Source organism: Macrobrachium nipponense, chromosome 31 (genome assembly GCF_015104395.2).
Source record: "Macrobrachium nipponense isolate FS-2020 chromosome 31, ASM1510439v2, whole genome shotgun sequence".
NCBI classification, from domain to species: domain Eukaryota; kingdom Metazoa; phylum Arthropoda; class Malacostraca; order Decapoda; family Palaemonidae; genus Macrobrachium; species Macrobrachium nipponense.
In genome coordinates this window covers 16,842,128-16,914,216 of record NC_061093.1, presented here as the reverse complement: position 1 = coordinate 16,914,216, position 72,089 = coordinate 16,842,128, and positions in this window count along the sequence as shown.

Genomic DNA, 72,089 nt, shown 5'->3' with positions numbered 1-72,089 from the left:
TATCGTGTCCATTAAAGTCCCCGTCCCCATTAGACCATATTCTAAATTGTGTTCATCAGTCACATTAGATGTTTTCATTCCCAAAGTCGCTTAAAGACCTGTTCTTATTATTGTGTTCATTAAAGTCCCCCAACCCCATTAGACCCTGTTTTCTTCTTATTTTGGGTTCAGTTAAAGTCCCTATTAGACCTGTTCTTCTTATTTTGGTTCATTAAGTCCCCATTAGACCTGTTCTATTGTGTTCTTAAATTAAAGTCCTCATTGGACCTGTTCTCCTTATTGTGTTCATTAAAGTCCCATTAGCCCTGTTCTTCTTATTGTGTATTGTTCTTAGGTCCTCATTAGACCTGTTTCTTCTATTGTGTTAATTAAAGTCCCCCTATTAGACCTGTTCTTCTTAATTGTGTCTATTAAAGTCCCCCATTAGAACCTGTTCTTATTGTGTCTATTAAAGTCCTCATGGACCTGTTCTTCTTTTTGTGTCTATTAAAGTCCCCATTAGACCTGTTTCTTCTTATTGTGTCTATTAAAGTCCCCTTAGACCTGTTCTCCTTATTGTGTTCATTAAAGTCCCCCATTAGACATATTCTTCTTATTGTGTCCATTAAAGTCCCATTAGACCTGTTCTTCTTATTGTGTTCATTAAAGTCCCCGATTAGACCTGTTCTTCTTATTGTGTCCATTAAAGTCCCCATTAGAACCTGTTCTACTTATGTGTCCATTAAAGTCCCCATTAGACCTGTTCTTATTGTGTCCATTAAAGTCCCCATCAGACCTATTCTTCTTATTGTGTCCATTAGTCCCCATTAGTCATATTCTTCTTATTGTGTCCATTAAAGTCCCCATTAGACCTATTCTTCTTATTGTGTCCATTTAAGTCCCCATTAGACTTGTTCTTCTTATTGTGTTCATGTTATAGTTTACGAGCGATCCCCGCATTATTACGATATGGACGCATAAAGTAGGTCTTGAGGGCTCATCCTGATCCACCCAAGACTTCACATTCATTTTCATCCACTGTAACAGTGATGCTCAAATCTCATGCGAGATGACTCCAAAAGATTTCGTTCAAAATTCACTAACTGGCAACCTGGCATGCTCCATATTTATCTATTATTTCAATGGGGAAACGCGATTATTGCATATAATATCATAATAATATTTCATAAGAGTGAATCTGTCATATATGTCAAAACGTAAGAAATGTCACGTATAGCAAATTTCAGAAAAAACTCTTCAAAAAACATTTTCAAAACTTTTGTTCACACATCGCTGAAGCATTTGACCAAAATGAAGGTCGTCATCAAGCATCAGTTCAAATGTTAAAAAAAAACGAAAAAAAAAATTGTCATAACATTCATAATGCTTCCAAAGCCAACATAAAATTTGAAATAGTCCTATTTGATTGCTTTTACACCTCAATGCTGGAAAATATGTAAATATGTATATACAAAAGTAGAATGCGCCCACCGATATCAACGTGTGAGCAGAGCGTGTGTGACGTATCATTTGTGTCGGTGCAACAACTACCACCGATGTAAACACAAGTAGGTCTACACTGAGTAGCGACAATGAAATTATCTTGAAAACACTTACTTTATATGTGTTTAGAGGAATATTTCGGATTTTCATACATAATTAATTGCTATAATTCTTAAATATTTTAAAAATTATGGCATACTAGTAAATATTCGCCTATGCAATTATTCTTTTGTCAAAGCCAAGTTATTGCTCTTAGGCCTAGGTGGTAGATTTCTTTACTTTTACAACTTAACAGTTACATCTCTCTATTAAAAATTTCTGGTCAGAAAGCAAATGAGGTTATCTATACATTCTTGTTCCTCAAGTTACCTTATGAAAGGATAGATGATACACCAAAAGCGAGGAGAAGCACTTTTAAGAAAATAATATTTTAAACCAGTTGAAAAACAAGTGTTCCATACGCCTTGATATAATACGTATGAGTATTTCGATTAATAGTCATCTCTCCATATAATCAAAATCATCATCTTATATTCCTCAAAGAACAGGTAATCTCTACAAATAAGAACATTAGTAACATTACATCTCATAAGGCTTAGGCCTTAGATTATTCTTTTAGATCTATAAATCATTTTGCAACATATAGGCAGCGAAAACGCAGCCTAAAACTTTAACAATCAAAGAAAACTGGTTGTAATCATATTCCTGTTGTATTCGTCAAAAACAGATAATCTCTACAAATAAATTCATTAATAACAGATTTATCTCAGAAGGCTTCTATTATTTTTTAGGCCTATAAAACATTTTGCAACATACCGGCAGCTTAAACCAACCGAAAGCTTCAACATTCAAGAAAACTTGTTTTGATTCATATTCCTACGTTGAAAATGTTATGACTGTTGAGCTTATTAGGGGATCATATTTGTATAACCATAAGGAAAATAGGGCTAGCTATGAATTCACAAACTTTTCGACATGTATGACATTAGAAAAAAAAAAAGTACAACACTACTTGGCAACATCACGTTGAGCCTGATAATCTGGACAATACAAAAAGAATCAGTCGCTATGAGATTTGAGCACCACTGTACATACTGAGCAGATTATAGATTTTTGGAAAATGGAGATAATTATATGTTTTTTTTTTTTTTTTTTTTTTATATTGAAGACAATTTGCTCCAATTCATCTTGAAAACTTTGGAAGTTGCATAAATATTCCTGCATGCAATGGAGAAGGTTCACGACGCTGACTTCCTTCGGCCGATGTTTTATTCTTGAACAAGAACAAAACGGATGGTTTCCATTCTCCGGACTCGCTGGCATTATTAACACAGAGGGCAAAGAATGACACCTGGAGGTGTTAATATCTGTTTATACTAGTACTACGTATTCTGCGGGTAGCGTTATTAACACGGTAAGTAATATGTTAATATATGTATACTATTTACTACGTATTTCTGCGGGTCATAGCGTTATTAACACGGTAAGTATAAATGTTAATATATGTATACTATACTACGTGTTCGGCTGCTAGTGTTATTAAATTAACACACAGGGCAAATAACATCTGTCTGTCTATTTTTCTGTTTTTATCTGAAGAAATCTCCTACTCTCTCTCTCTCTGTCTCTCCTCTCCTCTCTCCTCTCTCTCCTCTCTCTATCTCTCTCTCTCTCTCTCTCGTCTCTCTCTCTCTTTGTATCTGGTCAGCAACAGGTGGAGAAGCTGTGACGTCAGACAAACATCTCTAGTTTTTCTGGTCTGCTTCGATGGTTAGCCTCAGAAAAAGGAAAACCTTGGCCCTAGTTCTTTGATACTGAGATTTTCGTTGATTTTTGTTATTTCTTCTTAGTGGGGATTTATTCTAGATGGCACCTTTTTAAAAATATTATAAATATAGTGTATATATTTCTTTAGGTACTGACTGAAGGATAGTCATGGTCTCTTTCTCTCCATCTTTCCTTCTTGAACAATGTCATGAAAATTTTAGATTTCACGGAAATTTTTTAAATTCGTGAGCCAATTCAAACGATGCATCGCTAATACACTCACAGAAATACCTAACGTAGATTATATACTTTAAATCAATTTTCTAAATAATCAAGACGCTCTTTTGCTTGCATGATTATTGACGGGACACTTTCAAACATGACTGTGCATTTGAATGACGACGAACATAACAAACTTGAAAAGATGAAAATGTATTTTGAATAAGAATAAAAAACATCTGTGGTTCAATGCCCAACCCTGCGGGAGCTCCTACCCACCCTTTTAATTAAAGGGACCAATTGAAAGGACTTCAAAGGGTCAGGCCGACGTCTGTTAAGGGTTGTCGATGCAAGAGGTTTCGGTATTGTCACTTTGCAACGTCTGCAATACCGCCCTTGTGCCAAGAGGCCACTCGTTTCAGCCGTCTCTGGCGGACCTGTAAGAACAGGCGACCAGGTAACTGAGGAAAAGGTAACTGAGGAAAAGCCGCAATAAACGTTTGTTGTGAAGGGCGAGATCATAAAACTGTCAGTATTAATTGGCTGTTTTGGTTTCAATTGAAGGGGGCTGTTTGGTTTAACGTAGAATGAAATGTTATTAGAATTTACTCCTTAGTGGAACGTAAATGAATGATTGTGGTTTTAAAGGGAGAGGTGGAGTACAAATGATGCTCAAAATGCTGAATAGCAAAATGAAACTTTTGTTACGATCGATTACCCATTTCCTTAGAAGAAAAAAATTCCAGCAAAGTTTTCCAGTTTAAGTTCCCTATTGAAAGTAACTTCAGCATTTTACTGCTTAACAACAACTCAAAGAATCAATTTGTAGTAAGAGATGATTTAGCAAACTTTTCTGCCCAATTTACATTGAGAGTTGCATCGATCCAAAAGAATCTAAGATGCCTGTCTGTTATAAAAACGAGCATACAAACATTTCCAAGTAATAAATTAAATATTTATTTAATCATTTGGAAATAGATCGAAATATTTCAGGATCTGAGTGAAAGATCTGCATGAGTCCAAAAACGACCAAGAGATCAACTGACCATCGGGAGAGGCAGAAAAAGTGAATATTTGTCTGACGTCACAGCTGCAGCTGCTACTGACCAGATTTGCATAGTAATTCTTGTAAGAGAGAGAGAGAGTGTGTAAATGATGGTAAAATTATCTGTTTTTGTAGTGGGTAATATGTATTATGGTTTATTAAGTTTAAGATGAATTCGTAAACGACTCCTATATAGAACTCAAGACGGAAAATTTTTATAAAATATCCTTATTTATTTTTTATTGCTTCAGATAATTGCATCACTATAGAATTATCAATCTTATCATTTCTCACCATTTTATAGTTTATATAATTGTTATGCTTTTGCTTGGATCACCGACTGGACATTACTAGACTTTACTGTTGAATAGTTTTCTTGTTATTCCATTGCCAGGAATTAAGTATTTTAAGTATATTATGTTTTCGTCCTGACAGTTGGAATCTGCCCTGTAATGACAGGTTTTCATATCCCATTTCGATGGTCAGTCTCTGCAGCTCTTCAGCAGAACCTCCAGATGGGACGGTCAGAGGAAAAGCGGCAGGAACTGATCACCAGAGAGACCAGATAAAGGATGCATATTTGTCTGACGTCACAGCTACAATGTTACTGGCCAATGAGATTGCTCCTTCTCTCTCTCTCTCTCTCTCTCTCTCTCTCGTCTCTCTCTCTCTTCTCTCTCTCTCTCTCTTCTCTCTCTCTCGCTCTCTCTCTCTCTCTCTCTCTCTCTATCTCTCCTCTCCTCCTCTCTTCCTCCTCCTATCTCTCTCTCTCTCTCTTTTTTTGTGGGTTTAGAACAGCCTCTCTGAGGTTATACACCAAACTGTCTTTATTCTTTCTGATCTTCCTTGTAAACTAGGGTCATGTTTTGATATTTTAGTAGTTGGTTGCTAGTACCGTCGGTATCTTTAATAACCAGACCTTTTAACAAATTGTTAAATTCGAAAGGAAAAACTGAATTTGTTAAACCAACTTCTCCCGCTTCAGTACCTTCAGTTAGCCACCAATCTAGAGATGTGGTGGACTTCAGATAAGCAGTAAAAGAAAGACTCCTGTAAGATGATCTTTGAATTATGTTAATTTTTTTTCTCTTCTGACTTGTTGATCTTCCTCATTTAAAGATGAGGAGATATAATGCATTTGCAGTTATTGAATTCATGCCATCTTGCTCCTCATTAATTCATGGCTGGATAAGTTTTCCGTCACATAGGCTTCAAACATAAGCTAAAATTAAATGCAATATCATGAGGCTAATATGGTAAAGGGAAACTATTTCGATACAACAGCGTCCACGTGAGTTCGAGTGTTTTAATGAAAACCTGAATCGGAAAAAAAACAGTACCCTAAAATCATCTAAAAAAGAAACCATTGGCATTACGAATATATTTAAGCAATCTGCCATTTCTTCCGTCCGGAGTTCAGGTCGTTGCGAGAGATGACAAACAAAAAGCTGCCTAGAAACTCTTCTTATTTGTCTGACGAACGAAATCCCATCGTTACGTTGTCTTATTATCATTATCTTTCTATTCTTCAATAACTTACTTATTGTTAATAGCATTTTGTCCATGAAATGTTTGAAGTTTTGCAATATCTTTGTTAATCAAAACAAGGAAAGGAATATGATTTCTATTTAAGACATTTATTCAGTAAAAAATGTACAAAGGTAAAACTAATCATAGAGTTATTGCAGAAAAAAGTAATGAAATAATTATGATTATAAAAATAACATTGTTGGAAAAATATATTACTTGCCATTGGAAATTAAATTTTGCATTTTCTTTTTTCCCTTCACTTCTGCCATGGGCCAGTGAGTCATTTTCTTTCCTACAAATATTGTTCAATAATGAATTTGTTGACGCCCAAACAAGCATTTTTTCTATCTTTTCTGTGCTATGACCTGCATCACATACATCAGTGGGAAATCCACTGTCATTGTCTGTCTGTAAGTGCTTTCATTATCAATGCCAAAGCAACATTTCGCTGATTCATTGCCCCCTAGAAAAATGTTCATTTTAGTAATTTTACTTAGAATTATATAACTATACATGATAATGTTCACAGTTATAGCATTTGGGCGTGATAGGGAATCTCTGCTGACACCATTTATATAATTATAAGTTTGGGGAAGCTCTTCATCGCTCGGATGCGTCGTAAGCTCTTTGCAAAATGAACATTTTATTTTATTGTCAACAGAGGTAAGGACTAAAATCTTTAGAAATTAAAACTTTTAAGTGTTGAAAGAACTTGGAAAAATAACATAACCAACCACATTCTCGCAAAAGTCTGTAACCTTGCGGGGAACAGTTATACAAAAGAGATGGAAAAACTGTGAATTCTGAAGAATATTCTAGTTTTTGTGTCATCAGACGTACCTGCTCACATACAAACTTAATTGCTGAAAAATATTTAAAATCTTCGTCAAGTATGGGTGTCAATAAAGAAATGACTAGCTGCAAAATAAGACTTCTACTATTACATTTTTTTCGAAACTTGCTCCACATCTGTATTCCTAAGATTATTCGATGCCATTTCCAATTCATTTTTATCACCGATCTGAGAGGGAATTCTATAGTTTCCTAGTTTCTGAACTTCTACATCGTGAACAAATGCACTGAGTGAACCTTCGTCATTCATAACCAAAGACATGGGTATGTAATTTAATTAACGGAGCCTCCTAAATCCTACAAATACGCGTATATTTCTCTTATCTTATGATAGTCCAATATGATGTATCAATGAAATCTAGCTTATCATTAAGGCCGTTTAAATTTAAAAGAAAATTGCCTATTTTTTTTAAAGGCAATTGGGTGAGCCGCAATGCTGTCTGCCATTGCAGCTTGCAAAGCTTTTTCCTCAAGCTTTCCTTCTTGCTCTCTGGCGATTCTCTTACATTGAAGGTAGGAGAAAGGTAAGATGGACAATTTGGCATCAGAGATGGAACAGCATCATTACGGAGTCGGGGTTTTGCCAGTCGTGCATTGATCTTTTTTCCACTTTTCGTCAAAGTGAGAAACTTCCCATACAACATCTGGACGAAAATGTAACTCGCACACCTGTCACCTGCAATGAAATGAACTACATTTCAGCAGATGTTCTGTATATTGGTAGTTTATAACTTGTTTGAAAACTGAAAGATATTTTGTATTCATACAAACATGGATAAAAGATATGAACATCCAACGAACGAGACATATATCGCAGGATATTTTCACTCAAACATACAGAATTGAATTCCAGTGTCCCTTATATATTATTCATTTCTTGCAGATATTTTCGTATCACCTGAAATACGAAATATCAGCAAGAAATGAATAAATACAATGGTTATTGGAGTTCAAATCAGTATGTTTGAAAATCAAGGTACAAAAATGAGCCACTTACCCTGCTGTTCTTTGTTGGTGTAATATCTTTTCTCTCTCTCCTAACCACGTGCAGTCACTTCCTTTTCAGTTTTTCGTCCTTAGGGAAGGAGAATGCACAAACATTTGCATTCTTATCGTAATTCCCTCGAAAACGAGGCACACAACACTTGTTTGGCATTATGAAACAGTGCAGAAAGGAAATATAACACGAGAAAAAAAAACCGTAGTGACCCAGTCCGAGGTTAGTGGAATACTGATTCATCTCGGTGATGACTGATGAGGCATGAACGATCGCCTCACCTTGATGACGAAGGTAATCTTTTCAGGTTAAATGGCCAAGCCTCCTAGGTGGCCGTGTTAGAGTCGGTACTACTGAGTAACATCCGCGGTGCTAAAATGTTTTGTTACGTATTGAATATTCCATTGTTATCAAGCTGCCACTTAACAAGTTTTCCTTTCTGTCATCATCAATGTGCTATAAATCCTAGTCTGGATTTTTACATTCAATTTTCACAATTAATTTTTTAAGTAGGGTTATGGAGACATAACTATTAATTAAATAAGGATACCAAAATGAGTGTTGATGGATAAATTGTGAGCTATCTATAAATATTTCACACTATAAGGACCTGCTTTACAAAATTACAGTAGATACAGTATAGACTGATGTCTACCTTGAATCCATCGGACACTTTTATTTTTGTTTAACCTCTCTCTCTCAAGAAGTACTCCATCTCTTTGGTCAGCAACAGCTGCAGAAGCTGTTACGTCAGACAAATATGCAGAGTTTTTCTGGTCTGTTCCGATGGTCAGTCTCCGAAACTTTTCAATGATCCTCGAGTTGCAACGGTCGGCCTCAGAGGAAGGAAAAATCTTGGCCCTGATTCGCAGAGATTGAAATTTCCATTTGGTTTAAACTGGGGTTTGGTTGGTATTTTAAATATTAAAGACTATTAGTTTAATATTTGTCAAAGTACTGTACTATAAGTATTTTTTTTTTTTTTTTGGTATATTTCCAAAATATTTTTTTTTTTTTTTGTTTTCTCAATTAATTCTTTTCATTAATTTTACATGAGGATGCTTATCCTATATTTTATATTTTATTCAGTTGGCTTCACTGGAAGTCAACTGCCTCTTTAAGACACTATAATCTCTAACTTATCAGGAAGCTCTCTGGTTGGCATTGCATGATAGAAACATTTGAAATTGATTGTGCGTTTCAGTTGCGACAAAACTAATAAAACTGAAGATAGGAAATTGCGTCCTAAATGCGAATGGAAAAATCAGATTCAAATTCCTAGCCCTTGTGAACATCTACTTGGCCCGTTAAAGGGACCCATTGAAAGGGACTGACCGTCGTCGGTTGAAGGTCCTTGATCCAAGTGGATTCGGCATCGTCCTTTTGTAACATCTGCAATATCGCCCCGATGCTACTCGTTTAGAGCCCCTCTGGCGGACCTGAAGGTCTAACTGAACAACAGACGAACCGGGCAATTGGGAGAGGCATCATAGGACGCTTGTTGCAGCAGTGAAAAAGTTAGACGTTTTCTGGGTGTTGACTGTTATGAATGGACAGATCATAAAAGAGAACATTAAATTTATGGTTTGGTTTTAAATTAAAGTTTTTTTTTTTTTTTTTTTTTTTTTTTTTCTTAACATAAAGATAAATGTTAGTAGAATTTAACCTATTTTGTTTTATAAGATATGATTGAACCATTGTAGTTTTAAGAAGAAAAGTATGAAGTTGAACGAATGAAAATGGCGACGAAATGAAGACTAAAAATTTCATATTACGAGTTATTAACCTTTCTCAAAGAGACAAAGCTGTGATTTAAGAAACCTATCTGAACAAATAGAAAAAAAGCAGTTTGACATATTAAATGTCCTCTTGCAAGTGATGCAACATTACCGCTTAGCAATAACTGGGAGAATGAACTTTTGTTAAGATGTAAACTCTGCAACCTTTTCTGAGAATCGATTTCTGCCCGACAGACTCTGGGAGAGGTTGTCTCGATCTAAAGTGGAAATTCAATATCAACGGAGGGTTCGTCTCTATTATAAACAGGGTTCTTCGGGGCAATCGAGTTTTCTGTACATCGTATACTGACATGAAACTTTAACCATGGCACGATGGTGGCCTTTCCTATATCGTTGGCAGAAGCACGATTATGGTTAACTTTAGCCTTAAATAAAATAAAAACTACTGAGGATAGAGGGCTTCAATTTGGTATGTCTAATGACAAGAAGGGATGATCAACATACCAATTTGGAGACCTCTAACCTTCGTAGGTTTTAACATATGCAGATGGAGAGAAAACTTGTGACGGTTAGACAAAGCCTGCGCAATAGATTTCATTTACAGAAAACTAAAACGAACAAACATATTTCCAGGTAATAAATTAATCTATTAGTTAATCCTTTCTGAAAAGATTGAGATATTACAGAATTTGAGAGAAGATGGCATTTGTCCAAAACGACCAATGAGATCAACTGACCACTGGGAGAGGCAGAAAAAGCCTGAATATTTGTCTGACGTCACAGCTGCAGCTGCTACTGACCAGATGTGCACAGTAATTCTTGTAAGATTCGGAGAGAGAGAGAAAAAGAGAGTGCACAGGATAGTAAAATTATTCTGTTTCTCTAGTGTGAGTATTATATATTAGGGCTCAAGACGGAAAATATGTTATAAAATATCCTTATTTCTTTTTTATTTGCTCCAGATTATTGCATTACTATAGAATTATCGATCCTATCATTTCTCATCATTTTATAGTTAATATATTATGTTTTTGCCTGGATCACCGAATTGGACATTACTAGGCCTCATTGTTGAATAGTTCTCTTGTTATTCCATTACCAGGAATTGAAGTATTATGTTTTCGTCCCGACAGTTGAATTTGCTCTGTAATGGCGGCAGCAGCTGTGACGTCATACAAATATGGAGGTTTTCGTGGCCATTTCGATGGCCAGTCTCTGCAGCTCTTCTGCAGAACCTCCAGATGGGTGAAGGTCACAGGAAAAGTGGAAGGAACTGACCATCAGAAAGACCACAAAAAGGATGTATATTTGTCTGACGTCACAGGTGTAGATGTTACTGGCCTATGAGACACCTTCTCTCTCTCTCTACTCTCTCTCTCTCTCTCTCTCTCTCTCTCTCTCTCTGTGTGGATTTAGAACAGCCTCTGAGGTTATACACCAAACTGTCTTTATTCTTTCTGATCTTCCTTGTAAACTTTGGTCATGTTTTGGTATTTTGGTCTTTGGTTGCCCGTAACGTCGGCATCTTTAATGCCCTGACTTTTTAACAAATTGCTAAATTCGAATGGGAAAACTGATTTTGTTAAACTAACTTCTCTCGCTTTGGTATCTTCAGTTAGCCAGAAATCTTTGAAAATGTGGTACACTTCAGATATAGTGTAGAGGAAAGACGTCCTTAAGACAATCTTCGAATTATGCTGATTTTTTTCTCTCTTCTGATTTGTTAAGCGTCCTCATTTAAAGATGAAGAGATATAATGTATTTGTAGATATTACATTCATGCCATTTTGCTTCTCGTTAAGAAAATGTCACGCCTAGCCAAATTTCAGAAAAAACACTTACGAAACATTTTTCAAAATATTCATTCACTAATTAGTCATCAAACCTCAGTTCAAATATTAAATGAAAAAACGAAAAAAGTTCCATAACATTAATATTGCCTCCAAAGCAATCTTAAAATATGCAATAGTCCTATTTAATTGATTTTACACCACAACACTGAAAAAATATAAATTGTATATAAAAGAGTAGAATGCGCCCGCTGATATCAACGTGTGAGGGAGCTTGTAAATATTAACTTTATATTTGTTAGAGGAATATTTAAATTTTCATACAATATTATCTGTTGCAAATGATGGTTTACTAGCAAATAATCGCATATGCAATTATTTTTTTTGTCAATTCCAAGATTTTGTTTCTAGGCCTAGTGTGTTAGATTTCTTTACTTTAACACTTAGCAGTCACATCTCTATATCAACAAATTCTGACCTAATGCAAATGAGTTTATTTAAACATTCTTGCACTTACAAGTTACCTTATGAAAGAGTAAATTATGCACCAAACCAAGCAGGAGCGCCTCAGTGGCGTGATCGGTATGGCCTTAACCTGCAACCTTGGTGGCCGCGTAGTCGATTCTCGGGCATTCATTGAGGTGTTAGAGCTGTGTATTTCTGGTGATAGAAGTTCACTCTCGATGTGGTTCGGAAGTCACGTAAAGCCGTTGGTCCCGTTGCTGACTAACCCCTGGTTCCATGCAACGGAAAAACACCATACAAACAAAAACGAAGCAAGACTTTTAAGAAAATAAGCCTTGATATTGATACTGAGAGATATTTCGATCAATAGCCATTTTCTCCATATAATCAGAATCATCATTTGCTTATTCCTCAAAGAACATGTAATCTCTACAAATGAATTCATCAGTAGTGTCAGCGGACTTAGAGATTTTATTTTTAGGCCTATAAATCAATTTGCAACGTACAGGCAGCGTAACACAACCTAAAACTTCTACTTCACAAAGAAAACTTGTTGTGATTCATAGAGCTGTTTTGAAAATGTTGTTATGACTGTCAAGCTTATTAGGCCTACTGTATAATGCTGCAGAGGTGGTTATGCTGACCACCCAGAGGAACTTGTTAAGTGTGCTGTCATTGATGGCACTGCTGACCATGGTCACGCTGTACATGAAACTCAGCTACTTTCAAATCACACAGATTACGAATTATACCAATTCAGAAAAGGGATCGATTATATAATCATAAGAAAATGTGCTAGCTTGTGAAATCGCAAACTTTTCGGGGGGGGGGGGACTTATAAGGCATTAGAAATGAAAAAAAATAAAAGCTTAACACTACTGGCAACGTCACGTTGATTCTGAGAATCTGGTCGATACAGAAATAATCATGTCTCAGTATTTCAAATTTGTCGATAATCACATTGATATACGCACACAGTACATCCATACACAGACACACACAGAAACGTCTCAAGAAATTATATGAATTAAATCGAATGAAATTATTGTCCGTAGCCCTTGAAGACGCAAAGTATAACTAATCGTGTGGTCAGTGGCTATCGGGATCTGAAGCATAACGGCTTACAGCACTCATGTTATCATAAGGCCCAGCTTAACTATACTGTTAAGGACAATATTTCATTTCTTCCGTCGAAAATAAAACAAAGGAACAGTGTAGTTTTGAAACTAGCAAAAAACAAATAATATGTATGTATATATATATATATATATATATATACTAGATATATATATATATATATATATATATATATCAAATAATCATGGGTACTTGGTGAAATATAGTAGAATAAACTTCTAAGAATTGGAGGTTTAAGTACAAGTATTTAGGCATCTAAAGACACTTTGGTTATTGGAAATTGAATACAAATTAATTAAGAAATCTTAATTCGTGACAAATCAGAATTCAAAGGCATCAGATATTTACCAATGATTGCTAATGAAGGCGGTTTCATTGCCTCTTCTTTTGATAATGTTAAACAGAACATTCATCTCAAAATGTGGGTAGCTCTCCTGACCTAAGTTAGGCGGTATGGTTTCCACTGATGACGTCAGAGTAAACATAGTTATTACAAGTTTGATTTCGTGTTACCCCCAAAATTAAGGTGGAAATTGTCAGTAGTACCAAAATCACTCATAATCACTATTCCTTGTACGATTACTAATATCTTTGTATCCTCTGAATAAAAAGTTTTTAAGTGTGTTCTATGTAATGATTTTAATTTGCCTACGGAATTGCGTATTTGATACTAATATTGTACCAACGCATTAGATCTTACAATGTAAAACATAATTAAGAATAAAAGTCTATCATTATGTCGGATAATAAAGGATAAATGTGCATCCTTTCTTTCGCGACTTTACCCTCCATCGAAGCGACTCTTCTTGAAAAAGACTTTCATCAATCTGTCACAAACTCAGCTCCTCCTGATTTCAAATAAGACATATTTATTCATCTCCCTTTCTTTCTTTTCTTCTTGGTTCGAAATAAGGTCTTTGATCCTTTATTAGATAATGAGAGCAAATAAATGATCCACCCATTTGAGTCGTGAGAAACAAGAGGAGGGAGCTGCAGTGATTAATTAAGGAAAGTCTTTTCTGAAGAGTCTCCTCGATGGAGGGAAAAAGCCGCGAAAGAAAGGATGCACATATCCTTTATATCCAACAAAACGAAAGACTTTTCTGATTATGTTTTGCATTGTTTTGTAAGATATTGATGCTGTGTATAACATTCCTTATCAAATACTCGCAACTCCCCCTATACAAGTTTAATTTATTACAATAGAATGTTACTGAATTTTCATTTAAAAGATAAAAAGATTGTGGTCCCACGAACTGGGAGCAGAAATTACGACTTTGTGCAATTTTCCTGCAACCATATTTTGGTGTAACCCGAAATAAAAAAAATTTTAAAAACTATAGAAAATTTTTGTAAAAAAGGATGGAAAAACTAAACTTGTAATGTTAACTGCTCCTCCTTCCTTCTACTCTGTCACCGGCTTTCAATGAGGTGGAATATCTCTCTCTCTTAGCCTTTTTTCAGAGGTTTTGTCCCGAAAGTTCTGAAGAGAAATCTGTCACCTGGTTTCAATAGAGGTGGAATCTCTCTCTCTTTATCCTTTTTTTTCAGAGGTTTTGTCCAGAAAGTTCTGAAGAGAACTTCTCTCATCTGACTGACTCCGAATGCGACCTCTCTGACTCATCGTCGTCATTGAAGAGGTTTCCACTTGACTCCCGAAGGACCTTGAATCCCTTTCCTCCGTCGAATCAGACGGGAATTGAAAAGGAACAAACATCGCCCTTATTGCCTGAGATGAGAAGGTCGACGATGATGTTATCCTCTGCTCCCGTTTCACATTCCTTCGGTGATCTTGGCTCTTGTGTTATTATTATTCGTGTCAAGGAAAGGCAAAACTACTGTGGCCCGTGGGGGTGGGGGGTAGTGACGTCAGTGCTCGGCATAGTTGGGATTACTTCAGGTTCTTTGCAGTGTCCCTCCGGACCCTAGCTGCAACCCCTTTCGTTCCTTTTACCGTACCTCCTTTCATATTCTATTTCTTCCATCTTACTTTCCTCAACCCTCTCCCAACAATTGATTCATAGACCAAAGGCGAGGTTTTCCTCCTATTACACCTTTCAAACCTTTTATTGCCAATTTCGGTTTCAGCGCTGAATGACCCCATAGGTCCCAATGCTTGCCCGTTGGCCTAAATTCCCTATTCAATTCAGTTCAAACTATTGAGAAAAGAGGTAAAATGCGATAAAAAGGCAACTAAAGGTCAGATAGATTATGGAAAATCCAAGAAATAGAGGATTCCATTTTCCGGAAAAATTCCAGCAGTATTTCCCCATTTTGAGAAATTTCTGGCATTTCTCGTCATTCTGTTCAGCGTCGTGAAAGCGGTGGGCGGTTATAAAGTAACTGGAAAAAAGTCACATTAATTTATGTTGACTGGTAACGGGGGAAAATTCGCATTATTTCTTGTGGGTACAATATTGAGGGACGCTGCAAAGAACCTGAAGTAATCCCAACTATGCCGAGCACAGACGTCACTACCCCCCACCCCCACGGGCCACAGTAGTTTTGCCTTTCCTTCTTGACACGAATAATAATAAACACAAGAGCCAAGATCACCGAAGGCGGAATGTGAAACAAGGAGCAGAGGATAACATCATCGTCGACCTTCTCAACTCAGGCAATAAGGGCGATGTTTGTTCCTTTTCAATTCCCGTCTGATTCGACGGAGGAAAGGGATTCAAGGTCCTTCGGGAGTCAAGTGGAAACCTCTTCAATGACGACGATGAGTCAGAGAGGTCGCATTCGGAGTCAGTCAGATGAGAGAAGTTCTCTTCAGAACTTTCTGGACAAAACCTCTGAATAAAAGGCTGAAGAGAGTCGATGAGCTTCCACCTCTATTGAAAGAGTAGAAGGAAGGAGGAGCAGTTAACATTACAAGTTTAGTTCATCTTTTTACAAATTTTCTTATAGTTTTTAATTTTTTTTTATTTCGGGTTACCCCAAAAATATGATTGCCGGAGAGGGATGGCTCTAGAAGCTACATCTAATTTCTGCTCCCATTTCGTGGTACCACAATCTTTTTATCTTTTAAATGAAAATTCAGTAACATTCTATGTAATAAATTAAACTTGTATAGGGAGTTGGGTGTATTTGATAAGGAATGTTATACACAAGGCATCAATATCTTACAAAACAATGCCAAACATAATCAAAAAAGAAAAGTCTTTCGTTGTGTCGGATATAAAGGATAAATGTGCATCCTTTCTTGTTCGCGGCTTTTCCCTCCATCAAAGCGACTTCAGAAAGAAATCTTTCCTCATCGCTCAACTTAGCTCCTCTCCCCAACCTGACTCAATGTCCTTATTTATTCATTTCTCTCTTTCTCTTTTTATCTGGGCTTTGAAATAACGCGCTCGTTGTTCCCTTATTAATGAATGAGATCAAATGATGTGTTTTCAAGTGAAAAAAGAGGCCGTCGGGTTTGTCTGACAAACTCTTTTCCGAACAAACTCAGCAAAGGTGGATTTTATTCGGAGGTTGAAAAGCAGAAGAAGAAGAAGAACAGAAAACGAGATTCATCGACGGAGCAGAGAATAAGGTCTTAGGTTTTCACAAACCGTAATGAGGGCGCCAACGACTCCGTACAACAAGAGTGATGTGAACCTAACAATTAGTTCCAATAGACATTATTTTTACTGTGTCCAAGTTATAGTCCCCAATAGACTAATTCTTTTTTCTACATTCAGATTATAGTCCCCATTAGACCTATTCTTCTTATTTTGCCCATTAAAGTCCCCATTAGACCTATTCTTCCTTTTTTATTTGTCATTAAAGTCATTAGACCTTATTCTTCCTTATTTTGCCCATTAAAGTCCCCATTAGACCTATTTTCTTAGTTGTGTCCATTAAATCCCCATTAGACCTATTCTTCTTTTTTATTTTGCCCATTAAAGTCCCCATTAGACCTATTCTTATTGTTCCATTAAAGTCCCCTTAAGACCTGTTTCTTCTTATTGGCCTTCCATTAAATTCCTCAATTGACCTATTCTTCGTGTTGGTTGTCCATTAAAGTCCTCATTAGACTAATTCTTCTTATTGCCGTCCCATTAAAGTCCTCATTAGACCTATTCTTCTTATTGTGTCCATTAAAGTCCTCATTAGACCTATTCTTCTTATTGTGTCCATTAAAGTCCCCATTAGACCTATTCTTCTTATTTTGCCCATTAAAGTCCTCATTAGACCTATTCTTCTTATTGTGTCCATTAAAGTCCTCATTAGAAGACCTATTCTTCTTATTGTGGCCCATTAAAGTTCCCCCCATTAGACCTATTCTTCTTATTGTGTCCATTAAAGTCCTCATTAGACCTATTCTTCTTATTGTGTCCATTAAAGTCCTCATTAGACCTATTCTTCTTATTGTGTCCATTAAAGTCCCCATTAGACCTATTCTTCTTATTTTGCCCATTAAAGTCCCCATTAGACCTATTCTTCTTATTGTGTCCATTAAAGGTTCCCCATTGACCCTATTTTCTTATTTTTTGCCCATTTAAAGTCCCCATTAGACCTATTTTCTTTAGTTTGTGTCTATTAAAGGTCCCCATTAGACCTATTCTTCTTATTTTTGCCCCATTAAAGTCCCCATTAGACCTTATTTTTCTTATTGTGTCCATTAAAGTCCCCATTAGACCCTATTCTTATTGTGTCCCATTAAAGTCCCCATTAGACCTATTCTTCTTATTTTGCCCATTAAAGTCCCCATTAGACCTATTCTTATTGTGTCCATTAAAGTCCCCATTAGACCTGTTCTTCTTATTGTGTTTATCAGAGTCCCCATTAGACCTGTTCTTCTTATTGTGTTCATTAAAGTCCCCATTAGACCTATTCTTCTTATTGTGTGTTCATTAAAATCCCCCATTAGACCTATTCTTATTGTGTCCATTAAAAGTCGATTAGACCTATTCTTATTGTGTCCATTAAAGTCCCCTTATTGACCTGTTCTTCTTATTGTGTCCATTAAAGTCCCCATTAGACCTATTCTTCTTATTGTGTCCATTAAAGTCCCCATTAGACCTATTCTTATTGTGTCCATTAAAGTCCCCATTAGACCTGTTCTTCTTATTGTGTCCATTAAAGTCCCCATTAGACCTATTCTTCTTATTTTGCCCATTAAAGTCCCCATTAGACCTATTCTTATTGTGTCCATTAAAGTCCCCATTAGACCTATTCTTCTTATTGTGTCCATTACAGTCCCCATTAGACCCATTCTTCTTATTTTGCCCATTAAGTCCCCATTAGACCTATTCTTATTGCATCCATTAAAGTCCCCGTTAGACCTATTCTTATTGTGTCCATTAAAGTCCCCATTAGACCTATTCTTCTTATTTTGCCCATTAAAGTCCCCATTAGACCTATTCTTCTTTTGTGTCCATTAAAGTTCCCATTAGACCTATTCTTATTGTGTCCATTAAAGTCCCCATTAGACCTATTCTTCTTATTTTGCCCTTATTAGTCCCCATTAGACCTATTCTTATTGTGTCCATTAAAGTCCCCCATTACCTATTTTCTTCTTATTTTGCCCATTAAAGTTCCCATTAGACCTATTCTTATTGTGTCCATTAAAGTCCCCATTAGACCTATTCTTCTTATTTTGCCCATTAAAGTCCCCATTAGACCTATTCTTATTGTGTCCATTAAAGTCCCCATTAGACCTGTTCTTCTTATTGTGTTCATCAAAGTCCCCATTAGACCTATTCTTATTGTGTCCATTAAAGTCCCCATTAGACCTGTTCTTCTTATTGTGTCCATTAAAGTCCCCATTAGACCTATTCTTCTTATTTTGCCCATTAAAGTCCCCATTAGACCTATTCTTATTGTGTCCATTAAAGTCCCCATTAGACGTGTTCTTCTTACTACGAACGATGCATTATTACGACATGGACGCATAAGTAGGTCTACAGGGTTCATCCTGATCCACCCAAGACTTCACATTCATTTTTCATCCACTGCACATACTGAGCAGATTATAGATTTTGGAAAATGGAGATGATTATATGTTTCCTTTGATATTGAAGACCATTTGCTCCAATTTACCTTGAAAACTTTGGAAGTTGCATAAATATTCCTGCATGCAATGGAGAAGCTTCACGACGCTGACTTCCACCGGCCGATGATTTATTCTTGAACCAGGAGAACACAACAAATGGTTTCCATTTTCCGGATACGTTGGTGTTATTAAATACAGAGGGCAAATAATGACACCTGGAAGTGTTAACATCTGCATACTAATACTACGTATTCGACGGCTACCGTTGTTATATTAACACAGAGGGTAGATAACCTCTCTCTCTCTCTCTCTCTCTCTCTCTCTCTCTCTCTCTCTCTCTCTCTCTGTATCTGGTCAGCAACAGCTGGAGAAGCTGTGACGTCAGACAAACACTTCTACTTTTTCTGGGCTGCTTCGATGGTCAGCCTCAGAAAAATGAAAACCTTGGACCTAAATTCTTAGATACTGAGATTTTCGTTGGTTTTTGTTATTTTTTTGATAGTGGGGATTTATTCTATATGGCACCTTTTTAAAAATATCAGTATAAATATAGTGTATATATTTCTTTAGGTACAGACTGAAAGATAGTCTTGGTCTCTTTCTTTCCATCTTTCCTTCTTGAACAATGTCATGAAAATTTAAGATTTCGTGGAAATTTGTTAAATTCGAGAGCCAATTCAAATGATGCAACGCTAATGCAATAACAGAAATTCTTAACGTAGATCATATATTTTTAATCCAGTTTTCTAAATAATCAAGACGCTCTTGTGCTTGCATGACATGACGGACACTTTCAAACATGAGTGTGCATTTGAATGACGACGAACATCATAAACTTGAAAAGATGAAAATGTATTTTGAATATGAATTAAAAAACATCTGTGGTTCAATGCCCAACCCTGCGGGAGCACCTACCCACCCTTTTAATTAAAGGGACCAATTGAAAGGACTTTAAAGGGTCAGGCCGACGTCTGTTAAGGGTTCTCGATGCAAGTGGTTTCGGTATTGTCGCTTTGCAACGTCTGCAATACCGCCCTTGTGCCAAGAGGCCACTGGTTTCAGTCGTCTCTGGCGGACCTGTAAGTCTTACTGAAGAACAGGCGACCCAGGTAAATGAGGAAAAGGTAACTGAGGAAAAGGTAACTGAGGAAAACCGTAATAAACGTTTGTTGTGGTAATAACAACGTCCGGAACTTTTTCTCAGGGTTGATTAGTGTGAAGGGCGAGGTCATAAAACTGTCAGTATTAATTGGCTGTTTTGGTTTCAATTGAAAGGGGCTTTTTGGTTTAACATAGAAACATAGAATGAAATGTTATTAGAATTTACTCCTTAGTGGAGCATAAATGAATGATTGTGGTTTTAAAGGGAAAGGTGGAGCACAAATGATGCTCAAAATGCTGAATAGCAAAACGAAACTTTTGTTACGATCGATTACCCATTCCCTTAGAAGGAAAACTCATTTTAAGAAATAAATCCCAACAAAGTTTTCCGGTTTAAGTTCCATATTGAAAGGGACTTTAGCATTTTACTGCTTAACAACAACTCAAAGAATCAACTTTTGGTAAGAGGTAATTCAGCAAACTTTTCTGCCCAATTTACATTGAGAGTTTGCCTCGATTTAAAAGAATGTAAGATGCCTGTCTATTATAAAAACGAGCATACAAACATTTCCAAGTAATAAATTAAATATTTATTTAATCATTTGGGAAAAGATCGAATTATTTCAGAATCTGAGTGAAAGATCTGCATGAGTCCAAAACGACCAGGAGATCAACTGACCATCGGGAGAGGCAGAAAAAGCCTGAATATTTTTGTCTGACGTCACAGCTGCAGCTGCTACTGACCAGATGTGCACAGTAATTCTTGTAAGTAGAGAGAGAGAGAGTGTGTGTGTGTGTGTGTGTGTAAAGGGTAGTAAAATTTATCTGGTATTATGGTTCATTAAGTTTAAGACGAATTCGTAAATGACTCATATATAGAACTGAAGACGGAAACTTTTATGAAATATCTTTATTTCATTTTTATTTGCTTCAGATAATTGCATCACTATAGAATTATCAATCTTATCATTTCTCATCATTTTATAGTTAATATATTGTTATGCTTTTGCCTGGATCACCGAATTAGACATTACTAGACTTGTTTGAATAGTTCTCTTGTTATTCCATTACCAGGAATTGAAGTATTATGTTTTCGTCCTGACAGTTGGAATCTGCTCTGTAATGGCGGCAGCAGCTGTGACGTCAGACAAATATGGAGGTTTTCATGGCCCATTTGGATGGTCAGTCTCTGCAGCTCTTCAGCAGAACCTCCAGATGGGACGGTCACAGGTAAAGTGGAAGGAACTGACCATCAGAAAGACCAGAAAAAGGATGCATATTTGTCTGACGTCACAGCTTCAAATGTTACTGGCCAATAAGATTGCTCCCCCTTTTTATCTCTTCCTCCCCCCCCCCCCCCCCCGCCCCACCTCTCTCTCTCTCTCTCCTTCCTTCCCCCCCCCCCCCCCCCCGCCCCACCTCTCTCTCTCTCCTTCCTCCCCCCCCCCCCCCCCCCCCCCCCCCCCCCCCCCGCCCCTCTCTCTCTCTCTCTCTCTCTCTCTCTCTCTCTCGTGGATTTAGAACTGACTCTGAAGTTATACACCAAACTGTCTTAGCTCATTCTTTCTAATTTACATAGTAAACTTGGGTCACGTTTTGGTATTTGGTTGCCCGTACCGTCGGCATCTTGAATGCCCTGACTTTTTAACAATGTGTTAAATTCGAATGGAAAAACTGAATTTGTTAAACTGAATTCTCCCGCTTCGGTATCATCAGTTAGCCAGAAATTTAGAGATGTGGTAGACTTCAGATAAGCAGTAAAAGAAAGACTCCTATAAGATGATCTTTGAATTATGTCGATTTTTTTTCTCTCTTCTTCTGATTTGTTGAGCTTCCTCATTTAAAGATGAGGAGATATAATGCATTTGCAGTTATTAAATTCATGCCTTTTTGCTTCTCATTAAGTCACGGTCAGATACGTTTTCCGTCCCATAGGCTTCAAACATAAGCTAAAAGGAAAATGCAATATTATGAGGCAAATAAGCTAAAGGGAAACTATTTCTATACTACATCTTGTACATGAGTTCGAGTGTTTCAATGAAAACCTGAACTTATTCAACGTGAATCGGAAAAAAAAACAGTACCCTAAAAGCATCTAAAAAAGAAACCATTGGCATCACAGATATATCTAGACAATCTGCCATTTCCTCCGTCCGGAGTTCAGGTCGTTGGGAGAGATGATCAGCAGAAAGCTGCCTAAAAACTCTTCCTATTTGTCTGACGTCACAGATTCGGGTGACGTAATAGATTCTGCTGACATCATAGATACAGCTTTAGATTCGGTACTACTGAGTAACGTACCCAGTGCTTAAAATGCTTGGTCACATGCATTGAATGTTCAGTTGTTATCAAAACTGCCACCTAACAAGTTCTCCTTTCTGTCATCATAAATGGTATTACAAATCCTAGTCTGGATTCTTGCATTAATTTTTTACAACTAATTCTCAAGTAGGGTTATGGCGATATAACTATTAATTAAATGAGGTTACCAATATATGTGTTGATGGATAAAGTGTGTGCTAATTTTTACTGTATCGCACTCTAGGACCAGCTTTACAAAATTACGTTAAAGACATGGTATAGACTGATGTCTACTATGAATCCATTGGACACTTCTATCCTTGTATAACCAGAGCCTTTTCAGTGTATCTCTCTCTCTCTCTCTCTCTCTCTTTCAAGAAGTACTCCATCTATTTGATCAGCTGCAGAAGCTGTAACGTCAGACAAATATGCAGAGTTTTTCTGGTCTGTTCCGATGGTCAGTCTTCGAAACTTTTCAATGATCCTCGAGTTGCAACGGTCGGCCTCAGAGGAAGGAAAATTCTTGGCCCTGATTGTCAGAGGTTGAGATTTCCATTTGCTCTGGGTATAAAATTTTGGGGGCGGGGTGGTTGGTTATTTTAGAGATTACTCCTTTCAGACTATTAGTTTAATAATTGTCAAAGTACTGTTCTATAAGTATTTCATTTGGTGTTGACAGAGGGATGCCATCTTTCTCTCTCCCTCTACCCTCTTCCTTTAATAACTCGATGAAATTGAACGATTTTAGATAAACTAGTATATTTCCAAATAGTATTCATTTGGGCTTTAGAAACTCCCATGATTTTTCATTGATTCTACACAAAAATACTTATCCTAGATATTGTATTTCATCCAGTTGCCTTCACTGGATGTCAACTGCCTCTTTAATCTCTAACCTATCAGGAAGCTCTCTGGATGGCATTGCATGATAGAAACATTTGAACTTGATTGTGGATTTCAATCGCGACAAACCTAATCAAACTGGAAGACAGGAAATTGCGTCCTAAATGCAAATGAAAAATTCAGATTCAAATTCCAAGCCCGTGTGAACATCTCCCTGGCCCTTTAAAGGGACCCATTGAATGCGCTTTAAAGGGACTGACCGTCGTCGGTTGAAGGTCCTTGATGCAAGTGGATCCGGCATCATCCTTTTGCAACATCTGCAATGTCGCCCCGATGCTACTCGTTTTGAGCCTCTCTGGCGGACCTGAAGGTCTAACTGAACAACAGACGAACCGGGCAATTGAGGAAAGGCATCATAGGACGCTTGTTGCAGCAATGCAAAAGTTAGAGACGTATTCTGGGTGGTGACTATTACGATGGACAGATCATAAAAGAGAATATTAAATGGATGGTTTTGGTTTAGAATTAAAATTTTATTTTTATTATGTTGCTTAACATAAAAATAAATGTTAGTAGACTTTAATCTATTTTATTTTATATGACATGATTGAATAATTGTAGTTTTAAGAGGAAAAGCAAGAAGATGAACGAATGAAAATGGCGACGAAATGAAGATCAACTGACCATCGGGAGAGGCAGAAAAAGCCTGAATATTTGTCTGACTTCACAGCTGCAGCTGCTACTGACCAGATGTGCACAGTAATTCTTGAGAGAGAGAGAGAGAGAGAGAGAGAGTGTGTGTAGAGGATAGTAAAATTATCTGTTTTTATAGTGAGTATTAAGTATTATAGCTTATGAAGTTTAAGATGAATTCGTAAACGACTCATATATAGAACTCAAGACAGAAAATGTTATGAAATAATCCAATTTTTTTTGTATTTGCTTCATATTATTGCATTACTATAGAATGATCAATCTTAACATTTCTCATAATTTTAAAGTTAATATATTGTTATGCTTTTGCCTGGATCAACGAATTGGACATTACTAGACTTCAGTGTTGAATAGTTCTCTTGATATTCCATAACCAGGAATTGAATTATTATGTTTTCGTCCTGACAGCTGGAATCTGCTCTGTAATGACAGCGCCTGTGACGTCAGACAAATATGGAGGTTTTCATGGCCCATTTCGATGGTCAGTCTCTGGAGCTCTTCAGCCGAACCTCCAGATGGGACGGTCAGAGGGAAAGTGGAAGGAACTGACCACCAGAAAGACCACAAAAAGAATGCATATTTGTGTGACGTCACAGCTACAAATGTTGCTAGCCAATGAGATCGCTCCTTCTCCTTTTTGCCCCCTTCTCCCCCCCTCCCCTTGCCCACCACCCTTCCTCTCTCTCTCTCTCTCTCTCTCTCTCTCTCTCTATGTGGGTTTAGAACTACTTCTCTGAGGTTATACACCAAACTGTCTTTATTCATTCTTTCTGATCTTCATTGTAAACTTGGGTCACGTTTTGGTGTTGGATCGCCCATCGGCATCTTTTATGGCGAAACAATTCCCGTAAATCGCTATTTTCGAATAAAAATTTCTTTTCTTAATCTTATACCTCATTTCTCCCGTTTCCTGAATCTTAAGTTACCCCGAAATCTTAGGAGAACTGGCAGACTTCTAAGAGGGAACCCAATAACACGAATCTTCGAATTATCTCGATTCTTCTCTCCTCGTTAGTTTAGCCTTCGCTGCTTTCAGACAATGAGACATCATTTGTTTGCAGTCATTAAATTTATGACTTTTTGCTTCTCATTCAGTCATGGGTGGATCATTTGTTCGTCCCACAGGCTTCGAATATAAACTCGAAAAGAAACTGCATTGTTTCCAGGCGAATAAACAAACGAATGATGTTTCGACACTACAGAGTTCGGGTGTTTCATCAGAAGCCCAAACTCGTCCGCCCTGAAGTGGACGAAAAGGGAAATGTATCGAGCCAGCCCACCATATCCATCCATCAGGGGATCCGGGTTATAGAGAGAGATGACCAGCAGAAAGTAGTTTAAAAACTGTGCATATTTGTCTGACGTCGCATTCTGATGACGTCATAGATTCAGGTGACGTCACATATCCCGGTGACGCACATTCAGATGACGTCAGAAATACAGCCTTACGGTTGATACTGCTGAGTAACGCAAACATTACTAAAATTGACCGTTGCAGATGGATTGAATATTAATATGTTTATCAAAACCGTATCTTGACATAATTTTCTCTCCGCCATCGTAGACAGAGGCTTAAATCCTAGGCCGGATCATTGAATTAATCGCATGTAATTATTGCTTTCTTTTTTTTAAATAGGGTTACGGAGACATAACTATCAATTTAATGCGTGAATCAAAATAACTCCTGATGGATTAATCTTTAAATATTGCACACTAACAGGACCCGCTTGACAGAATTATGATAAAGTAATGGTACTGATTTGTGTCTACATGAGTGTGAATCCATAAGAAACTTCCATTCTCTTTTATAACCTGGACCCTTTGAAAATTCTCTCTCTCTCTCTCTCTCTCTCTCTCTCTCTCTCTCTCTCTCTCTCTCTTTGAATACGATACACGTTTGGTCAGCAACAGCTGCAGTTGTGACGTCAGACAAATATGCAGACTTTTTCTGGTCGTTCCGAAGGTCAGTCTTCGAGACCGTTCAACCTCAGGGAGGAGAAAGAAAAGACCCTGTCCCTGATTCTCAGACACTGAGACTTCCATCTGTTTTCTGTCCATTGGTGGCCTCAGCCACGGACCATATCACTGTTAGCCGCGGCCCATGAAACTCATCCATGGTCCCGTGGTGGCCTATATTGTTAGTACTATAGCGATGTCATAAATTAGATTACGGGTATATCTAACCGTAAATAAAATAGAAACTACTGAGGCTAGAGGGCTGCATTTTGGTATGCTTGATGATTGGAGGCTGGACGTTTAAGATACCAGTTTGCAGTCCTGGAGCCTGAGTAGTTTTGAAGGTCTGAGGCAGAACGGACAGAACAAGCCAGCACAATAGTTTTCTCTTAAGGAGGACTAAAATTTAAATGTATTTTTAGTTATTGGTCAAAGGATACTGTCGTTCTGTTATTCAATCGTTTTTTTAGAACTCGATGAAACTTAGAAGAATTCCAGAGAATTTCGTTGAATTTCAAAATCGGTTCTAATCCGATCTTACTGAATGCCAATGATGTGCCTTTCATTCACTCTAAGAAATGCTTATTTTGGATCGTATATTTTAATCCTTCTGTCGAATTTCGAAGGGAGGCACCTTTGCAAGACATCATATTCTCTACCTTATCAGGAATCCTTGTCCGGTATTGCATGACAGAACCTGGAACATGATTATGCAAAATCCAGCGATTCAATCCCAGCCATGTGTGAGCAGCTCCCTGCCCTTTTAAAGGACCTATTGAATGCGCTTTAAAGGGACCGACCGTCGTCGGTTAAAGGTCCTTTAGGCAAGTGGATTCGATCATTGTTGCTTTGCAACGTCCGGTAAGAGGCCGTCTGAACCGTTTGCCAGGCTCATTGGAACGTTCGGTACGTTTTCTGTATGTTAATGTTACGGAGGCTAAGGACACGCTCAACCAAATAATAAGAGAGAGAGAGAGAGAGGCTTAATGGAGAAGGGGGGCGATCTCACTGGGCAGTAACATCTATAGCTGTGACGTCAGACAAATATGCATCTTTTTTCTGGTCTTTCTGGTGGTCAGTTCCTGCCGCTTTTCCTCTGACCGTCCCATCTCGAGGTTCGGTTGAAGAGTTGCAGAGACTGACCATCGTAGCGGGCCACAAAAAGCCTCCATATTTAAATGTCTAACGTCACAGCTGCAGTAATTCTTGACAGAGAGAGAGAGAGAGAGAGAGAACGTGTGACTGAGATTAAAAGTAAGATCCTCAAATGAAATACTGTATCATAAATTACTCAAGTAATAAATATGACATAATAACCAACTATTTACATCGTGTATCATTCCTGATTTGTCAGTTTGGTTTCAATACAATACTGAATAAAAAAATTTTGTATGGTTGTATAATTCTGTGATTTTCTGAGCGAAATGTTGAAATTTCGTGGACTTTGAAGCAAAATACTCCTCTCGTGATTTCCCGTTCAGATTCGCTCTTGCCCTGTCAACAATAGCTGCAGCTGTGACGTCAGACAAATATGGAGGCTTTTTGTTGCCTGCTTCGATGGTCAGTCTTTGCTGCTCTTCAGTCGATCCCTGAGACCCAATGGTTCATCCCCAGACAATTTGGAAGCGTTGCCTTGAAGCCTCTTAAAAATCTCTATTTCCTCTTCAATTCTTAATTTTATATTAATAAAAAAAATACTGGTCTCACGTCGCAAGTTAACCTACTTACATTGTTACTGAAATATCCTCAAATCTTGTCATTTCTCTTGGTATAATCGCCTTATGTCAAAATGGTTTTAATTATAGTTGTTTCATTTTCTTCTAATTGTTCACAAATTACGGACATGAAATCCAGAAAAGGTGTTGTCTCGACCGCCATACGATCATTCACTAATCCTTTCTTGAAGCCACAACTCAGATCAGGGCCAAAACGAACTGACCCTCAGAAAGACCAGAAAAAAGATGCATATTTGTCTGACGTCACAGAAGCAGATGTTACAGACCAGTGAGATCTCTCTCTCTCTCTCTCTCTCTCTCTCTCTCTCTCTCTCTCTCTTTCTTTCTTATTGTGGCATATATTGTCGGGAAAATCGGCTTACAACAAAAATTCTAACAGTAAATTGGCACAATAAATTTTACATTAAATGTTTTGCCGATAAAATGAAAAACTAAGACTTTATTTTTCATCTTTCATGAACAAGAAATCCCGGGACACGAGACTGATGACATAATATTATGGAAATGTAGGACAATTATTTAATGGGATTCTCCAGGGGAATTCATCACAACTGAGGCATTTTAGCCCCAGTCTTTGTCGATTTCGTCGGCACTTCCGTTTCTACGATCAAAGCCAATGACGTCATAGGTACATCCACATAGTCCCCAATTTTCTACCATGAAGAGCGTTATACGACCTGCCATAGCCACCGAAGGAATGACCAGCGGAAAAGTGGTAAAAAAACCCACTTGCATAATTTTGTTCTGGACGAATCACGGCGTAGTGTAGACGTCAGGTCTGAATTTATTGGTCAGCGTAACCAAGCTATATTGTACAAAATTTAAAGGTAGACTGCACAATCGCACATACAGAAAGTTTTATTTTCTAACAAACATACAAGGTCTATATTTGGTGTATGCAATGTAACGATTATATAGGTCTACAATTAGTCAGTGGAGTTTCTTACCAAAAGTAATGACTTCATCAAAATAGAATATAAGATGAAGATAACATGATGCATTTTTTACTCAAATAACAGAATAATACATGTTGTAAGTAATTCTGTGTTCAAGAAAGCCGAGTTACTTAATTATTATGCCAATTACATGAGAATATGTGAGGAGGCTTTCCCTCCTCCCGAGGGAGACCTTTGCATCCAGGGAATCATTGAAGAGACGCACAAACTGACCACCGAAACAGGCCGTAAAAAGGCGCCATCTTTGTCTGACGTCACAGCAGCGGCCTCTCAGTTGATCAATAGATTGCAACTGTCAGGTTGAAGGCGAAACATTTAATTTTTTTTAATATTCTATCGTGTGGCTCATATTTTGATTGGTGTTCCACTACACAACATCCAATCAAAACTACTGCAGCTAGAGGGCTGCAATTTGCTAAGTTTGATGATTGTAGGGTGGATGATCAACATTCAAATTTGCAGCTCTCTAACCTTGGCAGTTTTCAACATCTGAGGGCGGACAGAAAAAGTACGGACGGACAAACAAGATATTTCAATGGTTTTCTTTTACAGAAACTAAAATCTTGGTTACAAAGTAAAAAGTACATATAAAGAATGAATAACTACGTAGTACAAGAACCTGCAATAAATGAGATACGTCAAGAATAATGCAGAAAATAATTATATATATTTTCTGTTTCTTATTCTGTACCTGAGTCTTTCACAAATCTGTATTTCATTTGAGGATAGGCTATTATTCACAGACACAAAATGGATTTATTATGCACAGCCTTGATCTCTCTCTCTCTCTCTCTTCCAAGAGTTACTGGTCAGAAGCAGCTACTCAGAAGCATTTTGTGGTCTTTTCCGACGGTCAGTCTCAGTCTTTTTTAAACAAACCTTCGGGTATTTAATTCCTGAAAATATTTGTTTACTTTTTGTCCCTTCAGACAGGGACTTTCCAAACTTCTCTCAGAGGAAAAGATAATATTTTTTGGACTAAACTCAGAATCCTTCAGAGGAAAGACTCAGGAAGTTAATTCTCTCTACAAATGATTCTTTCACTTCTTGCTAAACAAAAATGCCACAGTTACTGACAACTGGGTATTTAAACCAGTACCTGTCATTTATTTAGATATTAATTTGAAAGGATTCTTCAATGACAGCTTCATCTCGTAGAATAGGAGAGATAATATTTGGCAAAACACTATCTTCACTACACATTTCAACCGCAGTCTCATTCTTTCAATAAATTTCTATATTTCTAAATTACACTACGTACAAAAGGAGATATGTTTTCAGGCATTTAGATAGACTCTCTATTTGATGCCAGAAAGACGTTTAATATTGACTTTCCATTTTCTTTATTAGAAAAGGCATCCAGAAAACGTTCCGAATGTTGTTACTACCTTCCCCAATTATTAGGATCTGCTTCTCTTTCACACCTGGGACCTCGATCGATCAGTGAGGAGGCAAAAGATAAAACTCGGAGAAATCTTGATCGAACTGCCTCTAGGCATAAGGGTGATTTTGCAGAAGTTGCAAGAGGACAGTACCGAATCCACTTACAACGAGGCCCTGCAACCGACGACGGTCGGTCCCTTTAAAGTCCTTTCAAAAGGTCCCTTTAAAAGGTGCAAGAAGTTGCGTACTTATTCATGGCTACTGAATCACAGACCTCTTCATTCTTAGTGACAATTCTATGTTTTTGAATGATAATCTAACGCATTAGTTACAATCGAAAGCTTCATTCTGGAACGCCAACCAAGTTCATTTAAGATTCGAAAGTACGATCGTCTTCTAGAGAACCATTTGCGTGTGAATTAAACTCCAATTTGAATCCCGTATGAAGCCTAATATGAACTATTTTAAATAATGCACAAATTTACCTGAAACTTCTAAATTTCACTTAATTTTAAACAACTGCGATATAATGACCTCACAGTTACAACATACTTACAAAAAGTGACAGAGAGAGAGAGAGAGAGAGCTCACTGGTCAGTAACATCTGCAGCTGTGACGTCAAACAAATATTCGCCATTTTTCTGGTCTTTTTGGTGGTCAGTTTCTTTCTGCTGCGTGTTCCCCGAGTGTCTCTCTTCCACATCTCGTAATTCAATGTGATCCTTTCTATGTAAACGCATCGGGACATACCAAGCCCCAAAGAAAGGTTATATAGATAATTGCATTTTTTCTTTAACCATTAAAATCTGTTTTTTCTACCCTAACAATAATGTAAACAATGCAAAAAGAATGGAAGATAATGACCATGTAATTGCAAACCTAAAAGCGAGGATACAGATATAACATTTCATATGTGAAGCTCATTCTTTATAGTATATAATAAACTATAAGTTTTTAAATAGACTAAATCGTTCACTGGTGAGATTTTAGAGAGAAATCGAGATACAAAAGCAAATAATGGAAATCTTTTCCCTCTTCTCGACAACCGCCATTACTGAACGATACCAGCTTCCAAGATGAGAACAAGTGTTTCAATTTCTGATAACACAATTGCATGAGAAATATTTTACCCTGGAGTGGAGTGTTATCCAATTTGTTGATTCAGTTCACACAATACATCCTTATCTCAGTCACAAAATTATGAAAAGAGAGAGAGAGAGACATACGACAAAAAATCACATGACCACACAGTAACCTGAAATAGATAACATCAATTGGGAATAATGTGCGATGGAAATGGTGATTTTTTTCATTGTTTATTTTATATGTTATACTGGAACCGTTCACAGATTCTGTATTTCCTTTGCTATATCTGCTATTTTGGTCTTCATAAGGAAACATTTATTATACAAAGTGTATTCTCTCCCTCTCTCCCCCCAAGAACTACTGTACACATCTGGTCAACAACAGCTGCAGAAGCTGTGACGTCAGACAAATATGCAGAGTTTTTAGGCTGCTTCCAACTGGTCATCCTTTGCCCCAATATTCTCTGGACTCTTGGTGGAGGGAGAGGGACTGGCTGTATGCATCTGTGACGTCACTGATGTGTAACTTATAAGTGAGGTTTTTCAGACATTGAATCATCACCTTTAATGCATTTCACGATGAAAGAGTTTATTTTTTCATATGAAATATTTGACGAGATGTTGGTGATGCTTCGGTGAAAGTTTATTCATTCAAGATCGAAGTGAACATTTGAAGACTGATGGTACAAGAACTTCACAGAAATACATTATATTAAAATGATCATACATTACATCAATATTTCTTAAACATGCAAGAGATGAGATATGGAAGGAATCGGAGGAAAGAAAATGTCATGACTGGATAATATAGTCAGTAAAGGAATCACTTTTGCTTATAAAAGTAGGTTAATATGGTAAACAATCCTGTGCCAAAATGTGCATTAGGCCTGAAGGGAAAAAGAGATTACTGCATTTTGGATTTTAACCTCACTGGCAGCGCTAGCCTTACACGAGAGAGAGAGAGAGAGAGCTTAAAGGCCAGCAACATCTGCAGCTGTGACGTCAGACAAATATGCATCTTTTTTACGGTATTTCAGTTGGTCAGTTTCTCGAGCCTTTGGTCTGAGTCCCACTTTCTGGCTACTCGTACATGACAGTATTCCAGAGGATATGAGAATTGGCGCGTTTAAAGAAAGTCTTCAAGGAAAAGTTATATAAATACTCCCATCACATTTAAAGAGGCAATGCAAGAATGAAAGGTAATGATAATGCAAAACAGTTACAAAGATAAGCGTCCATATAGGAAAATGTTGTTACTGGGAAATAATTCTGTATCAACATTTGCATATTTAGGTAAAACGTTTTAAGATCATTTAACATTTTCAGTCGTAAAACCAGCTACTCGACCCAAATACGGATAAATAAATATGCAAGGGAGTTTAGGACTAGTATTCCCGCCCCTCCCAGGATGAATTCCGAGTGACCGCAACTCCGAAGGATCAACCGAAGAGTCGCAGAGACTGACCATCGAAAGGGCCATAAAAAGCCTCCATATTTGACTGACGCCACAGCCACCGCCTTTACTGAGCAGATTCCAACTGTTAGGACGGAAAAAAAACTCCAATTTCTTGGAACGTAATAACACAAGAAATATTTTACCCTGAAGCAGTGATGGCCTGTTTGTTTATTTAGTTCACAAGATAGCACCGTTTCAGTTACAAAATTATGAAATTAGGGAAAAAGTCGAAAAATGGCTTAATGAATAACCATATTATAATTTGAAACAAATAAGATAACTTAGGAATGACCTATGACATAAATTTTGTGGTTTCTATTCTATGTGATATTGGAGGCCCCTGGTGGATTTGCAGTCTATTTAATTTGATTAATCTTCGTAATAGTATAGTCTTATTACAAAGTTTCTCTCTCTCTCTCTCTGTATGTTCGATGTGACAGTGTTTGATCATCATATCTCGCCTGTATAACAATTTAGTGAAATTTACAAGTTTCAGATAGAATTTTACAATATGTAAAACAGTTCATAAAGGATTATGATGTATATTACTTCATTAATGGAACTAAGTACCTTAAAAGATATGACATTTTCGAACCTGAAGTAAACTTGGTTATTATTTCAGACTAAAGTTTTGAAACATGACGATGCTTTAGAATACCAGTTAAAAAAAAACTTTGCATTCTGAGTAATTAAGAGGTCCACGATACATTGGCCAAAACTGAGTACGCAACTACCTGCCCCTTTTAAAGGGATCTTTTGAATGGCCTTTAAAGGGACTGGCCGTCGTCGGTTGAAGGTCCTCGTTGCAAGTGGAATCGGTATTGTCCTCTTGCAACATCTGCAAAATGGCCCTTATGCCAAGAGGCAATTCGATTAAGACTTCTCTTATGGATGTAAGCCTCACTGACTCAGTCCGAGGGACGCTGGTGTGCATAACAAACAGATAGCTGAGGGAAGGTTGGAGAGAGAGAGAGAGAGAACCTCTATAACATAACTATTTGGTTTTGAGGACTTTAAATAACAGATCTATAAACGAAATAGAGATTCATCAAGCTATTCCGATGTAACATCAGAGGTTAAAAAACACGATAATCACGACAGTTACTACATCACAGGATTTCTGATTTACTTACATTTGTTTGAAGTTACCTCATGGTTGTATTATGAATTTTCGTGTACTCTAGTTTTATAATTTTTCAAGTTATATACGGGCATATTTTAATGCTTTTCGTGTGATAAGTGCTCAGATATTGAAGTGGTTCGTTTTCGTCCTGGCAGTTGGAATCTGACAGTAATGGCGGTGGAAATGACGTCAGACGAATATGGAGGCTTTTCATGGCCCGTTTCGATGGTCAGTCTCTGCGACTCTTCAGTCGATCCTCCGGAGTAACAGCGGTCACTCGGGAGTCATCCAAGAGTGGCGGGAATCCTTGTCCTGAACTCCCATTTATATCTTATTTACGAACCGACTTAAGAGGTCCGCTTCAGGTTCGATATGAAATAAACAAAAATAAAAATTCAACACCAACAGTTGAAACTGGGGATACGAATATAAATTAGAAAGAAATACTAACACAACAAAGGTTTATTTACAAGCTTACTGGGACACGAATATAGAAAGAAAAACAGCTAACAAACAAAGGTTTATTTACAAGCTTACTAACAAAGATAAATGCAGAATGGTGTCTCCTATTTACATAAAAAAGGTAAAATCTTATACTGCATGAACTGGGGGAACAGTGAGGTAATGAAAGTACTTGCCGACCAGTTTTGTAACTCGAAACGATGGCTTCACTAAAGGAGAACTCTAATTGTAGACGCCTTCTTTCTTCTGTATTGCAGAAAATAATGTCTACTCTTGATACTTGAAGGGCAGGAACTCCCCAAAACCTCTAGCAGGACGTTTCTTCTCTGAAGTCTGACTCTATGTCGAAATAACTCGGTCGTCCATTCCTGAAGACGACTTGACCAGAATCTGATCAAACTCACGAGTGACTTTTCCTATCTCATCCTTCGTCGGTTCCTTCTTCTTTTATCACTCTCGGATGATCTCTGATCTCTGCTGCTGTGCTCTCTCTGATCTGATCTGTGACTCTTACTAATGATCTCTTACTCTGTGACTAACTGATGATCTGCCTTCTACTTCGTCCGTCGTATTTATACGGCATTCTGGGGGCGGGGCCTACGGCGAGTGTCACAGACTCCCGAGATTACCGGAACGATTTAGAAGTTTCATGACGAGGTATTGCATCAGAAGTCGCGGCGTTTCTCATGACACATCGGCGCCTGTCAAGTTCCACAAACCTCCTGCCGATTCTAGAACCATCATGAGAACAGGCACCTCCAACACATGCACGAATGCCTCCTTGCTGCAGAATTTCTCGAAGATGCTTTTTCCCTTCCTTTATCTTTCTTAGCTATACAGCAATTACCATTACACGTCCCCCCCAAAAAGAGAAAAAAATGAAGTCAAGTGATTTTATTTTTTTCTAAAGAGAAACAAGAATTAAACAGCAGGGGAACAATTCTGCATAAAACTTTAATCCAATCAAACATGCACGCTTCTCCACTCACACACTCATCCGTGCGAAAACAGAAAATGGTCATTAGGCTACTCATTCTGAGAAATCTCTAGAGAAGCTATCAGGTAATACATTATCCTTTCCTCTTACTTTTTCCGTTTTCTGAACTTTGAAATGCTAAAACACCTTTTGCATTTTCTCAAAACTAATTTCTCTCAGTAACACTGTCACATTGAACACTGGCGGTGGCCAAGGTACGGGGCGTTCTTTATAATTCTGAAGCAAGTTTGCATTCATTGACTTTGCTCTACTCTTACCAATATTAATTCCATATTGTGCATTTCCCCTCTCCTCTAACACTGAAAAAGGACCTTCGAACTTATAAAGTAAAGTGGAACCTTTTTTCTGGACTAGTACTAAAACTTTATCTCACACGGAAATTTGTCTCTTTCGCTCTAAGATTATGTTTCTGTTTAGTCACCCCTTGACTGCCGTTCTCCTTTGCTAGTTGCCAACCATCTCTTAAATTGTTTTTATAATACTCTAGATTAGTTGTGCAATCTTCTCTACCCTTACTTCTAGGCAAAGGTCCGACCATATTGATAAATACATTCTAAAAAGATTCGCCTACTGAAGAAATATTACACAACGGAACTCTGGAAATTATATTTACTCAAAAGAATCCAAAATAGTAAACATATAGAATATTCAATCAATATGAAAACCTAAATTTACCCTAATTTGGTTTGCATATTAACAGATTTTCAAGGATTCTTTTCTGTTCCTTTCATTCAATAAATCGAGAATTTGCGTTGTGTTCATGTATACAATTTAATTTACCATATCCTGTGATCGTATAAAATCATTGTTTGACCAGGAATAGATTATTTATATTTATTACTAACCTCAATATATTTATTGTAAAGTTTCCTATCCAGCAACCCGAAGAATAGTCTTATTCATTTTCCAAATGCCTGCCAGTAACAATATCTATCGTGCTGCATGCCTTCATATTATACACCTCGAACAAAACACTTATAAAAATCGTAAACTTAGCTGTAGCACATGATGGTAAGAACTCCTCTCAAAGCTGTGTTAATTCCTTCCCCCCTTCATTACGAGATACCGTAAGGTAACAATGACCCTCACTGTTAAACAACTGAGCCGGTACTGTCCGATTCTGACTCAAATCAGTCAAGAGACGATTGGCGGTCCACGCATGCGCGACCCGCATTCGCTAACGAACAATCCTTAACAACTCGTTAACGATTGCTTAGAGTCAAACAACCATTGAGTGTATTTTACTCTTCAAAAAACACTCGACACAAAGAAATATCATATTATTACAAACAATTCAATACAACTTATATAATCTACGCATCTCGCACTGCATAATTGTTCTAATGTTTTTCCTTTTACAAAATAAAAGATAAATGACTGCTTGCTGGTCTTTATAAATGCACTATCGTGATTCCATCTTGAATCACGATACACTCCCAGCAAACAGAAACAATATTTACAGTTATAATTGTCCCGCTTGAATAAGGGCTCTTCTGGCCTCAGTAGCCGCCTGTGCCGTTTTCCTGATCGGTCGGGTGCTCTTGTTATCAGTTTTCTCAGATATGACAACATCAGTCTCTTGCCATAATTCCAAAGGATATAGCTTGACAACAGGTCTCATTACTTGACCTTGTGGGGTTTTTAAAGTAACCACGCGCAAGACATCATCTGGTCCCATGTGTAATTTGACAATTTGACCGAGCTTCCAACGACTTCTCGGTCCTTCATCGTGTATCAACACATCTCCCATTTTGGGCCAAGATTCGTGTCTGATTCCCACCCGATGAGTTTCTCGGAGAGAAGTTAAATATTCTCTCTCCCACCTTTTCCACAGGTCATCACATTTTTTTGTGATGTACAAAAATCGCTTTCCAACATCCTTATTTTCTCCATACAGAGGGTCCTTAGTTTCATCTTTCCAATCTATGACTTCCCTAGGGAAAGATCTCAATCTACGTCCTAAAATCAAATGATTGGGCGTCAGAATATCCAACTGGTCTAGACTCCCCGGAGTATAACTTAAGGGTCTGTCATTAATATTGCTTCAGTTCAGTCACAACACAGGAAAGTTCACTAAAGCTGAGTAAAGGCCTGACCTATTACCTTCTTCAGACATGTTTTTCAGAAGACCAATCAATCTTCCCATATAGCTCCAACCAGGTGCTCTGGCTGGTTATGAACTTCCATTTACATTCGATAGCATTCAGGTGTTCTTGCACTAGGAAATTTTTCTGCCATGTTTTTCAAATAATCTGAAGCTGATACAAAGTAGGTAAAACATTGTCCCCTTAGCATTAAGAAGGAAATCCCGATGGCTACAAAACTTTCGGACACCGGCCATAAGAAACGAATTGCAGGACAGATCTTTTCTAATTCGATATGGATTCCTTTAGTAACTGGACAAGTAAACAACACAATATAGGCTTTTTCAGGATTTTGATGTTTCTCCTTGGTTAACAACTCTCTTTTATAATCTACCCCTGTAACGCTAAAGGGTTGTTTTCTCTGCACCCGAAATTCTGGCAATGGTGGAGCAATATTCTCACGGTAGGGTCTCCCTTGTGTTTTCTTACAGATTATACAATGATGAATTACACTTTTGGATAATTGGCGAAGCTGTGGGACCCAGTATTCCTGTCTCACACTTGCCACGGTTGCATTTACTCCCATGTGAGCTTGTAAACAGTGATGCTCCCTTACTATCAATTTTGTGAGAAAACAACTTTTTGGCAGCAAGATTGGGAATTTTATTTCCGCCGCCTGTGCGACATGTTCCAATCTTCCTCTGCATCTTATAATACCTTCTTCCAAGAAGAGATTCATTTGTACTAATAAGGTCAATTTTGAAACTTTATCCCCATTTCCCAAAGCTTTATATTCTTCCGGAAAGTATTCCTTTTGTAAGACGATAATCATTTTATTTTTAGCTTGTTGAAGTTCTTCCAGTGTTAAACTTCCAATTTTTCTACGGCCAGTTGATTTGCAATTGTGAATAAATCGCATTATCCAAGCTATAGTTTTACAAAATTTATCCACTCTACTAAATCTTTCCCAGGTCAGCAGATGGGTTTTTTCACTGTTCCCTACAAGATGGACCTGAATAACTTCATCCTGTGTTTGTGCTTCTTTCACCCATGTCCTGTCAATAGGATAGGTGTGGTTTTCTGATTTTAACCAGGGAGGTCCCTTCCACCAAAAGGAGTTATTTCTTACTTCTTCTGTCCTTTTTCCTCTAGTAATCCAGTCACTAGGGTTTTCTGAAGATGGGACGTAAGAAAAGACGATCCCCGCAGTTATAGAGTTAATTTCCAATACTCTATTTTTCACAAATACTGGCAAATTATTCTTTGTCACTAACCATCCCAGGGCAACTTTACTATCAGACCAAATTATATTTTCTCAAATTTATTTTCTTCAAAAGTTTCAACTATTCTTGCACCTAACTACAAAGCCATTAATTCTAATTTAGGTACAGTCAACTCTTTAATGGGTGCTACTCTACCCCTTGCCATAATCAGAGACGAAGTTTTACCACTTGCTCGATAGGCCACCCAACCATAAGCTGTTATGCTAGCATCACAGAAAATGTGGAGATAATCCGCTTTCTCCAGATTAATGCTTCTGGAGAAGGAAATACTGAGACTTTTCTCTAAGTCTTTGGACAACTCATTCCTCTGTTCTAATAAAGGAACTGAAAGTAGATCATCCCATTTCAACTGCTGTTTCCACAAATCCTGTAAGAATATTCTAGCTCGTATCATAAATTTGGGCAATTGCACTTAGAATTTCACGTTTTGTTTGACCGGTCTTAAGATGATTAGGTGTTATTGTTAGTTCATCACTAGAGATGTTCCAATTTAGGCCTAAGACTTTATAGGTTTGTTTCTCTTTTGATTTTATGCGATAGGCATCCGCGACAGTATTCAAAAGATCACTATTACTAGTCCATTCCTTTAAATACAAGTGCGCCTGTGCAAATATTTTGTTTGCGCCAAAAAATAAGTTTATCAATTCATCTTCACTGTTGGAGGTAAATTGAAGGTTGTCCACGTATAATCCCCTCTTCATCATATCCACCATCTCAGTACAGCTCGTATCTTTCTTAACAGCTGCCAGATGTGATTTAATAGTGGCATTCAACAGAAACGGAGGACACGTAGCACCAAACACCACCCTAAACCTATATATGATTAACTCGCTATTTGGATCCGTTGGGTCTTGCAACCATAAAAACTGTGTGTAAGTGCGGTCTTCTTCTCTCAATTGCACCATAAGAAATGCTTTTTCTATATCACTAATACAAGCGTAGTTGTTAGTCCTGAACTGCAATAAGACTTTTAGCAAATCTGTCGTAATATGTGGTCCAGTCCACAGACAGTCGTTAAGGCTCAATCCATTTTTACCTTGTCTCCAGGAACAGTCGAAAACTATTCTGATTGGAGTGGTGACACTATCTTTCTGTACACTATGATGTGCTAGATAATGACAATTTTCAACCGAATTGTTTTTATCTACCCTTTCAATGAACCCCCTATCCTCCTGATCCTTCAGGATTTTTTGATAGTGGTTCAGGTAGGCTTCATCTTTCTGAAATTTTGCACATTGTTGTTTAACCCGGCCCAACGCCATGCCAAAATTGGATTGAAGCCTTGGCTTATTAGACTTCCATGGTAAGGCCACAACATATTGCTTCTCCATTTCAGAATATACAATGGTATTTTCAAAGTCTTCTAGAACCTTTCGATCATGTTCTTTCAATTCATTGCAGTCAATACCTACTTTATCTAAATTCCACAAAATATCCAAATCATTCTTTACATCATTATCAAATTTATGAGTAGCTTCAATTACTTCCTCGTTAGTTGCTAGCTTTAACACAGTTACCTGGGTTTCCTGCACTGGAGGAGCATTACAGGACCCTGTCACAACATATCCAAATATGGTAGGTAACAATATCAATTTCCCAGCTTTTCTGAATCCTGGGGTGTAAAATGTTATAGACATTATCAACGCCTACCAACATATCAATGGGTGCTTGCTTGTCCACAGGCAGATCGAAATCTTTGTCCGCTAGACAAATTTTGGTTTTACACAACGTTTTCAAATTTCGTTTAACGTTGAATTTCTTAGTATACTCTGGTAACTCATCTACCACAATACAATCCATAATAATCAATCTACCCTTATAAGGTATGGAAACACTCACCGTCTCATACTCATTCACAGGTTTGCTTGTCAAATAACCCCTTAAGGCAATTTTCTCCGTGCCTTTAGATCTATACTGTACGTCCTTAAGTTCTGACCTTCTGATAAAGGTTCGTTCCGCACAAGTGTCCAATAATCCACGAAGACGTACCAAGTGTCTTCCTTTACCCTTTAACACAATTGTGGCTGTTGGTAGAATGGACCTCTGCTTGGTGTGTGTGTGTGTGTATATGTGTGCATATATTATATAATTATATATATATTATAATTTAGTATATGATAGTATATATATATCTATATATATATATATATATATATTATAATATATATATATATATATATATATATATATACACGTACAGTAAAATAACTAACAAACCTCCCTGTCTTAGTGACGCCGGAAGAATGATATAAAAACTGCTTCTTTCCAGATGTGTACAGTAGATTTGATTCAGAGAGAGAGAGAGAGAGAGAGATTTTATGACTGAAAAAATTCTATTTTCTAGTTACGAAGCTGTAGTCCAGTTTGTAGCTTGAAGTGCGTATTCATAATAAAAAATTGCCGGAAGATAAGCTATATGCAATTCAAAATTAGAGTTACACAATACTTTTTAATTTGTTTTAAGTAGATATTTAATTATTGCATTGATTGCTTTATTTATGTACATATATATATAATTATTAATCTATATATCAATTGATGTATTTACATTTTACAAATGTTTAGTTAGAACAGGACTATACTGTGGTGGACTGGGTCACCGAACTGGAGTTCTGAGAGAAGTAATATCAGTGATTAGTAGGTCCTCACAATTGGTCACGTGTCGTCTTCGTACTGACACCTGGGATCTGTTTGGTGGCGGCCGCTTCTGTGACGTCAGACAAATGTGCAGGTTTTTTATGGCCCTTTTGGATGGTCAGTCTCTGCAACTTTTCAACGGAACCCTTGAAATGCAATGGTCTCCTTTGGGGACTAGGAAAGCCTTGTCCTGATTCTCTTGTGTCTTGCCTTTCTTATCTTTTCTACATTATTATTATCATTATAAAAATAGCTTAACCAGACCACTGAGCTGACTTCCAGCTCTCATGGGGCTGCCCCGAAGGATTAGATAAACTGCCAGGTGTAGGCTAAAGGCCACGAACTGGGACCAAATAGGTCACGTGTTTTCGTCAGGGGCGTCAATTTCGGGTGGGGGCGTGGGGGGGCCAAGACTTGGTTTGCATGCCTAGCCTTTGAAATAATAATAATAATAATAATAATAATAATAATAATAACAGTAAATTCACTCTAAGGTGAATCTTATGTGGCTTCAAAATGCTCCAAAATGAGTACAAATTTCCCAACCCCCCCAATAAGACTCGCCACCCACCCAAACCATAAGTGCTAACTCTTTGCCCCGCCCCCAGCCTCCCCAGGAAAAGTCTGAAACGACACCACTGGTTTTCTTAAGAGAGTTTGTTTTGCATTCCGTAAATATCTTAATTTACATTTTTAGGCAGATTTTCTCAATTACCCGTTCTCATTTGTAATATGTACATTATTATTATTATTACGTTGAGTGTTTAGATATTCTATAATTACTTACTATAAAAAGCCAAGGTATTTTTTCTACCTTAAATAGCGATAAAGATATTTATCTGGAAGTACGTCTAAATACGAATGACTGATCTACACTTATGAACTAAATACTATTATAGTATTCCAGTCAAAGGTGGGTATATCGAGGAACCTCAAACTTTATATTAGTTTCCACTTTTTTTCTGATAGTTATGTATAGGATGAGTTGTCATTGATCAGTTCAGCAGTAATTTGGGCTTCCAGTGGCGAATATGTACGTGAACGTTTAGCATATTGCTATGCATTAATGCTGACAGCAACGCTGAGCAAGACTCGGACGGTAACCTCTTGAAACTGACCGTCAAAAAGACTTCATGCGTGGAAAATATTTTCATTTTACTCAAGGAACTAATTGCTAGTATGACTTCATCATATTTTCGACCGCCAACAGTGAAGCTAAAAGAAGCTACGATGGCGTATTCGTTCGCGATGCATATCACAACGGTCTTAATGAATTCATTGTTTATTTTCGGCAAAACTACGGACTGGGATATTGCACTGCAACGTTATGAACCGCGACCTCCTGACAAGAGATCAAATCAGGCCGATAAAGTTAGACTTTAATGAGGCTCCACTGAACGGCCTTGAAAAGGACTGAAGGACGTCGGTTAAAGGTCCTTGATGCAAGTGGATTCGGTATCGTCGCCTTGCAACATCTGCAACATGGCCTTTATGCCAGGAGGCCATTCGTTGGAGCCTCCTCTAGGTGACCTGAAAGGTCAGCTGATTGCGGAAAAGCCGTAACTACCTTTGTTATGGTAATGACAACCCTGGAGACGTTTTCTTGGCGTTGATCATCCTGTAGGAGGACTAGATCTTATCAGAGATGATGTGAAATGACTGTTTTTGGTTTAAAATTGAAGGTCTTCGCGTTTGCTTGACACAACAGTTAAATATTATTCTAGTCCTATTCTATTTGTAACATGAGTGAATAATTTTAGTTCAAAAAGGAAATGTATTAATATGAATGGATAAAACTGATGATTCAATGCAAAAAGAATTTTTTTACGGTTTATTAACCTTTCCCAAAGAGGCAAAACCGTGAATTAAGAAACTTATTCGGACAATTAAGAAAAAGACGGATTAAATTTCCAATTGCAAGTGAAAGCAACATTACCGCTTACCAACAACTCAGAGAATGAACTTGTGTTAAGAAGTAACTCTGCAACCTTTTCTGAGTCGATTTCTGCCCAACTGACTCTGGGAGAGTTTGTCTCGATCTAAAGGAATTCAATTCAAGGTTCGTCTCTGTTATAAACAGGTAGAAAATGCCCATAGGGTTCTTCGGGGCAATCGAGTTTTCTGTTCATCGTATAATCAAGGCCACCAAAAATAGATCTATCTTTAGGTGGTCTCGGTATAATGGTGAATGAGCCGCAGCTCATAAAACTTTAACCACGGCCCGGTGGTAGCCTTTCCAATATCGTTACCAGAAGCACGATTATGGTTAACTTTAGCCTTAAATAAAATAAAAACTACCGAGGCTAGAAGGCTTCGCTTTGGAATGACGAGAGGTGGATGATCAACATACCAATTTGCAGACCTCTAACCTCAGTAGGTTTTAAGATCTGTGGATGGAGAGAAAACGTGTGGACAGACAGACAAGGCCGGCACAATAGTTTTCATTTACAGAAAACCAAAACGAACAAACATAATTCCAGGTAAATGAATTGAATCTTTTAGTTAATTCCATTTCCGGAAAAGATCGAGATATTAGAGAATTGGAGAGAGAGGTCGGCATCTGTCCAAAACGACCAGGAGATCAACTGACCATCGGGAGAGGCAGAAAAAGCCTGAATATTTGTCTGACGTCACAGCTGCAGCTGCTACTGACCAGATGTGCACAGTAATTCTTGTAAGAGAGAGGGAGGGAGGGAGAGAGTGCACAGGGTAGTAAGATTATGTTTCTCTAGTGAGTTTTATGTAATATGGCTCTTTAAATTTAAAACGAATTTGTAAACGACTCATAGAACACAAGACAGAAAATATGTTATAAAATATTCCTTTTTTTTTCTTTATTTGCTTCAGATTATTGCATTACGATAGAATAATCAACTTTATCATTTCTCATCATTTTATTGTTAATATATTGTTATGCTTTTGCCTGGATCACCGAACTGGACATACTAGCTTCAGTGTTGAATAGTTCTCTTGTTATTCCATAACCAGGAATTGAAGTATTTGTTTTCGTCCTGACAGTTGGAATCTGCCCTGTAATGGCAGCGCCTGTGACGACAAACAAATATGGGGGTTTTCATGGCATTTCGATGGTCAGTCTCTGCAGCTCTTCAGCAGAACCTCCAAATGAGGAACGGTCAAAGTGAAAAGTGAAGGAACTGACCACAGAAAGACCAAAGAAATAGGATGCATATTTGTCTGACGTCACAGATTCGGGTGATGTCCTAGATTCAGTTGACGTCATAAATTCAGTTGACGTCATAGATCAGGTGACGTCACAGATACAGCTTTAGAGTCCATACTGAGTAACGTATGCAGTGCTAAAATATTTTATCACGTATTGAACTTTCAATCGTTTTCAAAACTGACACTTAACAAGTTTTCCTTTTTGTCAACATAAATGGTATTATAAATCTAGTAGTCTTGATTCTTGCATTCTAAATCTTAGTCTGGATTTTTTGCATTATTTTTTTTACAATTAATTCTTTAAAGTTAGTGGTTATGAGATGTAACTGTTAATCAAATAAGGATGCAAAAATGAGAGTTGATGTATAAATTGTGGGGCTATCTTTATATATTTCACACTATAAGGGACCAGCTTTACAAAATTACGGTAAAGACATGGTATTGACTGATGTCAAATATGAATCCATTGGACATTCTTTATCCTTGTATAAACCCTGAGACTTTTCAGTGTATCTCTCTCTCATCTCTCTCTCTCTCTCTCTCTCTCTCTCTCTCTTTCTCTCTCTCTCTCTCTCAAGAAGTACTCCATCTATTTGGTCAGCAACAGCTGCAGAAGCTGTGACGTCAGACAAATGTGCAGCGTTTTTCTGGCTGTTCCCGATGGTCAGTCTTCGAAACTTTTCAATGATCCTCGAGTTGCAACGGTCGGCCTCAGAGGAAGGGAAAAATCTTGGCCCTGATTCGCAGAGATTGAGATTTTAATTTTGTGTGATTATAATTTTTTTTTTTTTTTTTTTTTTTTGGGGGGGGGGGTGGGGGGGGTTGGGAGTGCCTGTTTTTTATTTTAGATATTACTCCTTTTTTCAGATTAATAGTTTGATTGTTAAAGCACTGTACTATAAGTATTTCTTTTTTATTGTTATATTTCCAAATAGTTTTCAGTTGGGCTTTAGAACCTCCCATGATTTTTAATTAATTCTACAAAAAAATACTTATTCCTAGATATTGTATTTCATCCAGTTGCCTTCACTGATGTCAACTGCCTCTTTAAGACATAATCTCTAACCTATCAGGAAGCTCTCTGTTTTGGCATGCATGGATAGAAACATTTGAACTTGCTTGTGGATTTCAGTCCGCGACAAACCTATTGAAACTGGAGACAGGGAAATGCGTCTTAAAATTAAACAATGAAAAAATCAGATTCAAATTCCAAGCCCGTGTGAACATCTACGGTTGGCCCTTTAAAGGGACCCATTGAATGCGCTTAAAGGGACTGACCGTCGTCGGTTGAAGGTCTTGATGCAGGTGGATTCGGCATTGTCGTTTTGCAAATAAAAAAAACATCTGCAATATCGCCCGATGCTACTCGTTTTGAGCCTCTCTGGCGGACCTGAGGGTCTAACCTGAACAACAGAGAAACGAAACCGGGCAATTGAAGAGAGGCATCATAGGACGCTTGTTAACAGCAATGCAAAAGTTAGAGACGTATTCTGGGTTGCTGCTTATATTGAATGTCCAGATTCATAATTAGAGAATATGAAAATGGAACCGGCCTTTTTGGTTTTTTTTAAAATTAAAATTTTATGTTTTTATTTTGTGCTTAACATAAAAAAATAAAAAATGTTAGTAGACTTTAACCTATTTTATTTATGTCATGATTGAATAATTGTAGTTTTTAAGAGGAAAAGCACGGAGAATAAACAAATAATGAAAAATGGCGGACGAAATGAAGATCAACTACCCATCGGGAGAGGCAGAAAAAGCCTTAACATTTTGTGACGTCACAGCTTCAGCTGCTACAGACCAGATGTTGCACAGTAATTCTTGTAAGAGAGAGAGAGTTTTGTGTGTATGTCTGTGTGTGTGGAGGATAGTAAAATTATCTGTTTTTTTATAGTTAGTAATTGTATTTATTGGCTTATTAAGTTTAGGATGAAATTCGTAAACGATTCATATATAGAACTCAAGACGAAAAAATATGTTACGAAAAATACTACTATTTTTTTTTATTTGCTTCATATTATTGCATTTGCTATAGAATGATCAATATTAACATTTCCCTCATTATTTTATAGTTTTTTTTTTAATATATTGTTATGCTTTTGCCTGGATCACCGAATTGGACATCACGTTTTCGTCCTGACAATGGGATTCTGCCCTGTAATGGCAGCGCCTGTGACGTCAGACAAATATGGAGATTTTTCATGGCCCCATTTCGAGGTCAGTTTCTGCAGCTCTTCAGCAGAACCTCCAGATGGGACAGAGGAAAAGTGGTAGAACTTGACCATCAGAAAGACCAGAAAAAGGATGCATATTTGTCTGACGTCCACAGCTACATATGTTACTGGGCCAATGAGATTTCCCCTTCTCTTTGTGCCCTCCCACCCTCCCTCTCTCTCTCTCTCTCCTCTCTCTCTCTCTCTCTCTCTCTCTCTCTCTCTCCTCTCTCTCTCTCTCTGTGGGTTTGGGTTTAGAACGGCTTTCTCTAAGGTTATACACCAAAGTGGACGTCTTATTCATTCTGTCTGATCTTTCATTGTAAACTTGGGTCACGTTTTGACGTTGGATCGCCCATTGGCATCTTTTATGGCGAAACATTTCCCGTAAATTCTATACCTCGAATAGAGATATTCTCTTCTTAATCTATACCTTAAATGTCCCGTTTTCCTGAATCTTAAGTACCCCGAAATCTTAGGAAAACTGGCAGACTTCTAAGAGGGAACCCAACTACGAATCTTCGAATGTTATCTCGATTCTTTTTTCCTGGTTTAGTTTAGCCTTCGCTGCTTTCAGACAATGAGAGATATTTGTTTGCAATCATTAAATTTCATGACTTTTTGCTTCTCATTCAGTCATGGCCTGCTGGATATTTCCGTCCACAGGCTTCGAATGTAAAAACTCGAAAAGAAAAACTGCATTGTTTCCAGTCGAATAAACAAACGAATGATGATTTTTGGTTTCGACTACAGAGTTCGGGTGTTTCATCAGAAGCCCAAACTCAATCACCCTGAAGTGGACGAAAAAGGGTGACCAGTACCCCAAGGGCACGGGCATCACAAATGTATCGAGCCAGCCCACCATATCCATCCATCAGGGGATCCGGGTTGTAGAGAGAGATGACCAGCAGAAAAGTAGTTTTAAAAAACTGTCCATAAGTGTCTGACGTCACATTCTGATGACGTCATAGATTCAGGTGACGTCACAGTCAGATCCACAAAATACAGCCTTTTTACGGTTGATTACTGAGTAACGCATGTACCACCAAAATTGACCGTTGCAGATGTATTGAATATTAATGTTTATCAAAATCGTATCTTACATATTTTCCCTCTCCGACTTAAGAGACAGTGGCTGACATCCTAGGCTGGATCATTTAAATTTAATCGCATGTAATTATTGTTTTTTAAATAAGGCTATTAACACATAAACTAATCAATCAAATGCGAGTATCGAAATAAGAAACTGATGGATTAATCTTTTAAATATTGCACACTAACAGGACCCGCTCTCTCTCTCTCTCTCTCTCTCTCTCTCTCTCTCTCTCTCTCTCTTTGAATCCGATACACGTTTGGTCAGCAAACAGCTGCAGTCCGTCGTCGTGCCGATGGTCAGTCTTCGAGACCTTTGTTTCAAACCTCAAGAGGAGAAAGACCCTGTCCTGATTCTCCAGAGAATGAGACTTCCATCTGTTTTCTGTCTATTGGTGGCCTCAGCCACGGACCATATCACTGTTAGCCGCGGCCCATGAAACTCAGCCATGGTCCGGTGGTGGCCTATATTGTTAGTATTATAGCGATGTGATAAATTAGATTAGGGTATATCTAACCGTAATTAAAATAAAAACTACTGAGGCTAGAGGGCTGCCATTCTGGTATGCTTGATGATTGGACGGAATGAAACGTTTAAGATACCAGTTTGCAGTCCTGGGTCCTGAGTGTTTTGAAGGTCTGAGGGCAGACGGACAGAATAAGCCAGCACAATAGTTTTCTCTTAAGGAGGACTAAAATTTAAAATGTATTTTTAGTTATTGGTCAAAAGGATACGTCGTTCTCTTATTCAAATCGTTTTTTTAGAACTCGATGAAACTTAGAAGAATTCCAGAGAAATTCGTTGAATTCAAATCGGTTTCTAATCCGATCTTACCTGAATGCCAATGATGTGCCTTTATTCACTCTAAGAAATGCTTTATTTGGATCGTATATTTTAATCCTTCTGTCGAATTTCGAAGGGAGGCACCTTTGCAAGACATCATATTCTCTACCATATCAGGAATCCTTGTCGGTATTGCATGAAAGAACCTGGAACATGATTATGCAAAATCACCAGCGATTCAATCCCCACCAGCCATGTGTGAGCAGCTCCCTGCCCTTTTAAAGGGACCTATTGAATGCGCTTTAAGGGACCGACCGTCGTCGGTTAAAGTCCTTTAGGCAAGTGGATTCGATCATTGTTGATTTGCAACGTCCGGTAAGAGGCCTTCTGAACCATTTTGCCAGGCTCATTGGAACGTTCGGTACGTTTTCTGTATGTAATGTTACGGAGGCTAAGGTCACGCTTCAACCAAATAATAAGAGAGAGAAGAGAGAGAGGAGAGTCCTGAGAGATGGAGAGAGAGAGAGACGAGAGAGGCTTAAAGGAGAAGGGGGTCGATCTCACTGGGCAGTAAACATCTACAGCTGTGACGTCAGGACAAATATGCATGGTTTTTTCTGGTTCTTTCTGTGGTCAGTTCCTGCCCGCTTTCCTCTGACCGTCCCCATCTCGAGGTTCGGTTGAAAGAGTTTGCAGAGAATGACCATCGAAAACGGGCCATGAAAAAAGCCTCCATATTTTTTTTAAATCTGACGTCACAGCTGCAGTAATTCTTGACAGAGAGAGAGAGAGAGAGAACGTGTGACTGAGATTAAAAGTAAGATCTCAAATGAAATACTGTATCATAAAATTACTCAAGTAATAGATATGGACCTAATAACTAACTATTTACATCTTGTATCATTCCTGATTTGTCAGTTTGGTTTCAATACAATAATGAATAAAAATTTTTGATTGGTTTTGTATAATTCTGGTGATTTTTCTGAGCGAAATGTTTTTTAAATTTCGTGGACTTTGAAGCAAAATACTCCCTCTCGAGATTCCCCCTTTTTTTTCCCCCCCCCCAGATTTTCGCTCTTGCGCTGTCAAACAATAACTGCAGCTTGTGAGTCAGACAAAATATGGAGGCTTTTTTTTTGTTTTCCGCCTTCGCTGGTCAGTCTTTGCTGCTCTTCAGTCGATCCCTGAGACAATGGTTCATCCCCAGACAATTTGGAAGCGTTGCCTTGAAGCCCCTTAAATATCTCTATTTCCTCCTGTAACGTCATCAATTCTTAATTTTATGTTAATAAAAAAAAATATTGGTCTCACGTCACAAACTTAACCTACTTACATTGTTACTGAAATATCCTCAAATCTTGTCATTTCTCTTGGTATCGCTTTATGTCAGAATGGTTTTAATTATGTTTATGTTTCATTTTCTTCTAATTGCTCACAAATTACGGACATGAAATCCAGAAAAGGTTTTGTCTCGACCGCCATACGATCATTCACTAATCCTTTCTTGAAGCCACAACTCAGATCAGGGCCAAAACGAACTGACCCTCAGAAAGACCAGAAAAAAGATGCATATTTTGTCTGACGTCACAGAAGCAGATGTTACAGACCAGTGAGATCTCTCTCGCTCTCTCTCTCTCTCTCTCTCTTATTGTGGCATATTATTGTCAGGAAAATCAGCTACATAAAAAAATCAAAAAATCTAACAGTAAATTTCACAATAAATTTCTACATTAAATTTTTTGCCAATAAAATGAAAAACTAAGGACTTTTATTTTTTTATCTTACATGAACAAGGAAATCCCGGGACACGAGACTGATGACATATATTATGGAAATGTAGGGGGACAATTTTTATAATGGGATTCTCAAAAGGGGAATTCATCACAACGAGGCATTTTAGCCCCAGGTCTTTGTTCGATTTCGTCGGCACTTCCGGTTTCTACGTTCAAAGCCAATGACGTCATAGGTACATCCACCTAGTCCCCCTCCCCCATTTTCTACCATGAAGAGCGTACACTGCCATGCACCGAAGGATGACAGCGGAAAAGTGGTAAAAAACCCTTGCATATTTGTCTGACGTCACGCGTAGTGTAGACGGCAGGTCTGAATTTATTGGTCAGCGTAACCAAGCTATATTGTACAAAATTTAAAGGTAGACTGCGCAATCGCACATACAGAAAGTTTATTTTCTAACAAAACATACAAGGTCTAATATTTGGTGTATGCAATGTAACGATATATGGTCTACAATTAGTCAGTGGAGTTTCTTACCAAAAAGTAATGACTTCATCAAATAGAATATAAGATGAGATAACATGATGCATTTTTTACTCAAATACAGAATAATACGTGTTGTGAGTAATTCTGTGTTCAAGAAAGCCGAGTACGTAAAGCTTTAATTATGTTGCCAATTACATGAGAATATGTGAGGGAGGCTTCCCCTCCTCCCGAGGGAGACATTTGCATCCAGGGAATCAATTGAAAGAGATGCACAAACTGAACCATCGAAACGGCCGTAAAAAACCTCCATCTTTGTCTGACGTCACAGCACGCGGCCTCCCACTGATCAATAGATTGCAACTGTCAGGTCGAAGGCGAAATTTAATTTAAATTTTTTTTTAATTATTCTATCGTGGGGCTCATATTTTGATTGGTGTTCCACTACACAACATCCAATCAAAACTACTGCAGCTAGAGGTCTGCAATTTGCTAAGTTTGATGATTGCAGGGTGGATGATCAACATTCAAATTTGCAGTTCTCTAACCTTGGCAGTTTTCAACATCTGAGGGCGGACAGAAAAAGTACGGACGGACAAACAGAAACTAAATCTTGGGTACAAAGTAAAAAGCACATATAAAGAATAACTACGTAGCACAAGAAACCTGCAATAAATGAGATACGTCAAGAATAATGCAGAAAATAATTATAAATATTTTCTGTTTCTTATTCTGTATCTGAGTCATTCACAAATCTGTATTTCATTTGAGGATAGGCTATTCTTATTCACAGACACAAAATGGATTTATTATGCACAGCCTTGATCTCTCTCTCTCTCTCCTTCCAAGAGTTACTGGTCAGAAGCAGCTGCTGCAGAAGTTGTGACGTCAGACAAATATTCAGGCTTTTTGTGGTCTTTTCTTCCGACTGTCAGTCTCAGCAGATCCTTCTCGTCTTTTGTAAACAAAACCTTCGGGTATTTAATTCCTGAAAATATTTTTTTTATTTGTTGTCCCTTCAGACAGGGACTTTCCAAACTTCTCTCAGAGGACAAGATATATTATTTGGACTAAAGTCAGAATCCTTTAGAGGAAAGACTCAGGAAGTTAATTCTCTCTACAAATGATTCTTTCACTTCTTGCTAAACAAAACTGCCAAGTTACTGAAACCGGTATATTTAAACCATACCGGTCATTTAGTTAGCTATCTGGTTGAAAGGATTCATCATGACAGTCTTCATCTCGTAACAGGAGCGATAATATTTAGGCAAACACTATCGTCACTACACATTTCAACCGCAGCTATCATTCTTTCAATATTTCTATATTTCGAAATTACAACTAATTACAAAAGGAGTAAATGTTTCCCAGGCATTTAAATCTACTCTCTATTTGAATGCCAGAAGGGAGTTTAATATTGATTTTCCATTTTGTTATAAGAAAAGGCTCCAGAAAACGTTTCCGAATGTTTTTTTACTAAACCTTCCCCCATTAATTGGATCTGCTTCTCTTCACACCTGGGCCGATCGGTCGATCAGTGAGGAGGCAAAAGATAAAACTCGGAGAATCTTGATCGAACTGCTCTAGGCCTACGGGTGATTTTTGCAGATGTTGGCAAGAGGAACCAGTACCGAATCTATTGCACCGAGGCCCTGCAACCGCCGAAACGGGTCGGGTCCCTTTAAATCTTTCAAAAGGTCCCTTTAAAGGGGGCAGGAAGATGCGAACTTATTTCATGGCTATTGAACCACAGGACCTCTCGATGCTCATTTACGATTCTGTGGGGGGGGGGGGGGGGGGGAATGATAATCTAACGCATTTAGTTTTACAGTCAAAAACTTCATTCTCGGATGCCGCCACAGTTTTCGCTTTAAGATTCGAAGTACGATCGTCTTCTAGAGAACCATTTGCGTGTGTGAATTAAACTCCCATTTGAAGTCTGTTGAAGTCTAGTATGACCTATTTTAAGTAATGTACAAATTACCTGAAACTTCTAAATTTCACTTAATTGTTACAAGGGAGATATAATGCCCTCACAAAGTTACATCATACTTACAAAACTGACAGAGAGAGAGAGAGAGAGAGGAGCTCACTGTCAGGAACATCTGCTGCGTGACGTCAGACAAATATTCGCCATTTTTCTGGTCTCTTTGGTGGTCAGTATTCTTTCTGCTGTGTGTTTCCCACGAGTGGGTCTCGTCTTTCCGCATCTCGTATTCAATGTGATCCTTTCTATGTAACGCATCGGGACTTACCAAGTCCCAAGAAGGTTATATAAGATAATTGCATTTTTTCTTTACCATTAAAATCTTCTTTTCTTACCATAACAAATATATTTTAAAAAATGCAAAAAGAATGGAGAATAATGACATGTAATTGCAAAACATAACAAAAGCGAGGATACAGATATAACATTTCATTCTTTTATAATATATATAAACTATAAGTTTTAAATAGACTGAATCTTCACTGGTGAGATTTTAGAGAGAAATTCGAGATACAAAGGGCAAATAATGGAAATATTTTCCGCCTTACTGAACGATACCAGCTTCCCAAGATGAGAAGTAATGTTTCAATTTCTGATACTTTACAATTGCATGAAAATATTTACTCTGGATTGGAGTGTTATTGCAATTTGTTGATTCAGTTCACACACTACCTCGTATCTCAGTCACAAAATTATGAAAAAAGAGAGAGGAAGAGAGACATAACGACAAAAAATGAATGACCACCACAGTAACCTGAAATAGATTTAAGATCAATTTATAATATGGTGGCGGCTTGAAATTTGGGTGATTTTTTATTGTTCTTTTATGTATTTGGAATCGTTCCGCAGATTACTTATTATGCCTTTGCGAATCTGTCCTGTTGGTCTTCGTAATGAACATAATTTATTATACAGACTCTCTCTCTCCTCTCTTCATCTCTCTTCATCTCTCTCTCTCCTCTCTCTCTCCCTATCTCCTCTCTCTCTCTCTCCCCCCAAGAATTACTGCAACTGCACACATCTTGTCAGTCAACAGCTGCAGAAGCATGTGACTCAGACAAATATGTAGCGTTTTTTAGGCTGCTTCCAACTGTCATCCTTTGCCCCAATATTCTCTGGACACTTGGTGGAGGGCGAGGGACTGCTGTATGCAATCTGTGACGTCACTTGATGTTTAACTAATAAGTGAGTTTTGTCAGGTATTGAATAATCACCTTTAATGCATTTCACGATGAAAGAGTTTATTCTTCATATGAAATATTTGAAGCAGAGTTGGGTGATGCTTCGTTGAAGTTTATGTGTCGCTTCAATATAGTGAAGTGAATATTTGAAGACTGATGGTAACAATAGCTTCACTGAAATCATTCCAGAAAAAATCTTATTAAAATGGTCCAGACGTATACATCAGACATTTTCTTAAACATGCCAAGAGATGAGATATTGAAGGAATTAAGGAATGAAAATGTCATGACTGGATAATATAATTCGTACAGGGATCACTTTTGCTTTAAAATAGGCTAATTTGTAGACAACCCTCCGCCAAAATGTGCTTAAGCCTAAGGGAAAACGGGAATACTGCATTTTGGGTTTGAACCGTACTGGCAGCTCTAGACTTACACGAGAGAGGAGAGAGAGCTTAAAGGCCAGCAACATCTGCAGCTGTACGTCAGACAAATATGCATCTTTTAGTATTTCCTGTTGGTCAGTTTCTCGGAACCTTGTCTTAGTCCCCACTCTCTGCTACTCGTACTGCAGTATTCTAGAATTTTCGCGTTTATAGAAGGCTTCAGCAAAGTTATATAGACCAATCGCATCAGATTTGAATAGCAGACTTTCTACCATAATTCTAAAGCAATTCAAGAGAATGAAAGGTAATGTAAGCATAAACGGTTATAAAGTAAAGTGCGCCCACATGGTTAAAAAATTTTTTGATACTTGAAATAATTCCTGTATCAAAATATGCATATTGGAAACCGTTTTATGGTCATTTAATATTTTCAGTTCGTGAAACCATCGCCTCGAACCCAAAAAGGGATGACTTAAATATGCAAGGGAGTTTTAGGACTAGGCTTCCCCCGCCCCTCCCAGGTGATCCCGAGTGACAGCAACATCCGGAGGATCAACTGAAAAGAGTCGCGGAGCTGACCATCGAAAGGTGGCCGATCAAAATCCTCCATATTTTCTGGATATATAATACAAGCCACGGCCATTACTGAGGCAGATTCCCAGTGTCAGTGACTACAAACAAGAACTTTAAATTTCTTGGAATGTAATAGCCAAGAAATATTTTTTCCCCTGAAGCAGTGATACCCAGTTTGCTTCTTCTATTCACATATACACTGTTTCAAGTTTACAAATAATGAATTTAGGGTAATATCGAAAAATGACGCAATACTTAAAACAAGTTAATCATCAAGAATAACATGTGACATAAAATTTTGTATTTGCTTTATGTGATATTCCCGAGGCCCCCGTGGTGGATGTGTAAGGGTTACATTCAAAAGCTGGATTTATATTCCATATAATAATAAGCTCATGAACCTAAGGGGGTCACTGTTGAAATAGCAAAGAGTGGTGACTAAAGGTTGAAACAGGATGCAAGCTAGGTTTTGGCTTATTGAATCAGCGACGCCCCTGGTTTACATTTGCCCGTGATAATCAAATCCTTTGTTTGTGTCAAACAGGTGACATTGATTTCGCCTGAGATCCTATTAACCTATAACCCACAGACGTCTACGTAACTTCCTCTCACATGTTCGTCTGTCTGTATGTTATGTAATGCGGAGCTAAGCTTTGCTCTCGCTATGGATTTGTAAATGCATTTGTATCTCAGATTCTACTTACCCTGCCTAGAATCAGTTCTTTTAACCACCTACTTGTTTCTTGCTCAATATGTAGTTTCGCCAATAAACTGTTACGTTGGCTCCATGGATTTTGAAACGATCTCCGCCTTCCTACGAAGAAGATACTAACTTAGAAATTATTCGTCGCAATCCCTCAGACGAGGATGGGAGGTATACCACCGTACTTGCATATAAAAGCGCAGGTCTGATATCCTCACAGTGCACCTGCGTTATACAAGGCATACACAACCCAGATGTCCACTATATTTAAATTAAATATATTATTATCATAATCGTCGTAATAATTGTCCTTTACAAGGCCTTTCTCTATCTCTCTCTCTCTTCTCCCGTCCCTGCCCATAGAACTACTGAACACATCTGGTTCAGCAACAGCTGCAGAAGCTGGACATCAGCAAATATCAGACTTTTTCTGATCTGTTCCGATTGTAAGTCTTCGAAACTTTTCATGATCCTCAGTTGCATAAAGGGTCAGCCTTAGCAGAAAGGAACCTTGCCCTTAGTTCTCTCTCTCTCTCTCTCTCTCTCTCTCGCCGTCTCTCTCTCTGCTCTCTCCTCCTCTCTCTCTCTCTCCTTTTTAAGTTCGATGTGACAGTGTTTGAGTATTAATATTCTCGCCCTGTATAACAATTTAGTGAATTTTTAAGTTTCAGATAGAATTTTAAAATATGTAAAGATACACGTTCTGAAGGAATATGATGTATATTACTTCATTTCATGGAACTAAGGTACCTTAAAAGATGATGGCATTTCCGAACTGAGAAACTTGGTTTTTATTCCAGACTAAAGCTTTGAAAACATGACGATGCTTAAAATTTAACCAGTTAACAAAAAAACTTTGCAATTCCTGAGTAATTAAGAGGTCCACGATACAATGGCCGAAACTGAGTACGCCTACCGCCCCTTTTTAAAGGGATCTTTTGAATGACCTTTAAGGGACTGGCCGTCGTCGTTGAAGGTCCCTCGTTGCAAGTGGAATCGGTATTGCCTCTTGTCAACCATCTGAAAATGGCCCTTATGCCAAGAGGCAATTCGATTAAGACTTCTCCTAATGGATGTAAGCCTCACTGATCCGCCGGAGACCCAGTGTTCATAGCAAAACAATGCTGAGGGAAGGTTGGCGAGAGAGAGAGAGAGAAACTAACCTAAAGCATAACGATTTGGTTTTTGGGGGGAGGCTTTAAATAACAGATCTATAAACGAAATAGAGATTCATCACTATTCCGATATAACATCAGAGGTTTAAAAAAACAGATAATCACGACAGTTACTACATCCAGGATTTCCTGATTACTTAACTTTTGTTTTGACGTTACCTTCATCATTGTATTAGTAATTTTCATGTTGATTGTCCTAATTTTTCCATATTTTTCAAGTTATCTACAGACATATTTTAATGCTTTTCGTGTGATAAGTGCTCAAAATGGAAGTAGTCGTTTTCGTCCTTTCATTGGAATCTGATAGTAATGGCGGTGGCCGTGACGTCGACGAATATGGAGGGCTTTTCAATGGCCCTTTCGATGGTCAGTCTCTGCACTCTTCAGTCGATCTGCGGATTAACAGCGGTCAACTTCGGGAGTCACCAAGAGTCGGGAATCCTTTGTCCTGAACTCCCATTTATATCTATTTATTCCCCTTGCGTCGAGGTGGTGGTTTGACGATAAACTATTAATGATCCTAAAACTGTTTAAACGTAAATATGGCATATTTCGATAACGGAATGACTTTCAAATATAAAAAAACTGTTTCCCTGTATCGAAGCTTTACTTTCTGTTTTTTGGCCTTATTACCTCTCATTCTTCTTGCATTCTTTTTGACTTTGTAATGAAGCTGTTTTTTTTAAAAGGTAATTACTATTATTTATATAATAATTGTTTAAGAAAATAAGGAAACATCATAATATAAACTTCTAAACAACCTTAATTTGCATATTTATCAATATACTAATATATGTAAGATAATGCACGTAAGAGGCGTGAGGTATGTAAGGCTCATCTATTTACAGGAATAAAGCGCACAAACATTACCAAAGCCTGATACTGAAGGAATCTAGTTCGTACTAGTCTGGAATGTTGGGGTAGCCACAGAGTGGGACTCTAGAACCAAACGCCAAAGAAATGACCACAGAAGCACAGGCAAAAAGACGCATATTTTATTTGACGTCACAGCTGCAGAGTTACTGGACGCACCCGAGGTCTCTCTCTCTCTCTCTCTCTCCCTCGTCTCTCCTCTCTCTCTCTCTATCTCTCTTTGTAGGTAACAACCGTGGTTGTGTGTAAGAATTATTCCCCCTTCATTTAACCATTCAGTGAAATTTAGATGCTTTGGGTGAATTTGTAAAATACTAAAATACTTCAAATTGAGCTCATACAGCCTTCAGATTTTAGGTTTAATTCCAACTATGAAATAATCCTCTAGAATCTAAAAGTCAACTCGGAACTAGTCTCTAGAATCTTAAGTCAACTTGAAATTAATTCTCTAAAATCTAAACAATCTTGGTAGGCGTTTCAGAACTGATGCTGTTAACATGACTAATCCATCAGAATATCTTTAAAAAGAAACAGTTGTATTCTGACTAAGAATTTAAAGTTCTAGGGTTCAATAGCCAATACTGAGTGAGCAACTACTTGTCACTTAAAGAAACCTACTAAATACACTTTAAAGTGACTGACCGTCCGTCGGTGAAGGTCTATGTTTGAAAATGGTTCGTCTTGATCCGTCTTCCAAATCTGTAAATGGTCCTTATCCCAAGAGGTAATTCCCATGAAGACCTCTCCGTGCCGCCGTTATCTTGTCCTGTAGCCCTTAAACTGATCTGCTGGATAAAGAAATGAAAGACACTAATTTTATATGCATTCTTAATTTATTGTTAAGAATGACATTCAGCAATTGCTACAATTGGGTTATTGAAACAAAAGTTTAATCGTGTCTCTTAATTTGCTATGAGTCCTAATGAAATTTTTTTTTCAGTCCTCATTTCACCACCTCTGTCCATGCTTTCATATTTATCTGTTTAATTGGAAATGTACGTTATTCGTTTATTTATAAACCAGTAAAATAAGTAAAGCATAAGTAATTTCTATCTAACTCGTATTCATTTTTATAGTACTTTATTTAAATATCACGCTATTTGATTTTACTGCTTGTCATAATCAACATCAGATAGTTTCCTAGTAATGTTATTAACCTGATACTTACCTGGACAGCTCTTCGTCAGTTATCTGTTTTGTATGGCAAACCGGGACCCTTTTCTTGAGCAGTGATCTTACAGGCATAAGATGTTTTCTCCAAAGGAATTTGAGATGAAATGCTTCCTCGCTTACGATCTTTTTTTTGTTATGATGGTTGCCAAAAGCGAATCGAATCTACCTGCAACAAGGACCTGTAAAACCGCATCGGTTAGTCTCTTCAAAATGCAATCCAATAGTTTTTATGTATTTTTTCTGTTTCTTGTTCTGATATCTGAGTCGTTCAGAATCTGTATTTCATTTGAGGATAGGCTATTCTGTATTCACATACACAAAATGGATTTACTATGCCAGCCTTGAGATCTCTCTCTCTCTCTCTCTCGTCTCTCTCCTCATCTCTCCTCTCTCTCTCTCTCTCTCTTCCAAGAGTTACTTGTCCAGAAGCAGATGCTCAGAAGTTTGTGACGTCACACAATATTCAGGCTTTTTTTGTGGTCTTTTCCGAGGTCTCTCAGCAGATCTTTCTCGTCTTTTGTAAACACCTTCGGGCATTTTAATTTCCTGAAAATCTTTGTTTTTTTTCTTGTCCCTTTAGACATGGACTTTCCAAACTTCTCGTCAGAGGAAAGATATATTTTTTGACTAAACCATATCCTTCCAGAGGAAAGACTCAAGAAGTCACTTCTCCTCTATAATTGATTCTTTCACTTCTTTGCTAAATTAAACTGCCACAGTTACTGACTACTGGGGTATATAAACAGTACTGTCATTTTTTAGATATTAATTTTTTGAAGGATTCTTCAATGACGCTTTCATCTCGTAGAATAGGAGAGATAATATGTGGCAAAGCAATCTGCTTCCCTACACATGTCCGCAAGTTTATTAGTTTCAATAAATGTCTATATATCTCAATTTGATGCCAGAAAGACGTTTTAATATTGATTTTCCATTTCTTTAAAAAAGACATCCAGAAAACATTCGAATGTTGTTTATCACCCTGACAATGGGCCCTTCCTTCCTTCCCCCAATTATTAGGAATCTGGTTATCATTGCACACCCGGGACCTCGGTCGGATCAGTGAGGGAAGCTTTTGCCGGCAAAAGATAAAACTTGGCAGAAGTTTGATCGAACGCTTCTAGGCTAAGGCTATTTTGCAGATGTTGGAAAGAGGACAATACCGAAATCCACTTTGCAACGATGCCTGCAGACGACGAGGGTCGGTCCCTTTAAACGTCTTTTCAAAAGGTCCCTTTAAAAAGGGGCAATGATGTTGCATACTTATTCCTGTTTACTGATCACAGACCTCCTTCATTCCTAGTTTCAATTCTATGTTTTATGAATGATAATCGACTTCTATGTTGTTTGAATGATAATCCGAAAGCTTCATTCTGGACAGCCAGCCCAGTCGTTTAGATTCGAAAGTACGATCGTCTTCTAGATAACCATTTGCGGTGTGAATTAAACTCTAATATGAACTATTTTAAGTAATGTAGAAATTTATCTGAAAATTCTATATTTCTCATAATTGTTAAACATGGGAGATAGAATGGCCCTCACACACAGTTACATCATACTTCAAAACTAGACAGAGAAGAGAGAGAGAGAGAGAGAGGAGAGCGTCATAATATCTGCAGCTGTGACAGGTCAGACAAATTTTACGCCTTTTTTTCTGGTCTTTTTGGGTGGCAGTTTCTTTCTGCTGCGTGTTTCCCGAGTGTTTTCTCTTCACATCTCGTAATTCAATGTTGGATCCTTTCTATGTAAATGCATCGGGACATACCAAGTCCTAAAGAAAGGTTTACATAACTAATTGCTCATTCTTCAACTCATTAAACACCTGCTTTTTCTACCCTAACAATAATGTAAAATGCAAATAGATAGAAGATAATGACTCATGGTAATTGCAAACATAACAAAAGTCGAGATAACGTATAACATTCACATGTGACGTCTCATATGTCTTTATCATACATAAAAAACTATGAGTTTTTTAAATAGACTGAATTGTTCAATGGTGAGATTTAGAGAGAAATCGAGATACAAACGCAAATAATGGAAATCTTTCCCCTCTTCTCGACACTGGCCCATTACTGAACGATAGCCAGCTTCCAAGATGAAACAAGGTTCAATTTCTGATAACGCATTGCATGGTGAACATATTTTGTCCTGGAGTGGATGTTATGCAATTTGCTGATTCAGTTCACTACAATAATCATTATCCTCAGTCACAAAATTATGAAAGAGAGAGAAAGAGACACAATCCGAAAATCACATGACCACACAGTAACCTGAAACAGATGAGATTCATTGGGAAAAATGTGCGATGAAAATGGTGATAGTTTTTTATTGTTCTATTTTATATGTTATATTGGAACCGTTCAAACTTTCCTGTTATTTCCTTTGTTATATCTGTTATTTTGGTCCTTCATAAGGAAACTTTATTATACAAAGTGTATTTCTCTCTCCTCTCTCTCTCTCTCATCTCTCTCTCTCTCTCTCTCCTCTATCTCCTCGTCTTCTCTCCTCTCTCTCTCTCTCTCCAGAATACTGCCGCATCTTGTCAGTCAACATTGCAGAATCTGTGACGTATACAAATAATGCAGAGTTTTAGGTCTGCTTCCAACTGGTCATCCTTTGCCCCCATATTCTCTGGACTCTTGGTGGAGGGAGAGGGACTGGCTGTATGCATCTGTGACGTCACTGCTTGTATACTTATAAAGCGAGGTTTTTCCACAGACATTGCATAATCACCTTTCTACATTTCACATGAAAGATTTTTATCTTTTCATATGAAATATTTGACGAGATTGGTGATGCTTGGTGAAATTTTATTCATTCAAGATAGAGTGAATATTTGAAGACTGATGGTAAAAGAGATTTCACTGAGATTCATTCGCAGAAGAATCTATTAAATGGTCCAGACCATTACATCAATATTTTCATTAAATTATGCAAAGAGTTGAGATGATGGAAGGAAACTGGAGGAAGGAAATGTCATGACTGGATAATATAGTCAGTAAGGGATCACTTTTGCTTATCAAAGTAGTCCTAATTTGTGACAAGCCTTCCACCAAAATGTGCAGTAAGCCTAAAGTGAAAAAGGAATACTGCATTTTGGGTTTTTAACCTTACTGCCTGGCAAGCGCTAACTTACACGAGAGAGAGAGAGAGGGAGAGAGAGAGAGAGAGAAGAGAGAGGGAAGAGCGAGAGAGAGAGTTTAAAGCCAGCAACATCTGCAGAGCTGTGACGTCAGACAAATATGCATCTTTTTTTACGATAATTTCTGTTTGGTCAGTTTCTCGACCTTTGGTCTGAGTCCCACTTTCCTAACGACTCGTACATGACAGTATCAGTAGTATATAAGAGATTAGCGCTTTATAGGAAGTCTTCAAGGAAAATGTATGTAAATACTCCCTCACATTTAAGAGGCAATGCAAGAAGATTAAAGAGTAATTGATTATGGCAAAGGTTATAAAGTTAAGCGTCCGGTACAGGAAAATGATTTGTTACTTACGAGGAAATAATTCTGCAATCAACAGTTGCATATTTAGGTAAAATTTTTTTAAGATCATTAACATTTTCAGTTGTCAAAACAGCTCCTCGACCCACAGAGGGATGAATAAATACAAGGAGTTTAGACTAGGCTTCCCGCCACTCCCCAGGATAATCCTGAGTGACCACAACTCCGAAGGATCACTGAAGAGTCGCAGAGACTGACCATCGAAGGGCCATATAAAAGCCTCCATATTTGTCTGACGTCACAGCCACCGCCATTAACTGATCTATTCAACTGTCAGGACGGAAAAAAACTCATTCTTGGGAACTTAATACACAAACAATATTTTAACCCCTGCAGCAGTGATAGCCCTGTTTTGTTTATTTAGTTTCACAAGATATCACCGTTTCATTACAAAAGTATGAACATTGGGGAAAAGTCGAAAATGGCTTAATAAATAACCATATAATAACTTTGAACAAATAAGATAACTAGGGAATGACCTATACATAAATTTTGTGGTTTCTATTCTATATGATAATGGAGGCCCCTGGTGGATTTGCAGTCTATTTAATTTGATTAAGTCTTTTCGTAATAATATAGTCTTATTTTACAAAAATTCTCTCTCCTTTCCCTCTCTCTCTGCCATATAATAACTGAACACATCTGGTCAGCAACAGCTGTAGAGCTGTGCGGTCAGACAAATATGCTAGTTTTTTCTGGTCTCTTCCGAGGGTCATCTTCGAAACTTTTCAATGATCCTTAGAGAAGAACGGAAAACCTTAGCCCTAGTCTCTCTCTCTCTCCTCATCTCTCTCTCATCTCTCATCTCTCTCTCTCCTCTCTCTATGTTCGATGTTACCGTTTCGTGATCATCCATATCTCGCGCGCATAATAATTTAGAAATTGTACAAGTTTCAGATGAGTTTTACAATATGTAAAAACAGTTTCATAAAGGATTATGATTTATATTAACTTCACCTCATGAACTAATTACCTTCATATATGATATTTCCGAACCTGAAGGAACTTGGTTATTTTTTTCATAGTAAAAAGCTTTTAACATGACGATGATTTAGAATAACGTTAAAAAAAACTTTGCGTTCTGAGTAATTAAGAGGTCCACGACTAATGGCCAAACTGAGTACGCAACTACCTGCCCCCTTTTAAGGGAGCTTTTGAATGGCATTTAAAGGGACTGGCCGTCGTCGGTTGAAGGTCCTCGGTTGCAGTGGAATCGGTATGGTCCTCGTTGCAACATCTGCAAAATAGCCCTTGCTGCCAAGAGGCAATTCGATTAGACTTCTCTTATGGATGTATCCTCACTGATCGCCGAGGACCCTGGTGTGCCTAACCAACAGATAGCTGAGGGCAAGAAGGAGAGAGAGAGAGCGCCTCTATAATAACATAACTATTTGGTTTATAGAACTTTAAATACAGATCTATAACGCAATAGAGATCTCAAGCTATTCCGATATAACATCAGAGGTTAAAAACACGTAATCCGACAGTTACTACATCACAGGATTTTCTGATTTACTTACATTTGTTTTTGAGTTACCTCATGGTGGTAAATTATTAATTTTCATGTATATTCTCTAATTTCATAATTTTTAAGTTATATCAGGCATATTTTAATGCTTTCGTGTGATAATGCTCAGAAATGGATGGTTCGTTTTCGTCCTGGCAGTTTGAATCTGGACGTAATGAAGTGTGAAAATGACGTCAGACGAATATGGAGCTTTTAATGGCCCGTTTTGACATTGGTCGGTCTCTGCGACTCTTCAGCAGATCCTCCGGAGTGAGATCGTTCATCGGGAGTCTCCAAGAGTGTCGGTAATCCCTTTTCCTGAACTCCCATTTATATCTATTTTATTCCTACTTGGTCGAGGTGTGTTTGACGACTAAAACTATTAATGATCCTCAAAACATTTTTCGTAAATAATGCATATTTTCGATACGGAATTACTTTCAAATAATCAAAAAACTGTTCCCTGTATCGACGCTTTACTTTCTGTTTAGCCTTATCATTACCTCTCGTGTTCTGCATTGCTTTTGAAATAATTGGTAATGAAAGCAGAGTCGTTTTTTAAAAGGTAATAATATTAATTATATAACTAAGGTGTTGACGAAAACAAGAAAAACAATCATAATATAAAGACTTAACAAACTTAATTTTGCATATTTAATCCAATATACTAGATATAGTAGGATATGTCACGTAAGAAGAATGAAGGTATGATAAGGTTCATCCTATTTACAGGAATAAAAACGCACAAACAATTACCAAGCCTGATGATGAATCCGGTCGTTACATAGTCTGGAATGTTGAGTAGCCACGAGTGGGACTCAGACCAAACGCCAAAGAAAATGACCAACAGAAGCACACCGGAAAAGACACATATTTAGGTCTGACGTCACACTGCGAGATGTTACTGACCCACCTGAGGTCGGTCTCTCATCTCTCTCTTTTGTAATACAATGTGAGTGTGTGTAAGAATTATTCCCCGTTTCCATTAACCAGTCAGTGAACTTTTTGATGTTTTTCGGGTGAATTTGTAAAATATCTAAGTACTTTCAAATTGAGCTTCCTCATACGGCCTTCAGATTTAGTTTAATTCTAACTAGAAAAATAATCCTCTAAGGATCTAAAAGTCAAACGTCGGAATACTTCTCTAGAATCTGAAAGTCAAACTTGAATTTAATTCTCTAAAATCTAAACAAACTTGGTATGCGTTTTTCAGACCTGATCCTGTCACATACTAAGCATCAGAATACTTTAAAAGAACATTGTATTCAGACTAAGAGTAAAAAGTTCTAGGTTCAATAGCCATACTGAGTGAGCAAACTACTTGTCCCTTGTAAAGGAACCTGCTGAATACACTTTAAAGGACTGACCGTCGTCGGTTAAGGTTTAATGTTGAAATGGATTCGGCATTGTCGCCTTGCAACTTCTGCAGAATGGCCCTTTGCCAACGGTAATTCAATGAGACCTCTCTGGGCGTTTATCTTGTGCCTGTTGAACCTTTGCTGTAGGCTGAGATAAAGAAATGAAAACAACTAATTTTGTATATGCCCTTCTTAATTTATTGTTAAGATGACATGCTGCAAATGCCTACAATTGGGTAATGACACAGATGTTTATCGTGTCTCTATTTCCTATGATCCTAATGGAAAAAAAATCTTTTTCAGTCCTCATTTGCACCACCTCTGTCATTCTTTCATTATTATATCTGTTATTGGAAAGATTCAGTTATTCGTTTTTAGTTATACACCAGTAAATAAGTAAAGCATAGTCATTCAACTCGTATATCAGTTTTATATTTTATTTAATATCGACAACTATTGTTATTTTACCCCTTGTAATAATCAACGATCAAGATAGTTCCTAGTAATGTTTTACCTGACAAACTTTCCATGGCAGCTTCTTCGTAATTTATCTGTTTGTATTCACACCGGGACCCTTTCTTTGAGCAGTGATCCTTAAACGGCATAGGAGATCTCAAAGGACTTTTAGCTAAAAGGACTCCTTCGCATAAGATCTTTTTTTGCAGATGATTTTGCAAAACGAGCGAATCTACCTGCAACAAGGACCTTAACCGACGTCGGTTAGTCCCTTTAAAGTGCAGTCCTTGAAATTTCAGTCCTTCCAATGTCAGTCCAATAGTTATATACGTTATATATATTTTCTGTTTCTTGTTCTGTATCTGAGTCGTTCACAAATCTGTAATTTCATTGAGGATGGCTATGTCTTATCACAGACACAAAATATATTTATTATGCACAGCTTTGATCTCTCTCGTCTCTCTCTCTCCTCTCTCCTCCTCTCTCTCTCACTCTCTCTCCGCTCATCTTCTCTCTCTCTCTCTCTCTTCAAGAGTTACTGGTCAAAAAGCAGCTGCTCAAGTGGCTGTGCGTCAGACAAATATTCAGGCTTTTTTTTGTGGTCTTTTTCCGAACGGTCATCTCAGCAGATATCCTTCTCGCTTTTTGAAACAAACCTCTGGTATTTAGTTCCTGAACATATTTGTTTTTTCTTTCCCTTTAGACAGGGACTTCCAAACTTTCTCAGAGGACAAGATTATATTTTTTGACTAACTAGAATCCTTGCAGAGGAAAGACTCAAGAAGTTACTCGCTCTATATGATTCTTTCACCTCTTGCTAAAAAAGAGGAGATAATATTGGGCAACACAATCTTCCATACCATTTCACCGCAGTTTCATTCTTTTCATAAATTTCTATAGTTCTAAAATTGATGCAGAAAGACGTTTAATATTGACTTTCCATTTTCTTTATAAGAAAATGCAATCCAGAAACGTTCGAATGTTGTGTTATTACCCTGCATGGGCCCTTCCAACCTTGGAGAGTCCGTGATTCGAACTGGCTTCTGGCATAGGGCTTATTTGCCGATGTTGCAAGCTGACAATACGAATCCACGGCAACAAGGAGGCCCCCCTGCAACGCGCCAGACGGTCGGTCCCTTTAAAGTCCTTTCAAAAGGCCCTTTAAAGGGTCAGGAAGTTGCGTACTTATTCATGGCCTACTGAAATCACAGACCCTCTTCATTCGTAGTTCCAATTCTATGTTTTTTAATATAATCTAACGCATTAAGTTGCCCAACCCCCACAATAGAAAACTTCATCCTGGAACCAACCAGTTCCGTTTTAATATTCGAAGTACGATCGTCTTCTAGAGAACCAATTTTGGAGTGTGTAAATTAACTCCAATTTGAAGTCTGTATGAGTCCTATGACTATTTTAAGTAATGTACAAATTTCCCTGAAAATTCTATAATTTCTCTTATTGTTACATCGTACAAAACTGACAGAGAGAGACAGAGAGAGAGCTCACTTGGTCAGATAATATCTGCAGCTGTACGTGAGCATATATTCCCATGTTTCTGGCTTTTTGGTGGTCAGTTTCTTTCTGACTGCGTGTTCCCCGAGTGTCCTCTCTTCCCATCCTCGTAATTCAATGCGTCCTTTTCTATGTAGACGTATCGGGGACATACCAAGTCCAAAGAAAGTTTTATAGATAATGCATTCTTTTAACCTTAAATCTGCTTTTTCCTACCCTAACAATATATGTAAACAATGCAAAAAGAATGGAAGATAATGACCATGTAATTGCAAACATAACAAAAGCGAGGATACAGATATAACATTTCATATGTGAAGCTCATTCTTTATAATATATAATAAACTATAAGTTTTTAAATAGACTGAATCCTTCACTGGTGAGATTTTAGAGAGAAATCGAGATACAAAAGCAAATAATGGAAATCTTTTCCCTCTTCTCGACAACCGCCATTACTGAACAACACCAGCTTCCAAGATGAGAACAAGTGTTTCAATTTCTGATAACGCAATTGCATGAGAAATATTTTACCCTGGAGTGGAGTGTTATGCAATTTGCTGATTCAGTTTACACAATACATCCTTATCTCAGTCACAAAATTATGAAAAGAGAGAGAAAGAGACACAACAAAAAATGACATGACCCCCACAGTAACCTGAAACAGATAAGATCAATTGGGAAAAATGTGCGATGAAAATGGTGATTTTTTTATTGTTTATTTTATATGTTATATTGGAACCGTTCACAGATTCTGTATTTCCTTTGCTATATCTGTTATTTTGGTCTTCATAAGGAAAACATTTTATTATACAAAGTGTATTCTTCTCTCTCTCTCTCTATCTCTCTCTCTCTCTCTCTCTCTCTCTCCAAGAATTACTGCACACATCTGGTACACAACAGCTGCAGAATCTGTGACGTCAGACAAATATGCAGAGTTTTTAGGCTGCTTCCAACTGGTCATCCTTTGCCCCAATATTCTCTGGACTCTTGGTGGAGGGAGAGGGACTGGCTGTATGCATCTATGACGTCACTGATGTATAACTTATAAGTGAGGTTTTTCAGACATTGCATAATCACCTTTCATACATTTCACGATGAAAGAGTTTAATCTTTCATATGATATATTTGACGAGATGTTGGTGATGCTTCGGTGAAAGTTTATTCCTTCAAGATGGAAGGGAATATTTGAAGACTGATGGTAAAAGAGCTTCACTGAAATGCATTCCAGAAAGAATCTTATTAAAATGGTCAGACATTACATCAATATTTTTTAAACATGCAAGAGATGAGATATGGAAGGAAATTAAGAAGGAAGATGTCATGACTGGATAATATAGTCAGTTAAGGGATCACTTTTGATTATAAAATAGGCTAATTTGGTAGCCACCCTCAGCCAATATGTGCATTGAGCCTAAAAGGAAAAGGAGAATACTGCATTTTGAGTTTGAGCCTTACTGGCAGCTCTAGAATTACACGAGAGAGAGAGAGAGAGAGAGAGAGAGAGAGAGAGAGCTCAAAGGCCAGCAACATCTGCAGCTGTGACGTCAGACAAATATGCATCTTTTTTACGGTATTTCTGTTGGTCAGTTTCTCGAGCCTTTGGTCTGAGTCCCACTTTCTGGCTACTCGTACATGACAGTATTCTAGAATTGGCGCGTTTATAGAAAGTCTTCAAGTCAAATTTATAAATAAACTACTCCCCATCGCAATTATAGACGCAGGTTTTCATCACCATAACTCAAAAGCAATGCAAGAAAAAGAAAGTGGTAATGATAATGCAAAACAGTTTATAAAGTAAAGCGTCCATATAGGTAACAATTTTTTGATACTTGAAAATAATTCTGTATCAAAATATGCATATTTAGGTAAAATGTTTTAGGGTCATTTAATATTTTCAGTCGTCAAACCAGCTCCTCGACCCAAAGAGGGATGACTAAATATGCAAGCGAGTTTAGAACTAGTATTCCCGCCCTCCCAGGATGAATCTCGAGTGACCGCAACTCCGGAGATTCACTGCAGAGTCGCGGAGACTGACCATCGAGATGGGCCATAAAAAGCCTCCATATTTGTCTGACGTAACAGCCACCGCCATTACTGAGCAGATTCCCACTGTCAGTACGAAAACAAGAACTCTAATTTCTTGGAACGTAATAGCACAAGAAATATTTTACCCTGAAGGAGTGGTACCCAGTTTGCTTATTCTATTCACAGTATACCACAGTTTCAGTTACAAAATAATGAAATTAGGGGAAAAATCGAAAAATGACTCATTAAATAACCACACAATAACTTAAAACAAGTAAAATACATTAAGAATAACGTGTGACATAAATTTTGGTATTTGTCTTTTATGTGATATTGGAAGCCCCCAGTGTATTTAAATTAAATGTATGTTAGCTTTAATCTTCGTAATAATATAGTCCTATTACAAAGGCCTCTCTCTCTCTGCCCAAATAATTACTGAACACATCTGGTCAGCAACAGCTGCAGAAGCTGTGACGTCAGACAAATATGAAGAGTTTTTCTGGTCTGTTCCGCTGGTCAGTCTTCGAAACTTTTCAATGATCCTCCAGTTGCAACGGTCAGCCTCAGAGGAGGGAAAAACCTTGGCCCTAGTTCTCTCTCTCTCTCTCGTCTCTCTCTCTCTCTTCTCTCTCTCTCTCTCTCTCTCTCATCACTTTGTATGTTCGATATGACAGTGTTTGATCATCATATCTCGCCTGTATAACAATTTAGTGACATTTACAAGTTTCAGATAGAATTTTACAATATGTAAAACACACTGATCATAAAGGATTATGATGTATATTTCTTCATTCATGGAACTAAGTACTTTAAAAGATGACATTTCCGAATCTGAAGGAAACTTGGTTATTATTTCAGACTAAAGCTTTTAAACATGACGATGCTTTAGAATACCAGTTAAAAAAACTTTGCGTTCTGAGTAATTAAGAGGTCCACGAACAATGGCCAAAACTGAGTACACAACTACCTGCCTCTTTTAAAGGGATCTTTTGAATGGCCTTTAAAGGGACTGGCCGTCGTCGGTTGAAGGTCCTCGTTGCAAGTGGATTCGGTATTGTCCTCTTGCAACATCTGCAAAATGGCCCTTATGCCAAGAGGCAATTCGATTAAGACTTCTCTTATGGATGTAAGCCTCACTGATCAGCCGAGGACCCTGGTGTGCAAAACAATAGAGAGAGAGAGAGAGAGAGAGAGAGAGAGAGAGAGAGAGAGAGAGAGAGAACCTCTATAACATAACCGTTTGGTTTTGAGGACTTGAAATAACAGATCTATAAACGAAATAGAGATTCATCAAGCTATTCCGATGTAACATCAGAGGTTAAAAAACACGATAATCACGACAGTTACTACATCACAGGATTCCTGATTTACTTACATTTGTTTGAAGTTACCTCATGGTTGTATTATTATTTTCTTGTATGATTCTCTGATTTCATAATTTTTTCAAGTTTTTATACAGGTATATTTTAATGCTTTTCGTGTGATAAGTGCTCAGAAACGGAAGTGGTTCGTTTTCGTCCTGGCAGTTGGAATCTGATAGTAATGGTGGTGGCCATGACGTCAGACGAATATGGAGGCTTTTTATGGCCCGTTTCGATGGTCAGTCTCTGCGACTCTTCAGTCGATCCTCCGGAGTAAGAGCGGTCACTCGGGAGTCATCCAAGAGTGGCGGGAATCCTTGTCCTGAACTCCCATTTATATCTATTTATTCCTACTTAAGTCGAGGTGCTAGCTTGAAGACTGAAAATTTTAAATGATCCTAAAACGTTTTACGTAAATATGCATATTTTGATACGGAATTACTTTCAAATATAAAAAAAACTGTTCCCTGTATCGAAGCTTTACTTTCTGTTTTGCCTCTCCTTCTTGTATTGCTTTTGAATAATGGTAATGAAATCTAGTTTTTTTTTAAAAGATAATACGATTATTTATATCCAGGTGTGAAAGAAAAATAAAGAAACAATCATAATATAAATCTTCTAAACAAAATTTATTTGCATATTTATAAATATACTAGATAAATGTAAGATAATGCCATGTAAGAGGAATGCTGGGGTAGCCACAGAGTGGGACTCAGATCAAAAGCCAAAGAAAATGACCAACAGAAGCACCGGAAAAAAGACGCTATTTTATTTGACGTCACCAGCTGCAGATATTACTGACCACCTGAGGTCTCTCTCTCTCTCTCTCCCTCTCGCTCTCTCTCTCTCTTCTCTCTCTCTTTGTAAGTACAATGTGGTTGCGTGTAAGAAATTACATCCCCCTTCATTAAACATTCAGTGAAATTTAGATGTTTCGGGTAATTTGTAAAATATCTAAAATACTTGAAATTTATTATGAGTCCCTATGAAATCTTTTTCAGTCCTCATTTTACCACCTCAGTCATGCTTTCATTTTTATATCTGGTTTAATTGAAAAGATACATTCATTAATTTATAAACCAGTAAAGTAAAACACAAGTTTTATATTACTTATTTTAATATTCACGCTATTGTGATTTTACCCCTTGTCATAAGCAACATCAAGATAGTTTCCTAGTAATGTTATTATCTGACAAACTTTCCTGGCAGCTCTTCATCAGTTATCTGTTTGTATGGCACACCGGACCCTTTCTTGAGCAGTGAGTCTTACAGGCATAAGAGGTTCTCCCTAAGGAATTTTTTGCAGATGATGTTGCAAAGCGAATCGAATCTACTTGCAACAAGGACCTGTAACCGATGTCGGTTAGTCCCTTTGAAGTTTTTCAGTACCTTTAAAGTTCTGTTCCTTTAAAGTTTAATCCCTTTAAATTCCAATCTATTTAAAGTTTAATCCCTATAAATTTCTGTCCCTTTAAATTCCAGTCCCTTTAAAGTTCAGTCCTTTTAAAGTCCATTTCCTTTAAAGCTCAGTCTTCAAAGCGCAGCCCCTTTCAAGGGTCAGGTAGTTCTGCTCAGAAAGGGAATGAATGAAATCATAGGCTTCTTAGAATGCATTTTCCTTTTCTTCAGTACTATTTTTCTCAACGTTAATAAAAAGCATAATCAGTTTTAAACGCTTCGCTCTGAAATGCCATTCAA